The sequence below is a fragment of the Spea bombifrons genome, chromosome 12, assembly GCF_027358695.1.
Source record: "Spea bombifrons isolate aSpeBom1 chromosome 12, aSpeBom1.2.pri, whole genome shotgun sequence".
Classification (NCBI taxonomy): Eukaryota; Metazoa; Chordata; class Amphibia; order Anura; family Pelobatidae; genus Spea; species Spea bombifrons.
Window position 1 is genome coordinate 28,737,574 of NC_071098.1, and position 69,459 is coordinate 28,807,032.

The 69,459-nt window shown below is 42.2% G+C and overlaps 2 protein-coding genes across 4 annotated transcripts; one reads left to right on the top strand and one right to left on the bottom strand.

Annotated features, from left to right (window-relative positions):
* Positions 1-9,671: 9,671 nt before the first annotated feature.
* Positions 9,672-14,339, bottom strand: AKT1S1 (AKT1 substrate 1). 3 transcript variants are annotated; one of them, XM_053451680.1, is made up of 5 exons: positions 14,252-14,339; positions 11,956-12,451; positions 10,948-11,028; positions 10,463-10,611; positions 9,672-9,972 (listed from the first exon to the last, which is right to left on the bottom strand). In XM_053451680.1, the coding sequence occupies exons 2-5, from the start codon at positions 12,428-12,430 to the stop codon at positions 9,838-9,840; spliced, it is 840 nt and encodes a 279-aa protein (XP_053307655.1). In that variant the 5' UTR covers positions 12,431-12,451; positions 14,252-14,339; the 3' UTR covers positions 9,672-9,837. The 3 variants fall into 3 exon arrangements, with proteins under 3 accessions (XP_053307655.1, XP_053307656.1, XP_053307654.1); XM_053451681.1 differs by having other exon boundaries at positions 14,268-14,286; XM_053451679.1 differs by lacking the exon at positions 14,252-14,339 and adding an exon at positions 14,100-14,221.
* A 1,938-nt stretch (positions 14,340-16,277) lies between these two features.
* TBC1D17 (TBC1 domain family member 17) lies at positions 16,278-28,950 on the top strand. The gene is made up of 17 exons (XM_053452153.1): positions 16,278-16,342; positions 18,595-18,693; positions 19,134-19,208; positions 19,546-19,666; positions 19,964-20,168; positions 21,882-21,993; positions 22,284-22,445; positions 22,907-23,038; positions 23,481-23,584; positions 24,106-24,200; positions 24,432-24,548; positions 24,833-24,933; positions 25,587-25,686; positions 25,843-25,940; positions 26,274-26,390; positions 27,851-27,937; positions 28,631-28,950. Exons 1-17 carry the CDS (start codon positions 16,322-16,324, stop codon positions 28,841-28,843), a joined length of 1,959 nt encoding a protein of 652 aa, XP_053308128.1. The 5' UTR covers positions 16,278-16,321; the 3' UTR covers positions 28,844-28,950.
* The last annotated feature ends 40,509 nt before the right edge of the window (positions 28,951-69,459 follow it).

Sequence of the window (69,459 nt, forward strand, 5' to 3'; positions counted from 1 at the left end):
GACGATGTTATGTACAGGAGAGGACCTCCTCAGGGGTGACAGTATCGACAGGGCTGACCTGATACCCCGATAACCCCATTCTGAAAATCTGCCCCTAAAACCCAGCTCTGTTCCTCCTGGACCCAGAGAAAGGGGCGCATTCCAGGGTGGGACTTGGGTAATGTTCCCAGATCTTATCATGACCATAAATGTAGTCCCTTCCTCAACTTCAGACACCTGTTTCTGACACCAGCGATCGCTTTATTATAGTATCGTAAACTGGGCAGTAAATCGCTTGCCTTTCTGGCTGTTATGACATCACGGGGAGATATTTGTTTTTAAAATATATAAAAAGGCGATTATTATTATATGGCTGAATGTCATACCTCCAAACTTCTAATCCCACCGAATCGGGACACCGTGGGGTGAAGTTTGGGAGGTAGAGTGTCACTCAAGCGGGATTGTTCCAGAATCCTGCTGTCCCGCTCCGTCCCGAAAAGCTCGGCGGGTTCAGTTCAGACTATCCTGCACAAAACAGGACAGTTGGTAGGTATGGAGAGTCGTACATACAGGCCGTGTTGCGTGCACCGAGGTCAGGCATAGCAACAGGAGGCAGAGCTTCCTCAGGACCTGGAATGTCGCATAGTCAGCATTTTGCGGCTCATTCATAAGCTGCCGGCTGTGTTTTGAGGGCCAGAGGACGGACAAGCCGAGACATGCCGGGGACGGGAGCCAAAACACCCAGCGACACACGCAAGCAGTGCGAGTTCAGACATCAAGAAGGGCTTTTTTGTTGTTGTTTTTGCTCTTTGTAATCCCAAAGCCAGAATCTCCAGGTTTTATCTTCTTACTGTGACATTAAATACACCTTAAATAAAGTCATAGTACGAAGACGGGAACTTTCAATGTGTTTGTTACTTTTAAAAACAAAAAAACAATACAATTGTGATAATATAACATTTTTAGGAAGCTGCATATCAGTTCTCGCTCTGTTATCTGATCCCCAATCTACTAAACAAACAGCTCGACTCCTTATCTTACTGCCTGCGGGGAACAATAGAATGGCTCAGTCTTAATCACCCAGCCAGACACTCTGATTAATGAAAGTCTATGGAGGGATGGACTTCATTAGCATCGCCATAAAGCATCAGCTCAGTGTCGTGTTTGAGCCGGGAAAGTCACCCAAAATATCACATGACTGACAGCAATGGCGGCTCCAGGTGTGCAGATAAAAGAAACAAAATGAGATAAAAACAGATTTTTGGCAACGTTGACCGCCATTATTGTATACAGCGCTGGGGGTTATATTACTGTATACAGCGCTGGGGGGTTATTACTGTATACAGCGCTGGGGGGTTATTACTGTATACAGCGCTGGGGGGTTATATTACTGTATACAGCGCTGGGGGTTATATTACTGTATACAGCGCTGGGGGTTATATTACTGTATACAGCACTGGGGGTTATATTACTGTATACAGCACTGGGGGTTATATTACTGTATACAGCGCTGGGGGGTTATTACTGTATACAGCGCTGGGGGTTATATTACTGTATACAGCGCTGGGGGTTATATTACTGTATACAGCGCTGAAGGTTATATTACTGTATACAGCGCTGGGGGTTATATTACTGTATACAGCGCTGGGGGTATATTACTGTATACAGCGCTGGGGGTTATATTACTGTATACAGCACTGGGGGTTATATTACTGTATACAGCGCTGGGGGGTTATTACTGTATACAGCGCTGGGGGTTATATTACTGTATACAGCGCTGGGGGTTATATTACTGTATACAGCGCTGAAGGTTATATTACTGTATGCAGCGACCAATCAGAATTAAGAAGCTTATCAAGTTGATTAGATTCTGGTTTGAAAACATTCCTCTTTGAGGCGGATGGACTGTCGGAGGAAGAGATCTAATCCAGCTTTGAATCAGTGAGATTGACTACAGATAAACAGGATTTACCCATCACGTGATTTAAAATATCGCTTAATGTTTAGTTTACAAATTGCGAGACATCACAGGAGGGAAGTTTATTTCAAACGGGGAGACATTTAAGAACCAGAGGTCATAATCTAAAACAGAGGATTACGTGTGATCTAAGGAACCACTTTACTGATATGGTAGTTGATAAGTGGAACGGCTTCCGAGCAGAAGTGGTAGAGGGTAATACTGTGAGGGTATTAAACATGCATGGGATAGACATACAGCTCCTGAATCTAAGACGAGACCAACGACTGATTAAGGTTTGAGTCTTTACAGCAGGAGAAACGGGCAGACTAGGCGGGGGGGGGGGGCGATCTACTTTTCTCTTGGGGTGGTCAACAGAACAGTCTACAGTTGTTGTGGAACTACAACTCCCATAAGGCTTAGTCAGCTAAAGGAAAGCCTTCTTAATTGTCACATTATTATTATTATTATTATTTTTATATTATTTTATCATGTTGAAATAATTTCATGATAAAATGTAATATTGGCATTTATATATAAATAAATGTAAAAAATACATTATCGGGCAGCTAAGGGTTAATAGTTAATCTTTGCTGGGAATTGCAGTCTTTGTGTGGGTTGCTTGTTTTAAAAAAAAAAAAAAAAAAAAAAAGGAGTATCTGGTTTTGTGAACACTAATCCAGATGTACGATTTAAGTAACCCCAAGCAAACATCCGTAATCACGTTTTCCTGGACAAGACAGGCATAAGTTCTAATATAATCAACAAGCTCAGACAGGATTTATTAAATCCAGGGTAATGATTATGGCGAGGAGATCCAACAAACGGATGATCGGCAGACACGGGGGCGGCGTGTGGGGAAAAAAATATTTATTTGGAGAAAAAAACATGAAAAATCCTCTTCTCTTTTCTTTTCCTCGCTCAGATTGAATCATTTTATGACGCAACGGACCAAAGTGATCTTTCCTCTTCTGAATTTTCTTCTTGCTTGTTTGGGGTCTTCAGAAAAGACTATGCCAGCAAGTCCCGGGCGGTGATAAGACTTCTTTTACACGTAACTACTCAGCTTGGACTCTAAAGAAGATCCAGAATGAAGTCTTCAGAACCATCAGATGTATCTCCAAGGTTCAAGACACGAGATCCTAATCTACCTACAGATAGTCTTTTTTTCCGACGAGATACAAGGATAGGTATGTATTGTGGTTAAGACCACAAGTCTTCGGGACTGGCCATTACTTTTGCAGGTTGGTCGAAGTTGACTAAAAGGGTTATGATGGACAATATTTAATTGACCTTATTGTGTTCTGGGACCACCAGCAACTCCTAACCCAGGTCTAAACCACCAATGACTAGACAAGGGTCCAGAAACCTTGGCCTGTTTAATGCCCTCGAGACCTGTTGTCCAACGCTCTGCAATAAGCTCTGATGGTTACTTCTCTACCGTTGACTTCTTCGGTTGCATTAAAGATTGTACATTACTTCTTTTTTGTTGAATTTTAAATAAAATCATCCAAATTGTTGTTTGTGTCCAGTGTCCTGGTTTTCAAATTCCTGCTATTTACAGAAGATGTTGTGATGGTATCTTCCATTGATGGAACTCTAGCAGGTCTTAATAAAATCTAGAAGCACCCACCGAGAACATACGCACACAGTCATAAAGACGCATGATCTCTGCAATGGATACAGAAGATGTATTCTCAGACATACAATGCCAGACAACTGTGGCCAAGCGAAGACCTCCTTGGTCAGGTCTACAGGTTAAATTGTTTCTGATAAAGGCCGGTGATTCTTCTAGACTATCGGAGTAATGATTTTATGATCCAAGTACGGGCTAAGGAGTTCTGTTGCTGTCGGTGACAGAAGGATGAGTCTGCCTATGTGTTCATAAAAAGCGTAAACCTCCCACCCATACCAAAAATAGTAGGGATTCAATTTGTCAGAGTAATATTTTTTATGGAATACATAATTTGATCCAAAATACAAAACGGAGAAGGAGAAGACCCGAGGACTCCTGGAATGTAACATCAAGATGCGAACTCCCTGATGCTTTGATTCCTTCAAGGTTTCTTAATAGGTTGACCCAGGGCCTACATTGAAATCAACTTCAGAAACGTTCTTTCTCGAGCTGGTGGAGGAACCCATGACGGAATCTTAAGTTGTCCACAATATGCTGAGTCAGTTTGTGAGATTTTAAAGTTGGCAGAGAGCGTAGGAAGCATGTTACTGCAGGTCCAGATTGGAGATAAAAGGACTCAATGTAAACATGTAGAGTCATGGGATGGGAATAAGAGCTTTAGTCTTTCGACGGTATTCCATCTTCTAGGGAAGATGTCCAAGACTCAGATGGGTGGCCTGTCCCCACAGTGACCGTTCCTACAGCAGGGCTATCAAACATTGTTCTTGAGGGCGGAATAATCAGGTATGTAGCCCTTTTGAACTAAATTGGATAAAATCTTCAAAATTAAATAAAAAAAAAATCTATGTCCTTCAATTATTTTTGCTCTTCATAAGACAAATAGCTTTTGAGATGAGATACCAGAAAGGGAAGGGTCCGTCAACAATGAGACACCTTAAAACCAAGGTGTGATAATTTCCTTTAAACCCGAGTTTAGTTTAAAAGACAACAAACAATGGTTGGCAGTATTTTGTTTCTTGTTAGGTACGAAAGGCTCTCATTAGAGAGATGGGCTGGTCGAGCAAGAGACAGCATCCAGAACCTCAGCAATTATCCTCCGACATTCACCTGTCAAATTGTTAATTACTATTTACAAAAAAGATAACACGAGCAGAACACGTGAGACAGAGGTCATACGGTACATCACAGTGTTGTGTTTCTCCCATGTATGATACACCGATCAGCCATAACATTATGGCCACCTGCCTAATATTCTGTAGGTCCCCCTTTCCCGCCAAAACAGCCCTGACCCGTCGAGGCATGGACTCCGCTAGACCTCTGAAGCTGTGCTGTGGGATCCGGCGCCGAGATGTTACCAGCAGATCCTTTAAGTCCTGTAAGCTGCAAGGTGCGGCAACGTGATTCATCAGACCAGGTGACCTTCTTCCATTGCTCCTTGCTCCAGTTCTTATGCTCACGGCACTTTTGGCAGTTGGCGGTGGTCAGCATGGGCACCCTCACTGGACTGCGGCTACCAAGCCCCATACCCAACTAACTGCGATGCTCTGCGTGCTCTGACTCCTTTCTATCAGAACCAGCAGTAACTTTTTCAGCAGCTCGTCTGTTGGATTTGCCCGCACCGGCAGCATTCACCCCCACGTGCATCAATGAGCCTCAGCCGCCCCTGACCCTGTCTCCGGTCACCGCTTTTTCCTTCCTGGGATCACTTTTGATAGATACAGATTTCTGATCCATTTCATGTTATTTTAACGGACAAAACCTGCTTCTCTTTCAAAAACAAGGGCATTTATGAGTGACCCCAAACGTTTGAGGTGTGGATGTGTGTGTATATGTACAGACACACACAATACAATAGAACGGACTCAAGGAGTAGCGTCCACAATTCAGTTTAAGCAGGAGCTACATAAAAGTTATTTACAGGTATCGATAGTCCGAAGAACCCCAAACCCTTCAGATCTTGCCGGGGGGGGGGGGGGGATAATTCTTCTGATTAACCGGGTGTAACAAGGGATTCTCCAGGACGACAGAGTCGTCTAACACCAATCTCAGAATCTCCGCAACATCTTGCCTCTTAGCTGGTAAAGAATCCCATACCGCCCCCTGCTGGCAGGACTAATGACCTGCAGGCTATTCTTCATCATGCATTACGTTTCCATTACATAGAAACTGGCAGATCGGCCTCATTCCGTCCCATCTAGTCCGCCCGTTTTTCCTGCTGTAAAGACTCAAATCTTAATCAGTCCTCGGTCTCAGATTCAGGAGCCACATGCCTATCCCACTGGTGTTTAAATTCTCTCACTATATTAACCTTTACCACTTCTGCTGGGAGGCTGCTCCACTTATCTACCACTATTCTGCAAAGTATCATAATCGTTTTTATAATTATTTGCTTGTCCCCTGCAATAAGCAGACAAATAATTACGCTCTTCAAAACAAATTTATTGTACGAAGTGGGTACAGTCATTGCTTTACGGGAAAAAAGGCAAGCACATTTCAGGCCTTTACTTCGGCCATCTGTATTAAAGTCAATGGTGCGACGCGGCTCAAATTAACTTTTCAAGAAATGAGCTGTTTACTCGCAAGCGGAAAAGTGAATGTCATAAAACATCAGCGGTATATAAAGTCCACGGTGGAACGCGTTAGGCGCCATTTTTCCCGATCTTGTCAGTTGTAATACAATAGTAAAAAAACTCATTCTGACACACGATCCGTCGATTGTGGATATTTCTTAACAATATTCTCAAACGTAAAGAGATCTGTAACCCAGGGGCGCAGCTAGAAACCACGGGTCCCCAACTTCATCAAGCAACATGTCCCGCAGGGCCAGCTTTCCCCCCAAACAGCTTGTCTATGCCATTTTGTCCCCAAACAGCTTGCCTGCGCTATCACTGTTCCCAACTAGCTTGTCTTTGACATCTTATTCCCCCAAACAGCTTGCCTGTGCCATCACTGTGCCCAACTAGCCTGTCTTTGCCATCTTTTTTTCCCCCCAAACAGCCTGCCTGTACCACTTCCTCCATGCTGTGTGCGGACTGATCCAGCATGCAGGAAGTGGATATGATGTCACTTCCTGTATGCTGGATCAGTCAGACGCAGCGTGCAGGATGAGTGCATGAGAGATTGTTACTAGATGTGGCTATTACCCTCCCCTAGAAGAGTTAAAGGGGCAGACAAATGGTCGCCAGGCCCCTTCCTTCAATCCTGCCCCTGCTGTCACCTACATAAGCCTTAACTTCACTGAATTAATTAATTTTTTTTTTCCAATTATTGTAATTATTTTGGAAATTGATTTAAAAGTACATGAATCCTCTGCATGACGCTCACAAAAAACAAAGAACCAATCAAAGCGGAGGAAAGGAAGTAAACATGTGGCATCAACTTCCTCTCTTTCCCCCGCCCACTTTACAAAAGCCTGTCTCAACCAATCAACAGCATCCAGCAACTTAACAAGAGGGGAGGAGCAAACGGACCTGCGAGAGTTATTGAAGCTGAGAGATCCTCTTTAACGTTCAGAAAACGGAATGAAATTGCTTAAAATCTACAAAATTGTGTCCTCGCTATTTAGATATTTTGACACTAGAAGCTACACGAAAATTTGCTTTTTTTCCCCACAGATAAATCACATTTTATAGACAAGAATTTTATTTATGGCACTAGAAATACACAAATTACTCGCAGATTTATTCCCCAGCCTGCGCAAGAAATGTTTCCCGCGTAATTGCACTTTTTATTTATTTATATACCCCGTAAAGAAGGAGGAAAAAAAAAAAAGCGGTGCTGTCGTCACCGGTAAATATCTCTTTCTAAACTCAGGTTTTTGCATTAATTCGGAGAGTCCGTTTGACTCCAAAAACATCAAATTTCATTTATTTTATTTGCAATAAGAATCAAAGTAAATATTCAAAGTTTTTTTTTTTTTAAAGTTATTTTCAACGTAATTCCGGATTTTGTGCGCTTGCAGACCATCTCGATGGCTCCAGATGCATTGGGAAGTCACCTGCCTATGGTTCAAAACATAATTACAGGGGAAGTCCTGACTCTGAATACAGGTACCGTACCGTGCAAAAGTTTGGGGTCACTTGTTTTGGAAAGAAAAGCAAATCTTGTCCATTAAAATAACATGAAATGGATCAGAAATCCAGCACAGATGGGGTTAATGCTGTAAATGACTACTGTAGCTGGGAACAGCTAGGAATCTCTTCCTAGGAGTACAGAGACCCTTTATCACTCCCATCACTCCTGTGTTCCAATGGCCCTTTATCACTCCCATCACACCCGTGTTCCAATGGCCCTTTATCACTCCCATCACACCCGTGTTCCAATGGCCCTTTATCACTCCCATCACTCCTGTGTTCCAATGGCCCTTTATCACTCCCATCACACCCGTGTTCCAATGGCCATCACTCTCATCACTCCTGTGTTCCAACATCCTGTTCGCTGATCCAAGTTTAAAAGGCTAATTGATTGTTAGAAACCCTTTTATAATTATGTTGCGGCCAGAAATGTCCTTTTCCATAAACTTTTGAACGGTAGGGTACAGCAGTCATTCGTTTTTCAAGATGGCCGCATTACACAGCGGATCACGTCATCCCGACCTACGACTACAAGAGGGAGTATTTACAGAGGTTTAAATACAAAAAATATGTATAACGAGACAGCGTGGATCAGAGCATGGGGTGTAGCAAAGCCCTTGTGTTCGGTCAATAGACTTGGACATCAGTAGACCGTACAGGTCAAAGACCAAAAGATTAAAGGACGTTTAAGGTCATCACAACTAACGATCTAAACAGCATGATAAAAATCAGCGAGGGTTTCTCACGCACCTATTAGGTCGTTTGCTATTTAACGTCATTTACCACCAACGCACTTCACAAAATAAAAAGGATAGATTATTCCAAAAAGAAAGTTATCACGCTCCGGGAAGTTAGAGGTGGCCAAAAAAAAAAAAACGTATTAACCTCCATCTTTGAATTCCTGGAACCCGACAACTTTTGCTTTCCGTATAATCTAAATCGAAGCTAAACATTGGAGGCCACTGCGGAAGCCGATAATTGGGCTATTCACGACCAGAGCAGCGCAACGAGAGAGAAAAGAGGAAAACAAAACGTAAGCAGCACCTTAAAGCAGGATTACGGCTGGCCGCTCCTGCCGCGTTCACATTTACACGAGTCAGAATGAGGACTTTATTATGCTGGCAGCAAACCCTTACCCCATACGATTTATAGCGGGTCAGTAATTATACAGCGCCAGCCTCATAGGAGCAAAGTATTTAGAAGAACCCCCAAACTAGTGATTTAAGGTGACACTTAAGGGGTAGTAGAGACAGGCAGAGCATCACCCAGATATTAAAAGTTGATAATTGTAAGCAGTCCTTAGCACTGCTGGTTAACGCCTAGTGGTTCCTCGTTACTGTATTTAGTTGACATTACCCAGCATCCCCTGCTTTGGGTAGAAAATGCACTTTTTAAATCCAATAAGCATTCAAGGGCAATATTGCTTTTCCATTAAAAAAAGAATATCCACAAGATTGTATTGGGGGTTCAACAGGTAATTGGCTATTTTTTGGAAGCTGGCATGTCTGATGAGATGCTGAACACCAAATGCTTGTGTTGGTCAGCAGCGCCACCTTAAAAAAAAAAAAAAAAAAAAGATGTCCCAAAGTGGCATTTAAGGTGGCACGCAGCTTGATTCTCAATGCAAAGGGTGAAACGGCGAGGGTTATACCTGGAGAACGGATGTAGAGGTTCCCAAGAGAGATGTTATCGAGAAATCCCAAGTAAAAAAAAAAAGAGAAAAAACAGCCAATCAGAAGTGTTCTAAGCACAAGAGCTCACATAGGGCAGCCACTCAAGAAAATTCAACCCCCCCATTGAAGTATTGCTGTTCAGGTAACGGTCCGCTTAAGGATCCCCCATAAAGAAGAAATAGAGGGAATCTCCTTTGATAAGAATAAAAGCGCCGCACAAAAATACAGATTCCTCTTTTATTGAGGTGGCATAAAAAAAAAAAAAAAATTTGGGTATGAAATTATACATAATCATTGGAAAAAAAAAATAGTCAAAACACTGACAATTTGGGGGGAAAAAAATTAAAATTGGACGCAATAAAAATGTATTTCTTTATTTTTTTAAACCATATTCGAACGGGAACCGGTCGCCCTTCCAAGTATCGGCGGGCGGCTGGGATACGATTGAGCTTTATCTGCTGATTGAGACCAGAGGGCGTTCATTAGTGTTGAAGCCAGTGTGCAACAGGGCTGCGCGGGTTAATACTTCCGGTAGTTTACTTGGAAGTCGCCAGTGTTCAGTCGAGGGCGAGGAAGGTCCCCGAAGGGTTGGGTGGTGTCGTGAGCAAGGGCGCGCATGCTGGCAGCGATTCTTTCCAGGTCGGGAGAAGGAAGCTGGGTAGACGAGAAGAAAGTCAGCTGAATAAGCGCAAGTTATGATATAAGCACTAGGCACGGTCAGACCAATCACAGGAGCCATGCTGACCAATAGCCAGTTCCTTACATCACATGACACCACTCCAGAATTAAACAACGGGGAGGAATAATCATGCAGATCCTGAGAAAACAAGTTAGATGGCTGCTTCAATGGACAAACAAGGTGGGCATCTAATATCACATGTTCAAACCTCTAATATATAGGAGATACTTAAACATGGAAATAGCTAGTGTGATGACAAGGGGGGCATCAGCGCCATGGCAGACACCAATGCATTTTACTTGGAGATAAGCAGACTGTAGATCTAAAGATTAAATCCATAGGGAACACAAGATAGGGGATTCTAAGACCCTATACTACGAGAAGAAAGGCCGTGTTGAGGAGATGGATAGGAGCTGTGATCATTAGCATTGAGGAGCTTAACTGCCCCACCACCAGAATACCCACCCTGCCCGTATCTTCATCCGAAGACTTATTGCTCTGCCTTTTGTCCTTGAACCCCCAGACAGGCACGGTGACCGGGAGAGACTTGGCATATTGCTGAATGTTGCGTTGCAGAGGCAACTGCCCCGGGACATCCTCAGTCAGGCTCCCATCTGTAACATAAGGGGGGCAGAAGTTTCCAGACCAGCCAACGGCGCATGTACTTAAACCATTTTTTAGAGTTCACATCGAGGGGGTAATAATCCCATCGGGCAGCGCCGTCTGCTTTAGAGAAGGGCAGACTTTGAAGCTAGTAGACACCAGAAGGGGATACAATAAATACATTTATAAGACCGGCTTCTAAACGCCATGGTTTTAAATGGTTAATGTAAATGAAACAAAGGACAACAGAGCAAAGTTCTGTAGTTGTCAGTAGGGGGTCAGATCTGCAGAAGAACCTTGAGAAGATCACAAAGTGCCCCCTCCCCGGCTCATTTAACCACGCTTACCGTCGGTGCTCTCTTCAGGGTCCGATTCAAAGAAGGGTTCACAATCCTGGCTGTTGGAATCCTCATCCATTACAAACAGTCCTGTAAGCAAGAGAGTTTAGTCTCAGTATAACTGGAGAGATAGACGCTGTATAGTGATAACGCGATTCCTACAGAGCCATCTAGAGAAATATTGCGCAAGTGGCAGTGGACATGGGGAGGAAAAGACACTTCACTTAGTCCCTTGTCTTACGCCTACCCCATGCATGTTCTACCGTTGACTTAACACTAAATGCGGCAGAACACAGCGGCTCAGCTAAGCTTGTCGTTGACACAGAAGATTCGCACTACAAATCTGCAGCAATACCTACATTTAAGAGCCACGATCAATCCAAGCAAAGAGGTTCTGTATTAAGTGGACTGGAATTAAAAGGAGTTCACTTCACTCAATCCTTGATTGTCCTCGCTCTAGAGGCTCATGCAACCAATAGTTTTTGGCGAGCCAAGCTGGCATCTCAGTAGGGAGCGCATAGCACAGCTCGGCGCATTTCACCCGCCGCTGACTTTGACGGGGAAAAGCATTTCTACAGCTGATCATGGCAGGAGTTCTATCAAGAAACCCAGCAGCTCCCATGCTACTGAAAAGTTACCCATGCAATCCTAAAATCAGGCCACTAATCACAGGATTAAGATGTACTAAACTAATTAACCCCCCATTAAGAGTTATATATTATATTCTGCAACAGGGAGGGCAAGGGCTGCCTTAGTGCCAACCACTCTTATATCTAGATGAAGGTGGCACTCGTAACACCATCGGCCGGTCGCCCTCAGGAAGCCTTACATTCAACGGGAGACACAATGAGCGCTTGGTCAACCACAGCAAGCAAGACCTTCATGAACATGAAGAAGCAGGTTAGTTTAGCAGCCAGAACTTATTAGATGAGTGGTTTGTGCGCTGGTCAAGAAACACGCAACCCCAGTGCCATCGCATTACAAAAGGTCCTCCACACCAAGCTTTACAGCCCTCACCTGCTGAGTCACTGGCCGCATGTTCAGATGCCCTCTGGAGGTGGCCTTGCTGATTGTAGTCCTCGTCAACCTTTCCTTCTAACTTTGTCATTTGGTCAGGCATTTGGTTCTGGGGAATGGGCTTAGCAAAGTCATTGTCTTCCACCGAGAGGAAGTCCTCTTTACCGTAGATGGAGGGGTAGCTCTTTGAGTAAGAGTTCTGCTTGCCCGATGAGGTTTCCTTGTTGCCTTTGTAAATAGGTATTGGGCTGGTGAATACAGTGGTTTTGTGTACTACAGCAATGTCATCAAGGTATCGTTGGGTGGCCTCTAGGAGAACCCCGCTGCCATGGATAGTGTAGGCGAAGGAGGACACCAACTTGGGCTTGTAGGCAGTGATAAGCACAATGTCGTTTCCGGTTTGTCTGCGGTAATGCTCTGCGGCGCGGATCAGAACTTCCCAGGCATCTTTGTGATTGTCAGTCATGTCTGTCATGGTGATAAGATGTTTTGTACCCTGTGTAGAAGACAAAAAGGATTAAGCATTTGGCGTTGGTTCAGAACAAGCTACTGAAATCCAAACTGGAGGTTTTGACGAAAGCATGATCCACGTTTTCAGTATAGATTCAAAGGGAAAGCCCATAGAAGATATTTCTTTGAGCATATACCCCGACACTGTATGCAGCAATATTGGTCGGTGACAAAAACCTGGTTCCCACCGTGTCTGGAGGCCGCCATTGTTTCCGATCATGTGATTTTTTTGGGTGACTTTCCCGGCTCAAACGCCGCACTGAGCCGACACTTTAAAATCGGCACCAAATAGTTTATGGAGCGTCACTGATCTGGACGTCGGATCTCAAGACGACACCTTTGCAGGTAAGAATTTCAGTTATATGGAGGTTTTTGGTGTATGCGTTACTTTTAACCTTCTTTTTTTTTTCTATATAGTGTGCCAATTATTACTTTTTAGCGGATACCAAAATAGATACGTTTCATGTATTCAAAGGAAGACATTAAACATCACGGCATCCCCCCCCTGCAGATGGAAGGTGAACGCTTTGCATGTTTCTGGCAGGGGCCGGTTTGGGCCAGATGCTAACAATAGATAGAGTTACAGAAGCACAACGCACCCTCTACTAGTGTTGAAAGACATATGCAGCTTTATACAGATCTGAAGTGTGGCAGGGGTAGAAAAACAGGCTGTTTAGGTCGCACTGCGGGGCAGTTTAAAGGGACCCCATCTACATTACCCAAAAGCAACAGTACAGGCCCCTCTCACAACCGAACGCGGCATGCTGTAAAGACCCCAACCTTAATCAGTCATTAGTCTCGTCTTAGATTCAGGAGCCATATGCCTATCCTGTACATGTTTAAGTTCACCGCAGGACTGCGGGCGTAAGATCCGACACCGTCCTACACTTTCGTAACACAAGGATCATCTGGCCCCCTTTTTGTTATAAAATCCTACGTCAACGTAGCTGGAATTTTATATACAATTCAGTGCCTAGATAACTAGATAAAGCACTATATAGGTGAATTTATCCTGACGTTAATTCAAATATTAATAAAAAAAATAAAATAAAATACAGGACTTTAGGCGCCGTGCAGAAGACGCACAAAGCAGCTTTGTTGGTCTTACCAACGCCATTATCACCACATATCGTCAAGGGGCCAATCGCAACATGCAGCGCCCGCAAGAAGGGACCCGATATCAGAGTTTTGTAGGCGAAATTTAAATAATCTGTTTAACCATACATTATACAGGGTCAGTTCAAGCCTTTCAGCTAATAGCTTGAACTAACTGTATAGGCTTAATTCAGTAAGGGATATCTTGTGGCATTGGTTTGTTAATACGAGACAAGTAATAGTCACCCAAGACAGTAAAACACAAAGCCTGGGAACTTTTGGGGCCCCTGACTTTTCTTAAATTCTACGTTTAAAAGACCAACAAGAAAAAAACAGAATTTGCACAGCTAGACAGTGACAATCGAGCACCGATTCACGTAAACAACACTAGACCCCCAAAGGAAGGGGAGGGGGCAACCATAAAAAAAAACACTTGACAAGGGGCCCCAAACGATGCACCAGGAGCCCAGTACTACAGGCACATTATATTAGAAAGAAAAAAAGAAAGTGCACAGACCCAGAGAGAATACACAAGTTACCTGCAGCCCTGCACACTCCGGAACCCCCAGGGTCGCACAGCTACTGACGTCACCACCGACCTCTCACACCCCCTCCCACCCACTTCAATTTAATAACCCTGGGCCCTCCTCCTTTCCCAATCCCACCACCCACAGGCTCGGCACTGACTTACCCCTGATTGAACACACCGGAGAGGGAGTACTTTAGACCGAATTCAACTGCGAAAGCGCAAGTCCGACCTATTTTCCCTTCATTTCCAATTTTTGCCCTTCTTAAAAATGGCGCCGCCCGCTCTGCTCATAGGAAGCAGTACCTTACACTCTTAATTAAAATGCAGGCGATGCTGGCCATTCAATGGCGATACAATTATTTAAAATTAGAAAACGCTCTAAAGTATTGACAGACTGGGGCAAAACATTAATTTGAAAGTGATAGTGTGGGGGGAAAACACTTTGCCAATAAGAAAGAGGTCTTCCTGGGGGAGGTTCTTCATTATCCCCACCCACAGCATGATCACATTTGTTTATTTGATACTCCACATCTCCTGTGCACAGTGAGCCAGTCCCAATGGTGGCTCTTTGTTGTATTTGTTAATTTGTACTCCATCAAACAGTTAAATTAACTGTGCGCAGGGGGTCCACTCCTGTTGATTGATGCTCATGAGCCATTACGGTGTGATTTAGCTTAAAAAGCCAAAGATGTCACGTTTCATCAATGAAGATGGTGATAGTGGTCCCCAGTCTTCTTCTTCTGGGGTCACACTCCCCAAAGAGATATGCAGCCCCTTGCTTCCCTCCCTGGTAAAACCAAGGGCAGACTGGATCTTCTTGGTCCACCAAGGATGAGGGGAGCTACGGAAGCCTTCAGGGACTCACCACTGACAAGCCATAGGTCAGGCCAACGTGAAACAGCAAAGAAAGTGCAGAGGAGCAGTCCATGTGCCTCTGGATCTCTTGTCACCCTGACCAAAGTACGTGTTAGGGTGTACGGCTCGCCCAAAACAACAGGTGGACCTAGCCTGACGGCTCCATAAAGACCTCCCTGTGTCCTCAGCCTTAAGGCCAGAAGACCAAGCGTTCCTTGTCTTGTAGGTACTACTTGATCTTAGCCGAAAGGCTGAGAAGCTCACGTGCTATTATGATTAGGTTCTAAAAGTTTCCAAAAGTTCTGAAAAACATTGTAGGGAGCAAAGTGGCTAAAGGAACCCATAGGGATGTCTAAAGGACCCAGACTCAGCTCCCCTTGACCTTGGCAAAGCATGGATGTGGGTCCTTGCTACTCTCGAGGTCTCGAAAACTTTAGTGGGTTTGCATTTTTTTCTACATTTGCCCAATAAGAGGTTCTCGGCTTGGACTTGACCAAAAAGGATTGTCCTCACCATCAGAAGGCAAATTAAAATGGTGTAAAATCTGCTTCCTGGTTTTATTATATCGATGATGACTTTGAAGGTGACTTTTAGGGCTGTAGAACCCTTCGATACCCTCATACCCAGCAAACATTCTGACCTCCTAGAATAGAGGGCCATCGGGGAGGAAAAAGGGGCACATGGGTGGGTCCTTGAGAGAGACTCTTGTCACGTAGGTAATCACTGTATGGCACTGGCTAAAGCTTATGGGCCAGTGGTCTAAACCATGAACTCGTACAGACCATGGACATGATTCCTTTATCATACCAGACATCGCCATGTTATATGACGGCGTTTGACGTTTGGTGCGGATATCAACTATAACATGCTGGGGGCAAAAGCACCAGCTGGGAGTGTTATATATGATCACCGCGGGGAGAACAGGAAGGAGTCGGCTCCAGACTGTGTGACCCCAAGAATCTGCCCCTTCACCCTGAGACTGGGGCAAAAACCCTGATGCTCTGGGTTAAACCCTAAGAGTTCCTGGTTATACATTATAGCATAAATTATTTTTGGGGAAATTAATACCCTTTTTAAGGTGAAAACTGGTCATTTTGTAATCGTTGGACGTGCTTTTATTTTTTATTATTAAAAGTCACCCACATGCTCTTCATGGCCTGGAATTTTTCTCTATTTCAATGCGTTTTATTTTTCTCACCTTAATATCTGTATCTGCACTTTGACGTCACCCATTAAACCATCCACGTCTTGGCAGGGAGCGAAGAGCTTGAAAGGGGCGTGCCTGTCGCCGTGACAACAGGCTTTGTGCGGCTCGCAGGATCTGTCACTGGGCCGGAAGTGACGTCGGAAACGCGGAAGTTTTGGAGGTGCTTGGCCATGGAGTCTTATCATCAGAAGGTGAGTTGCGTATTAGCGCTAATATTAGCGCCGGATGCGACAGCGGGCACTGAACAGCGCTGGCGCGGCGGTTTAGGCCAATTTAGCGCTCTGTTAACGCTGAAAAAGGAGCTTATACGCAGTATGTCAGGCCTCAGGGTGTCAGCAGAGGGCGCTGAGGAGGCCGTCAACCTAAATGTTTATCTGCCATAATAATATCAGCTGATGAGTGGTCTTGTGACCCTTTTCCCTCTGCTTTCTTTTCATTATGTGGCCATATAGATAGATATACGTTTACTGCCTGTTTACATTTAGGAGGACGCTGACCTACTTCACATGCATTGTATACATATATACATATATGATGTCACTCGTATGATGAGTATTTAAAATTATTTTAGCACATTTACTGTTATACATGTGGCGTCTTTCTTCACATAAACAAACCCAGAACCGACGTAAAACATGGCCGCCCCCTCTAAGGTGTGGGGAGTAGGGTCCTTTGCATAGAAACAAAGAACCTGTGGGGAGTTCGGCCCCCGTCTAGTCTGCCTGGCTCTCCTGCTGTAAAAACTCAAACCTTAATTAGTCGTTGGTCTCGTCTTAGATTCAGGAGCCGTATGCCTATCCCATGCATGTTTAATACCCTCACTGCATTACCCTCTACCACTTCTGCCAGGAGGCTCTTCCATTCGTCGAAGCATCTGACCCTTTAGATTATGACCTCTTGTGTTCCGTTTAGGTGTCATCCATATGCATGACTCCTCACTTTACGGCATCCCGAAACCTGTTAGGACAGTAGAAATTTAAAAATAATGTCATCTAACCTGCTTTTGGGAACTTGCCGGTTTATCCAGCATATCGATGGTTAAACAGCAGATGTTGATTAGTCACTAGACTAGGTGGCAGGGAGAAACTATGGAATGACCTCACGGCGATCACATGATCTCACCGGGGTGTTAGTGTGTGTAGTTGGTGCAGTTTCACGCCTTGAACCCCATTCTCGTCTTTTATATCCACCCTGCAAATAATTTCCTGTGGACGGTCTCACCTTGTAGTATTAGTTATTAAAGTAAATATAATCAGGTCATTTCCCCGGGTTCAAGGTACGTTCTAGTAATTAAGAGAACATGTTACATCATACTTCCCAGATGCCCCTATCATGTATGATGTCTCAGTAAAGCCACACCCTTAGCCACACCCACTTTTTAAAACCATTTTAAATTATATATATATATATATATATTATATAAAACTTGTATGATTTCATAATGAACGCATCGCATGAGGCAAAATATTTAATAACTAATTATTTCAATTACAGGTTTTGTGGAGCATTTAGGCAAATCAGTGTAAGATATTCACTGTGCATTTATATACACTACGGTTTAACAGTTTAGGGTCACAGAAAAAGTAAATTTTGTCCATTCAAGTAAGATAAAATGGATCAGAAATCCAGCGCAGACGGGGTTAATGTTTTAAACGACTATTGTAGCTAAAAAAAATGCCTGATTTTTAATGGAATCTCTTCATAGACGTACAGAGGCCCTTTATCACTCCCATCACTCCTGTGTTCCAATGGCCCTTTATCACTCCCATCACGCCTGTGTTCCAATGGCCCTTTATCACTCCCATCACTCCTGTGTTCCAATGGCCCTTTATCACTCCCATCACTCCTGTGTTCCAATGGCCCTTTATCACTCCGATCACTCCTGTGTTCCAATGGGTCTTTATCACTCTCATCACTCCTGTTCACTCTCATCACTCCTGTGTTCCAATGGCCCTTTATCACTCCCATCACTCCTGTGTTCCAATGGCCCTTTATCACTCCCATCACTCCTGTGTTCCAATGGCCCTTTATCACTCCCATCACTCCTGTGTTCCAATGGCCCTTTATCACTCTCATCACTCCTGTGTTCCAATGGCCCTTTATCACTCCCATCACTCCTGTTCACTCTCATCACTCTTGTGTTCCAATGGCGCGTTGTGTTCGCTGATCCAAGTTTAAAAAGCTAATTGATCGTTAGAAACCCTTTTTGAATTATGTTGCAAACAACAAAATGACCCCAAACTTTTTTAAGGCAATGTAGAATAATTCATATTATCTTTTATTTATTTAGCGCCTACAGCACAGTCTGCTTGTGCTTTATGATAAGTGCCTGAAGTCGTCACGTTATTGCTGCAGATCGGTTTGCCGATTATACTTTTGTGTCTGTCTGTCCCGGTTTAATGAATATAATATGACCTCATTTTATTTCCTGTGGGATTTTCAGGTGGTGTTTGAGAAACATGGCGTCTTTCTTCATACCAGCACCAAGCGGCAAAATGACCACGATTCCATGATCTCCGGGGTCCTCCAAGTCATTGAAAAAGTAACTAAAAATTATATATATATATATATAGCTCTATGTTTAGCTCTATTTGCTCATAATAAGTGAATACCAGAGGCTGCATTGACGTTCATATAGTCTCTAACGGCAGATAATCTGTCCATTTGTTCCTGCTTGTCTTATATTCACGATATCCCTATGCTTATTCCATGCATGTTTAAATTCCCACACTGTATCACTTCTACTGCAAGGCCGTTCAATGTATCCACTACCCTCTCAATGAAGTAAAGGCGTCCTTACATTACTTTGAGGGGTAGGTTCTATGTCATACAGGCAGCTGGTTTTGCCACCTAGTTGATCCCAACTGCCCCTGAAATTTAAACTCCTAATGTTAACTCAGATTTGAGTGAATGTCTCTTAATGGGCCGGTATTCTCCTTTTGGCCAAACTTCTTAGTGTCTTGCCTTTTTCCTCCCCATTAGACAGCAGATGTGATCATCCAGTGGGTCCCTGTGGATGAGGAGGGAGAATCGGCACAGATTCACTACTGCAGGAAGGTGAGTGGAAATGATCATTTCAGCCATTACTGGGAAAATTCTTTAGAAGTGAAGTGTGATGTCACTGACTTCTTATAGCTGTAAGTATCGGAACTTCTCTCTTAATGATGGTCTCTCAGTCATTTGTGTCTTATCATCAAAGCAACCAATAGAAAGGTCCAACCAGCAGTCTATTGGTTGCTATCGTGATAAGATCCAAGATGTCCCCAACCAGCCGAAGGAGAAGTTGCCAAATTCAGTTGGGCGGTTTACCGAACCCCTGGAACTACAGCCTATGTGATAATATGCCACTGCCTATAACTTCAGGAAGTTATCCGGATTCCCTTCTGCTCCTCAGGAATCTCCAGGCAGCCCCTCGTGCCGAGCAGAAGAAGATCTCTTTGATCCAGGCTATGAGCCGGACTGGGCTGTTATCAGCACTGTGGGAACCAAGCTTCGACCCCAGGATGACCCGTCTGGTAAGATTGGACGCGAGGTCCTACTACTGGGCAGAGCCATGCTGAGTTTGACCAAGCGTCCCTGGCACGTTAAGGCCAACTCCTGCCAAATCACATACCCTTAAATGCCAGACACCTATACTCTAGCAGGGGTTAGCCATGTTCATCCAGCAGGCAGAAGCACATTGTGTGTCGGCAAGTATGTGGTCCTACTGGTCTTCTAGATGACCGGTGCAGGCCTGACACCGGGGTAAAAGATTGTGTTTACTAAATGACACAAAGACTCAGACTTTTCTTTTCTCCTGTTCCCTCCTACAGCCCAGAAGTCCGGTAATCGGTTCAAGTGGGCCTTCTCGCTGAGTCTCTCAGAACTGAAGTCCATCCGGAAAAGCAAGGCCGGCTTGAGCTGGTCCTACCTCATATTCATCACCAAGGAAGGGGTGTCTTTCCAGGCGCTGCATTTCCATCAAGGCGGCACGAAGGCTCTTCTCAAAGTCTTACAGAAATACGTCATCCTGGCAACGTGAGTACCAAATCCGCACGTTAGGACGAGCTGCGAGACGTTCTGAGGTTAGCAGCCAACACCTCCCATCCCCTAACGCTCATCAGCATGCGCTTCCCTCTTGTTCTAACACTTCTCCTCCTTTCAACTAAACTTCGCTCCTGTGAGATTTCAGTCAATGGAAAATGCAGACCCCGTCAGAATTCGGAATTTTGATAACGTTGACAGTGTTTTCATCCGGATTCTCGTCTTGTAAGCATGTCCGTCGGCGCTATAATGGAAAAGACGCTACGTTTTAAAAGGCCTTCCCGCTTAAAAGAATTATTGAGCGGTCCGATCTGTTTTAGTATTTATTATTTATGGGGTTCATCCTGCCCTAATTACGCAATGCTGCAGTCCCACTTAGACTCTAGTAATATATGTTTACTTACAAATCGATGAGTTGCTGACCGACGCAGAATCGCGTCCGACAAATGCACTAATAGGAAGCATTGTTGAGATATTTGGATTTTAAAGGATCCTTTTAAAGTAAAGACGTAACACAGGGGGAAAAATATTTTTTTTTTCTAATAACTATTTTTTTCATACTAATTGAGAATAATTTTTTATTATACGCACCCACCTTTAAATATAAGTTCATTTCTTTATGAAACTGGCAGGATCCACTGCTGATATTAAATGGACGGCATATAAAAAAAAATAACAAAAATTATAATCTATTTATTAATTATTATTATAATCAGTATTATTATTATAATTAGATAAAAATATGCCATGTAAACTTAAATATTAGCAAATTGTGACTTTTTTATGCACACAATGTATTTTCTCTTGCATATTCGTAAGATCGCTTTATTTTGCTTACCGTCAGCGCTTACCAAAGGGAAACAATTTATAGTTTGACATTGGCACAGACAGGGCTTACTGCGTTATCGCAGAACGGAACCCGTAATTGCTGAACGTGACAGCATTTGGTTTAATTTGGGTTCGCAAGGACAAATGGGAAGATTTCAAGTGCGCAGTGCGTGCGCAGTGCGTGCGCAGCTCCGCCGTGCCAGGAATGAGTGGCTTTCCCATCCGCTTTATCCCTATTTTTGGTACGGTCGCATTTCGCGCTCATCGTATAGATTAACCCAACCTTTCACGATATTAAATCTGATAAAATGGCTTTCAATGCAATATCTTTTGGGCTCTCAGAAAATGACGGAAATCCTTTATTTTATTTGATTTTGTGTAAATATCTACATTTTGTTCCCTCTTCTAGTAAGCTAATTATTTAATTCATCATGAGACTCAAATACAATTAAACGTTTATACAATTTAAACATCGAAAGAGGACTGCAGCCTCTTCTAGAACATCGTGGGTTAACCTAGTCCCACTTTTTAAAAGGCCAAAGATGGATAGTTGGTTTTAGGGGGCGTGGTAAGCGATATGGGCGGAGCTTTCCCAAGTTTTTTTAATGACCTATTAATATTAATGTATTTATAAAAATGGGTTTTATTTTGTTAATTTATTAACCATTCCCTGCTGTTTCTATACACATTATCGGGGCTTTTAGGGCTGTAGAACCCTGCGATCCCCTCATACCCAGCAAACATTCTGACCTCCTAGAAAACAGGGGGCATCAGGGGAGGAAAGAGGGGGCATCGGGGATTTGGGTCCTCTTCCTCCTAAACAGGAGCACTCGGGTGGTATGGATTTAGAGAGTGAAAACATTTTTGCTTTGTTTTCAGCTCTCCCAGGGATTCCCGGCTGTACCTGATCTACCCGCACGACTCGCACGCCCTATCTCATTCCTTCGATGAGCTTCAACTGTTTGACGACGGCTCCTCAGACGTGGTGTCCGTAAGTTAGACCTGTTTCGCTCGCTACAGCCCCCCGCCTGCCGTGATGTCATTGGTCTGCGCGACACCCGGCTTAAGCGCACAAAGGGTGCTGTTAAAGGGCCACACAGATATTTTCTTGCACTGTGTATGTAGTGCAGTAATCAAAATAACCAATCATCTTAAAGGAGAAGTTTTATTTCACCCCAGTTATTTTTTAGTGAAGCAATAGTCAATGCTCGTTTGGTTGTTGATGTGCTCTTAGGGACCCAAAGAACTGTACATAACTGCTCTGCCTTTTAATACCTCTAGAGATTTTTCCAGGACCCTTACTCTGCCACATTCGGGGGTTTCTCCAAAGTCACCAACTTTTTCCGTGGAGCTCTGCGACCCCAAGATACTCTAAACCAACGGCCTCTGTCACAGATGGCCGTCGGACTGGAAGATGAACCTGGCTTTGAAGTGATCACCTGTGTAAGTGTCCAGAAGTTTAATATAATACGCTTCCCATGTCAAGAGGAGGACAGCTGGGTTCTAAACCAGGGGCGTCCAACCTGCGGTCCTCCAGCTGCTGCAGAACTACATCTCCCATCCTCCTCCGCCAGCCCCTTAGCTGAAAGAGCATTATGGGAGATGTAGTCCTTTAGCAGCTGGAGGGCCGCAGGTTGGGCGCCCCTGTTCTAAACCACGGTGATATCATTCAGTAGTTCTTTAAAATGTCAGTACAATACAACAAAGAGTTCATGGGAACAAACGAAAGATTGCCCCTCATAGGCATCTTGACCTGTGGTTTATTTGTTATGAGGTGGTAAAATGATCTGGCTTGGATGAATGGATCATTCATTTTGTAACTGTAAATATCCTTCTAAAGACTTGACATCAAAAAAGATTTCGTCAAATTGTGGTTTTTAACCTTAAATAAACCCTTTCTGCAGCAGGTGGAGCTGGGAGAGCGGCCCGTCATCCAGCGCCAGCCGCCTGTCAGCGAGCAGGAGTGGGAATCCTTCTTTGACTCCGAAGGCCAAGTGATAGACGAGGATGGCTTGAAAAAAAGGATTTTTTCCGGGGTGAGTCTTCGCGATCATTAAACCTTCCATCTTTCCTTAACAATCATCTAAAGTAAAATAAACGACCCAAATAAGATATTCAAAATAAATGGAACATATAGGCGGCTTGTTCTCCTCTGGATAAAGATGTAGCCACCACACTTAACTGTCACCTTCACCGTTTAATTAAAAGCCTTCACCTTTTTATTGTTAATTAGTAATTGAATTAATATGAATATTAATTTATCTGAACAGTTTGCTTTCATTCATTACGACAGTCTTGCCCTTCTATATTGTTAAAAATGTCCTTCCCTATTGACTATATTTCTTTTAATCTGCCTAATTTTTCTCATCGCATATTCTGGAACTTTTATACTTTTTTTTTTCTCTTTGGTTGTTGAATAAAACTTTTCTAAAAAAAAGCTTTATTTTGTTGGGTTTTTTTTTGTTATTATTCTTCTAGGGTCTCAGTCCGGGTCTTCGAAAGGAAGCTTGGAAGTTCCTCCTTGGTTATTACCCGTGGAGCAGCACAACCGAAGAGCGGAAAACTCTCCTTCGCAAAAAGACGTAAGCGTTTTGGGTCACGGCCAACGTTCTGAGATCTCTGGTGAATCGCATAGTATTGGCCGGTTAATCTCTGGACCGAATTTAGAATATTCATAATAAAAATCATCCCAGAGTCCCGAGGGTTCATAGAAATCTGCTTTGCCCTTTTTATTTTTTCCATAATAATACAATCTGCTTTAATAATTGAAACCTGTTTCCCAGAGCCTGGACAATAATATCCTTGTTTATCTAGGGCAACGTATGACGCTCTGGACTTGCCCCAGTGGCAGGTACCTTGCTATATAATTTCCCTGCTGTCCATAACCTCCTTTCCCGGGAAGAAGGGAAATGGTCTGCCCAGGGAGCTGACAGAGCAATCTGTCGCTCGCTCCTCGCGCATGAAACGGGTTAATACGCTCTCTCCTACGCATCTGACGAGTTGTAAGCCACGGATAGAACCAAACAGGCTGATAGCGGGATAAACGCCATCTCCGCGGGACACCGTGTAACACATGCTCCAATGTTTGTCTTGCTGTTATCAGCGATGAGTATTTCCGCATGAAGCTGCAGTGGAAATCGGTCACGGAGGATCAGGAGAAGAGGAACTCTCTGCTGAGAGGCTACCGCAGTCTCATAGGTTGGTAAAATCCCCCCCAAAATAATTAAACTAAATATTTAACGCCAACATATGTCAAACCAATCTGTGCCGAGAAAAAATGTTTCCCATAATTCCCCTGCCCTGACCCATGCGATGGGTATTTTAATGCTCTCAAACTCTGGTGTGTGATTGGAGGCAGTTTGCCTATCCAGGCAATGAAAGGGTTACTACGGTGTTTGTGTGTTAAATCATCACATATATTTATTGCAGAAAGGGATGTCAGTCGGACTGATCGGAACAACAAGTTCTACGAAGGAAACGACAACCCCGGCTTAGTCCTCCTCAATGATGTGCTGATGACGTACTGCATGTTTAATTTCGACTTGGGTAAACGCTCTGCACGATTTAAACTTGGTTTTAAAAGGGGAACTGTCACATCCGAGATAAAGCTAAAAGGAAGCAAAACCTTCTAGAACTTTGATATTTTAAATCCCCTCGCTGTATTACCCTCTACCACCTCTGCTGGGAGCTTGAATCCTACTGTAAGTTGAAGTAGAGTCATTTGTGGGACTCAGCCTGCGCATCTGGTTTGCGGAAGTTCCCCTTTTAATAGCATTTCCATTTTTGGGTACTTTGTGTAACGTATTCACGATTTTTGTCCCTTTTTTTAGGCTATGTGCAGGGAATGAGTGACCTTCTCTCCCCGATCCTTTTCGTCACGCAGAACGAGGTGGATGCATTCTGGTGTTTTGTGGGATTCATGGAGATGGTGGTAAGGTTGCGCAGCCAATCTATCGGGGTTCTTCTTAGGTCTCCAACAATCGTTAACTTGGAGGCTAATTTGTAAGGTTTATAGATACACTTCTCCCGATTATATACCGATTTGTGGGTGGAAATCAGTATATAATTAAATACAAAATAAATCCTAGAGAGCTCATACTATAGGACAAAAATCAATAATATATATATATATATATATATATATATATATATATATATATATATATATATATATATATGTGTGTATTTTTTTTTTTAAATATTATTTATTTATTTTTTTAAAAAATTTTATTGCCAAAATAAAAATCTTTACAAAAAGGGTATGAAATCATGTTTTATCGTCTACAACATAACATAAAACAAATCACAAGAAGACGAAAGACACAGAGACAATATACATTTAAATAGGGAAATAAATAGATAGAAGAAAAAAAAAAAGAAATATACGCCAGACAGGTAAGGCCGATCCCGTAGTTATAAAGTCGATCTGATAGAATTATTTTAGTTTATTATTTCTAATTTCCATTAATAAACAGATATATTTTCAAACACAATATACAGCTGAAAATTGTCAATCTCACCTAGATGTGATTTGTCTTTTTTTTGACTAAGAACCCAATGATTTCCTCTTTTTCTTCATTCCAGCACCAAAACTTTGAAGAAAGCCAGGAGACCATGAAAAAGCAGTTAGCTCAACTGAACCTTCTGCTTCGCGTCCTGGATCCTGCGCTGTGTGACTTCTTGGGTACGTCTTACATGCGCCCCATGAAGCGGGATGCCGTTATTCCACTTTTTTTTTTACAAAATATATTAATCGGATCGTTGTTCTTAATATTTTTTTATATATAAGATGTACTCTCCCCCAGCCAACATCGCTAACATATATAACGTTTGTGCTCAGATTCCAAGGATTCTGGGAATTTCAGCTTCTGCTTCCGATGGCTGCTCATCTGGTTCAAACGTGAATTCTCCTTCCAGGACATCCTTCTTCTTTGGGAGGTGAGAATGGAGGATTGATATTTACATATAATATATGATGTATTTATGTATATATTAAATATTTCATTTGAAGCCCCGCCTCCTGGCATTGGCCAGCATACCGCATATTCTGGGTCCCGGTAGTCCCATCTATGGCGTTGGCACATCAGTCTTACTGCAATTCTGCGCTTCTCTCTTTATTGTTGAATCCCGTCCAGTTGCCCACGAATCAGATGTTCTTATGAGACAAATCCACGCCGATCTTAAGGAAGATGCCAAGCTTTTCATTCTGTTTTGAAATCTGTTATTGCATGCGCAAACACTAAATGCCCCATCTTTTTGCTTTCTATTAAGGTGCTATGGACCGGCCTTCCCTGCCCCAATTTTCACCTCCTCGTCGGCTGCGGCATCTTAGACTTGGAGCGGGAGGCTCTCATGCATTCGGACTACGGCTTCAACGAGATTCTTAAAGTAAGTCCCGCTGCGCATTTGGGTACAGTCTGCACCTATAGTATCAGGGGTACTAGACTTGCTTTTAAATCAGTCACAGCTTTTAGAATTAGACTTTTTTTATTCGAATCAATTTCCTATCCTAACGTTCTGCCTTCCCTGACCAATCAACAGCTACTAAAAAAAAGGGAGCGATCACATAATGTGATGAGATTGTCTCGTAACATTACATTTGTACACAGTCTTGTGGATCAAAGACACATAAGGTGCCAGATATGGCAGGGAAAAAAACAATAACATGAAAAGGGTAAACCTTGCGCATGTCTGCAAGGGCCTACATTATGCCCCCCGATGACATCATTTTATATTATTATCCGAAGGTAAGTCCATTGCTGCCTTACAGTTCTTCCTCATTTGCAGAATAGCCTGTCTACTCAACGTGTGGGATTAATATATGAATGCAAAAGTTTTCGTGGTAACAGGAGGATTTCACTGCTTAAAAAGAAAAAAATATGACTTAAAATGAGGTTGAAAAAAAAACTGTGCTGCAAAGAAAATTACAGTTTTTGCCCCATAATATGATGTTTTCAGGCTGCATATTAGCCATTTTGTATGGGAAAGTTACCCAAAGTATCAGATAAAGGGAGTTTATTGCAACAAAAAGAGATAAAACCTGTTTTTTGTCAATGCCAACTGACATCACTGTATTCAGCGCTGGGGGATATATTACTGTATACAGCGCTGGGGTTATATTATTGTATACAGTGCTGGGGGTTAAATCACTGTAAACAGCACTGGGGGTTGTTACTGTATATAGTGCTGGGGGTTATATTACTGTATACAGCGCTGGGGGGTTATATTACTGTATACAGTGCTGGGGGTTATTACTGTATACAGCGCTGGGGGTTATATTACTGTATACAGCGCTGGGGGTTATTACTGTATACAGCCCTGGGGGTTATATTACTGTATACAGCGCTGGGGGGTTATATTACTGTATACAGCGCTGGGGGTTATATTACTGTATACAGCGCTGGGGGATTATTACTGTATACAGCCCTGGGGGTTATATTACTGTATACAGCACTGGGGGCATGTTACTGTATACAGCGCTGGGGGGTTGTTACTGTATACAGCGCTGGAGGAGGTTATATTACTGTATGCAGCGCTGGGGGTTATTACTGTATACAGTGCTGGGGTTATTACTGTATACAGCGCTGGGGGTTGTTACTGTATACAGTGCTGGGGGTTATTATTGTATACAGCGCTGGGGTTTCATGCATATTGAGATAACTATTTGTTTCTCAGGACTATAGCTGTATTTCTGGCGCAGTACTGAAATATTTTTTCCCATGCAGCACCGTTATTGTATGTTTTTCGCTTATACAGCCGTTATTTTTCCTCTTTTTTTCCCTGTGATTTCTCCGCTCGCTCTGCCGCTGCAGGCTTTTATTTATCTGTGGCTTTTTGTTTCTGTTCAGCACATTAATGAGCTGACCATGAAGATGAGCGTGGAGGACATTCTGTGTCGGGCCGAAGCTCTGAATCAGCAGCTGGCACGCTGTCAGGTGAGTGCCGGGGTTATGGCTGCTCCTGCCGCAGAACCGCCAGCCCTGCTTGACCCATCCATCTTCTGAAATGTCTCCAGGGCCGGTTCGGTTTTTTGGTTCATCTTCATAAATGGAGACTTCAGCGGCACGGTGCTTCTGGAAATGGTTTCCAAGAAGGGACAAAACAAAAAGCATTAATTACCTCCATGACCTCACCCAACTTCTTTATAGACCCCAACAGGGGCATTACTAGAAAAAGTAACATTCAGTGGGGGGTTAAAAAGTCTTCTCCACCTTCTTACCACCGCTGGTGACGTCGACGTGATGCAGCTTCTTAAAGTAGTTCATCCTATGTAAATGTATAGCCTTTCATGATTCGTTGACGAGAATGGACACTTTTGCTTTAGGGGGTGTGGTTAGAGGCGTGGCTGGGGCGGGGCTTTCCCAAGACATTTATATGGCTTTGTGAGCTAAAGAGTAAGACATTTAGGAGAATAATTTATTTACCTAAAGCCTTCTCCTGCGGTTTGTATACACATTATCGGGGTCTATTAGGACTGTAGGACCCTGAGATACCCTCATACCCAGCAAACATTCTGACCTCCTAGAAAAGAGGGGCATCAGGGGGAGGAGAAATGTGCTTGAGAGCGCTTGGAGGTCACATTTATGTCCCGTTTCATTTATTCTGTCATTCTTGCTCTAAATCCATAGGAATTGCCTCTTAATGTTAAGGAGCTTCTTGGCTTGGCGGAAGTTAAGAGCCCGGCCCCCAGCCCGGACACGGCGAGCCCCCCACAGCCTCTCTCTCCGAGCCAAGTCCATGAACTGGATCTCACCGACAGCGTGTCTCCCAGTCAGCCTGACAGCAGCATCGAAATCCTGCCCACAGAGGATACTGCAACCTCGCAGAGCCTTTCTCCTTAACCGGTCTTTACCCCGAGCTCCATTGTCTGCGCACTTTAACATCTCCGCTCCGTGTGCACTCACGCTGTTACACCAATATAACACTTGTTACTTGAGTAATGCACAAATGCCCCTCAACTCCCAATTCTTTCTTTTTTTAATGTTTATTACCCAATGGGCAGCAATAACGGAACCCAAGAACATTCTGTACTGGAATTCCCGGATGCTGCTTCTATCTGGTTTTGGGGGAAACGCTGTACTTTTAGGGGGCAAAAAGTCTCCATCTTGAATGGTCACGAAGCACTTTTTTTTTTCATAGAAAAGCATATTTTAGCTCATTGTGAAACAATCACTTTTAAGAAGCAATATGGAGGCTCGCCACGGATTCTCCAAACCGAGGAGCCTCGGAACGAACGGAGACGCGAAGCTCGGCATAGCGAGGTCTCTCGAAACTTTCGAACGGCAGCGCAGCCCTTATAACTAAAACATCCTTTAGATCGGGACGGAGCAGCAAAAAATCCCATCATGTCAGCACTAGGGTGTGCCAGGAAGATTGATCGTCAGTCTCTCCTCTATATGGAGGCAAAATGTTCTGACTTTCAGAATTGATTGCGAAACCCTTTAACCGTCGGGACACCGGAGAGCTCTGCGCCGCATTGCGTAGCCGCCGTTCCCAGACGCGGAATTCAAAGGTTTAACCCTTTATGCAATGCTGTCATCACCCCCCCCGATAACTGACAAAGAAACAATATTTACTCTGACAGATACGAACTTCCATATTTTTAGTTTAAAATATATACTTTTTACTAATTCTTCAGTTTCGCCAGAAAAGATTATTATTCAAATGCTCAAATATTACTCAAAAAAAAAAAAAGGAGCAGCTGTGGCAACAGGGCTGTTAAGCCAATCCACGAACCCTTCTCGTGTCACATGGCTATAGTCTAGAATTAAGCAGCGCCCCAAAGAAATATGAACGCGGCTAAGTTTGAAGATCAAAAATAGTTTTTTGGCCGTTCAAAAGCAGCAAATTTATTGAGCGTAGGAGGTAGGTTTTATCTCTCTATCTATTATTATCATTCAAGATTAAAGATTGCTGAATGGACTCATCAGCAATTTAATGCTATATATATATATATATACACTACCGTTCAAAAGTCACTTAGAAATGCCCTTGTTTATGAAAGAAAAGTACATTTTATCCATTAAAATAACATGAAATGGGTTAGAAATCCAGCGCAGACGGGGTTAATGCATGTTAAATGACTATTGTAGCTGGAAATGGCTGATTTTTAATGGAATCTCTTCAAAGACGTACAGAGGCCCTTTATCACTCCCATCACTCCTGTGTTCCAATGGCCCTTTATCCCTCCCATCACTCCTGTGCTCCAATGGCCCTTTATCACTCCCATCACTCCTGTGCTCCAATGGCCCTTTATCACTCCCATCACTCCTGTGTTCCAATGGCCCTTTATCACTCCCATCACTCCTGTGTTCCAATGGCCCTTATCACTCCCATCAGTCCTGTGTTCCAATGGCCCTTTATCCCTCCCATCACTCCTGTGTTCCAATGGCCCTTTATCACTCCCATCACTCCTGTGTTCCAGTGGCCCTTTATTACTCCCATCACTCCTGTGTTCCAGTGGCCCTTTATCACTCCCATCCCTCCTGTGTCCCAATGGCCCTTTATCACCCCCATCACTCCCGTGTTCCAATGGCCCTTTATCACAACCGTCGCTCCTGTTTTCCAATGGCCCTTTATCACTCCCATCACTCCTGTGTTCCAATGGCCCTTTATCACTCCCATCACTCCTGTGTTCCAATGGCCCTTTATCACTCCCATCACTCCTGTGTCCCAATGGCCCTTTATCACTCCCATCACTCCTGTGTCCAATGGCACGTTGTGTTCGCTGATCCAAGTTTAAGGTTAAAACTTATTGTTTCATGAAAACAGCTCGGTGACCCCAAACTTTTGAATGGTATTGTGTATATGGACAAATTATATATATATACATAATATATATAAACGTATAAACACCTTAAACATGTTTTTGTGGCATTCACAGCGTACTTTGCCAGTAAATGTTAAAGGTTTTGCTTGCTTCTTTTGCAGAATCCGTTATTTTTGTCTCCTTCACATCGGATTGATAGAAATGTTTCCCCGCGCGGTACAAAGCATTAAGGAGTCTATTCACTAAACGGGACGTTTGCAGGAGAGTTGTGATTTTACGCTCTCTTCACTATCCATTATGAAGGGCCAACACCAGCATGCTTCTCCAGCTGGAGTGGCTGAGCTGGCCCTGTATTACGTACAATTCAATGGGTGAGGAGACATCTCCGTGATTGAATTATACATTATACAGGGCCAACCAAGCTCTTCATGCAACAAAACAACAAAATATGGGGACGTCAAGAAGCTCTCCCTTTAGTGAATACACCCCTATGACGCTAAGAACGCAACCGTCGGCCGGCACCGGCATTTAAGGATGGAACAGACTCTGGAAACGGCAGAGTTGGGGTGCTATACCCAACCGTTTAGTGATTTCAGCCCCTAAATTTAACCATTAGCGTTTACTGGCATTTTACATCAAAGATCATTTAAACGGAGGAAATGATCGCCAAAACATCTTTGTTTATTCGCTTCTGGCAAATTAAAGGGGAAAATAGAGACGTTTATTTAACCCTTGGTCAGCAAGAAAGGTTTCATGTTTATTAAGCTTTGCACTTTTTCTACATGTTTGTACATGTTTCCGCTCGTGTTTGTATTGCATATACTTGCGTATAAATATATAAGTACACTAATGTAACGCTAATGTCATCAGAGGATGCCGCTCGGAGGTTGACCGGCTGCTGGTTGACCGCAAGGTCTGGCCGTACCTTGGTTGGACCGGCGTGATGGGAGTTATCCATTTCCTTGAACGTAAAAGTCTTTTCATTTGTCCGGGCAACCTCTCCGGCGAGCTACATGACGAGTCGAAAATTAAAATTACAGCTCTGAGTACCCTTGCGTAATGACAAATACCACTTTATTAGGCTGCCTCCTTGGCTAATGGCCTTCCTTCCTTTAAAAAAAAAATGCATTAAAGGGAAAAGCAATATTTAACAAACATGTCGGCTGTGCGTGATCCCAGACGAGGACGTGGTTTTCGGTATAATGTCTAAGTGCGACGTTTATTAAAAAAAAAAAACATACGGCACCCTGGTTATTATTAATTCTTAATTATGGTCATCAGGCAGTGATGGTGGAACAGCGAGTATTACCGTAGACGTCCTTGGAGATTGATCTCCTCATTAGTTTGAGGTCTCTGCTGAATTTTATGTAGACCCTCAACACCTTGGACCTTGAAGAAGGTCAAAGCCTCCTGAATGCTGCCACAAACCGGAGATCTTTAAGGGAACTGGGTCACTGGATGTTCACCCCAAAGTTCACATGTAGCCTGAAGATCACATGGACATCAGCTGAGGAACCCCTAGTTAGACCTTGGTTAGACCTTGGTTTATTTCGAGTAGATGCCCGGATACCAAGATACCTGTCTAACGTCTGTTGTCAGCCAACGTGTTTCAAGGGTGCGTTTTGGTTTGTAGCCCTTGTATTGAGGTCTACCTGGAAACAAACTACAAATGGAGTTCAATTTACAAAGTAAATGACTTCTTTAGTTAGTAAAAAGTTTGGTTCACTTTGGCGACGTATTTACGTTGTGCCAGGTAAGGAATACCTTGGTTTAATTTAAGTTACATATTCCAATTACAGAATGTTCTCCGCCGCCAGATGTGGGATTCCATCTGGCCATTGCTCTTTATTCTTCTATTTTCATTCAGGACGTAAAAAAATAACTTAAACAAAAAGGAATACATTCTTACGGATCTTGCAGGAGCTAAATAAATACTAATGTCGCATCATTTATTCCCGCCGTTACGCCTGCCTGGACAGATCAAGGGATAAGTGGCATGAAGACTTCTTCATTGGGCTTCTGAAAGTTCTTCTGTATGTATGTAGTCCTACCTACTTATTAGAAGTATTGGCCTTTTTTTTCCGGTCTCGTGTAATTCCTACACTCCCGACGTCTGGTGCTCTTTGAAGCACATGGACAACGCTAGCCTTTTCGGAAACAAAATGGCTCCCAGCGTGGAGGAATTCCAGTTAAAAAATGGAACACCAAAGAAGCGTCAACTTCCTAGCTTCCCGGTGTACACGATAACCTTCACACGGGGCGTCAGAAGTTGGGTTCCAACTGGTCCTGTTCATTAATATAACCTCTTCTGCTTCGATCGTTGCTGTTGGGGATCAAGTTCTGCAGATCATCAGTTATTCTGCGCACCATCACGTCGGAGTAAATAACTCCAAATCCAGTTCTTACCGTTCCAAAAATAGGGTTTTTGAGAGACGATCGCTCACCTTTCTTCTGAAAATCTTTAAAGAATGAATTCCCCCTACGCAGCTACCGTGCAATTAATTTGTCTAGACGGCATGCGCTTTAATGTATTTCGGCACCAAAAACGTCACACCGCTGCTTCTGGATATTTGACAAATTAATTGCATCATTAACCATTTTTTTTCCCCGGCTCCAATAAAATGACTCCGCAAAAGAACCTCAGTAGTTTATAATCCTCAAAAGGGAATTGGATTTCATGGCTCATATCACGTTAGATACGACTCGGCAGATCACAGTCAATTTCTGCGTTCAAAACCTTTGTTCAGAGTTCGGATAATCTTAATTCGAGCCAACTTCACTCCGTCTTCCAGGATTGAGGCGGTACGGACTCTGGTCCTCTTGCCGTACAGTGAAATCAGAGCATATGTTTCCAGCCCAGAATATACCCTACAGAGACATATTAGGCCGAAAGCGCCGCGTTTTCTTATCACATAACCATGAAGATATCAACCTGACATTTTCTACACCTCCAGACAAGTAAGAGTTCACGTTATCAAGGAAACCCACGTTGTCGAGTTCCCAACCCGGACCACGGAATAGTGTAGTCCAAGCCTTCAAGGTTAGTTGGCTCATCATCAATACCAGTGCATACGCCACCCAATCTATTCTAGGAAACCCACGTTGTCGAGTTCCAAACATGGTCCTCGGAATAGTATAGTCCAAGCCTTCAAGGTTAGTTGGATCATTATCATCATTACCGGTGCATACGCCCCACCATCTATTCTACAACCTGGGAATCTAAACATGCGTGGGATAGGCATATGGCTCCTGAATCTAAGACGAGAAACGGGCGACTAGACGGGGGCCGATCTGCCGTCAGATTCTATGTCTCTATGACGTACGCTGAGAATCACCTGAAGCTGGGTTGAAGGGAAAGCCACCAGTGGTAGCGTTCCCTTTGTGTCTTTCTTTAATTCCCGACCCTTTGTTGAGTACACGTCCTCACAATCGTCATTCTACGCTGACGGAAAGGCGTTGAGTTGGTTTCCCTCGTCTAGACTAACCATTAAAAACAGTTCTTAAGTAACAACCAATAAACTTAAGATAAAGACTACGTTCCAATACTCTACATGGTACTGGCCCAAACTCGTTTTAGACACCTGAGCTATTTCAAAGCTGGAACATATTAACTGATATTTGCTCTAAATCTCTCAGTGTACTCACCTTACCTGCAAATTATTATTATCCCGCTACCATGTGTTTCGCCCTTCTGTAAACACTTATATTTTAACTAAAAAAAACCCCAATAAGCTCATTCTAGAGAACAGAGCTTGACCACAACTGACCACAAGGATCAGAAGAATATTCCTGTTGACGTATCCAGGTTGAGAACGCGTATCGCCGAGATACTGTCCAATTACTGGCTCCCGAGGGACTGACTTCTTCAATCAGGGACTTCTGGAATGGTGCTTGTTGGTGCTTTGCCACAAGATGGCATTGCAAACCTGACCTTGGCTTCACATATCGAGTAGCGGTAGCGAAATTAACATCTCATGGCGTTCTGCAAGCATAAACATTGTATTTAACTCAGTAAGTGCTAGCGTACTCAAGCCACATTTCTACCGAGCAACGGGGTTATCATGGCCAGGTTAAGCATACAATGCTAAATTTTGGAGATCATCTACCTGAAGCCCTTCTACTTCTGCTTATTACTTCTCCAAGTGGAGCCCCAAATGTGGAAACATTAATAACACTGCATGAGAGTAGACAGAACTGTATAAATGTTTTTTTTATATAGTATATCAGCAAACCTTAAAGCCAATTGGTCCTCATCCGCTACGGAAAGCTACGTTTCTATGTTTAACCTAAAAATATTACAGGTGGAAGGAATCTTTTCTCTGGTGCCCACATTCGGCTGCCGAGCCAACCTCACTGTGATGACGGATGAGAGCAGTGCCGGCGACCAGGCTCCCTTCCCAATTGTTTCTGTTCTTGTTCTAGGTGATAACACTTTATCTGTGTTTGTAAAACAAGATTGATGAAGCCCGGGACAAGTCAATAATCTCAGAAACTACAGTTGTTTCTGTTGATGGAGAGCATTTTGTCTTTCTCTGAAAAAGACCAAAAACAAAGCCACCAGTTTGAGAGGACGTTGAGATGGATCTGACACGAGGGCCTCCAGCGCTGACACGTGTCTCTTAAAAAGAGATGACCACAATATGGCGAGACGTGTTTATTATATGGCGTCTATTGGGAGTGAATGGACGGTTAGATTTGGCTGACCTGCGTTTGTTACATAATTTGTTTACCTCATAGCTGCACAATATCTCTTTACGGCCGACGCAAAATTAGGAAGCTTGTGCAAAATGGAGTCCAATCACCAGATGTCGAGATGCAAAGCTGGAAGTCGGAATAGGATGTGTGGTGGGTTGGTACCAGTCTTTGAGGGTAAAATATTGTGTTGCAGACAGTGGTAGCCACCAGGTATGTCCCACGCTTTATATCGCATTCATGATTGGGTGGAACCCATGGAGATGGCCAACCTTCAGTGGGTTGAGAGTGGAAAGTATATGAAACCATGCAGAAGAGTGGGCATCGCCTAGTCGCTCCATCTACATGGAGATCAAAGGTTGCCCTGGTGGTCAGTTATGATACCCAGAGCCTCATGGAAGAACCCCGTAATTGGGGTCATTATTACGTAATGGGTGAACCACACGTTGTGCACACATATTCTATGCCGTCATGTCAGCAAAGGGTGACCCTACGAGTACCGGACTGGAGAGGTAAAATCAGCCCTAGCACTTTAAGGCCGTTGGCGTATATATAACAGGCATACGGTCACGCGTTGAGGGTAGGCAGTGGCGTTGTGCACCAGTCCACCAGTCTGGGCCTGGACTCTACTATGGAACCAAGTAATATCTAAACGGGTTTTCTGCTCTCGTTACCTTGATTGCCTCCAAATATTTGGGGACCAAAAAAATACCTAAATCGATGCAAATCGTCACGCAGAAATCTATGGAAAAAATGTCAGAATTGGTTAGTTCATCTGCAGTTGGGGGCTTTCATTCCCACGGTTTCTGGAAGAATGCTCTCTCAGCAGAAACCCCTTCTCGCCAGGCATTAGGGGGGATCAATACATGCGCATTAATGAGTTATGGGCTGTTGGGATAGAAAAACGCTGTTACGTACTATTTGTCCGTCTTTCTGCTGATCCATCTCTATCTTTCATGCTATTTATCTATATTTTTCCCCCAACGTTGGCCATTCTGTCTTTAAATGCACGCTCCATGCAATTCCGCTTCTACGTTTCCTTACTCCTCTTGCCAATATCCCTGCGCGGCTTCGTCCTAACAATGCCGTAAATCTCACGCAAGCTAAATGTATTGCCGCGTAGCCTATAGGGATATTATAGGAGCTCGAGTACCTTCATTCGCGACAAACACATACAAGACGGACTGAAATACCAGAACTTGGATATCGAGAAACGACACAAAATTATTTTTTTTATTAATGAATAAAAAAAAAAAGATTTTTTAAGCTTAAAATTACCATAACACATTATTTTTTTTTTAAATATATATTTATCAATATTAAAGGATGCACAGAATTCTGGGATATTATATTTATATATCTAAAGGTGCGAGCCTTATCCTTATATGTCGCAATGTGATATGAGATAAGGTGTAAATAAATTAGGAGAAAGAGATATTTGGCTAGAAAATGATAATAATTAGATATATTTTTTAAACTTAATAGAAGCCAAATTATTCAAACATTATTTAGGTAGACCAATGCTGGTGCAAAGCTTGAACAGTGGTCTTATTACCATGGTAACCATCGGAATGGACCCCTCCTTTGGTTGGTATGTTGTTAAGACAAATTTTGCACCAAAATTGCTCTGTTTTTCCCCGAGATGAATTAATGAACTGCAAATTTAGATGACACGCGCGGGTGACCTGACCTGACCCCGGATCGGTATGGGTATTGAGTCCCTTCAATAGGTCACAAAGTCCCTCTTTTTTAGGGCCACCTGAAAGTTCAGGTTACGAGGGAAAGCTCCGAGACGGAACGGGGTTATACGTCAAACCGTCACAATCCCAAAAGGAAGGAAAAGGGGCGAATCTAATGAAATTATCAGGGTTTTATACATCAATCCCAAAGAACAGTGGAGCCTCCAGGTCGTGAAAACTTTGTAGGCAGGTCACAAGTCATGCCGAGAATCGGCCGGGGATAGGCAATCCAGAACCAGATCGGGAGATAAAGAAACCCTAAAGTAAAGACCCTATTGGGGAACAGATTGGGGGGGGGACACAGATCTGTAATGGGGTGAGCGGTCTCAATATATCTGGCTTGGAGTAAAGAAGAGAGAGGGGATAGGAGAGAAACCTTAGAGGATCAGAGGCTTAGCATGGAAGGCAGTTTTTCTTTACAGAGAGGGTGGTAGATAAATGGAACAACCTCCCAGCAGAAGTGGTAGAGGCTAATACAGTAAGGGAAATTAAACACGCGTGGGATTCCCTTGCACCTTCTGGTTAAAGGGATCGCTGATCTAAAAATGGTTTATTTACACCATGATTATACAGCAAAGTAAGCATTCTATATATGTCTATATTACAAATTTCTGCAGCACGTCATAGAATACGCATCATTATTAGTCTGTGACATCACACGTGAGAGCTCCCTGGAGCGCCGTTCGTAAATCGTTATTCTGGATTGTGGTATTTGGCGCCGATGTAAAAAATAGGGAGACCATGCAAACAAATCCAGGCTCATATTCTTTTGACCTACACATTTTCTGTTAGCCCAATGTATAGATCGCCTCGTATGCTCCACGCCCACTGCTTTAATTTACGATTGATTTGGCCGCTGCCTATAAAGGTCAGTATGGATTTATGTGCTATGTTTTATTTATCTCTAATCAGATTAAGCTTTGCACTGAGGTTGGGTTTGCACAGGGATAAGAAACCGCGGTCAATCCCCGTGGATAGGGAGCACCATGTCCCACCATCACATAAGGGTTCTACCGCAATCGCTTCGGAATTCCGTTGGTCAGAAAGAACTCTAGAGCAAGCAATCGCTACTATAGCGGAGATCTAGAAGCCTGTGCGCCCTCCTTCCTCTCCTCTGGCTCACGCGCTTCCCTCCCCCCTCTCCACTAGCCCTGCACTATTCAATTTGCTACTCATCTCTATAGATCGAGCAGAATCATTCATCATTCGGTACGGAGCGGCGAACGCTACACAACATGGCGAAACGGGCATGCGTGCTTCCTTCTCGCCCGCATGCAGCTCCGGCCGCAAGGTTCTGCGCTAGCAGACGCTGCAGAGAAGCAGAGGGAACGCTCTGGGGACGAAAATGCAAGGGGTGGGGAGAGATCGGAGGAGGAGGACGCCGCTGGAATATAAATAGGAAGATGCATTAACAAATTAAAAGCGACAACTTGTATGGGTGGGGGGGGGGTAGCAAAAATAACACAAAGCAGACGATATAGAATGTAATATTAGAGAGTCAGCATTTATACAGAAAATTCCCCCAAAAATAGGTATTTACAAATCATGTAAAGAAAAAAATAAATGGTGCAGAACATTAACCCTTAAGATTCCACTAGGAATGATACTTTGGTGCATTGGGTTGCATAATGCAGTGTGTGTCGCTAACACACCCCCCTCCGTCAGCACGTAAAAGGGTTAAATCGTATCCTGCAGAGGGGCTGCGCAGACCGTTTCTGCAAATTAGCCGACAGTTGTAACAAACGCAGCAGTGCGATCTAACGCTAGAAGGAACAAAAGTGTATTGTAAAAGAGGTGTGACCTGAAGAGCTAGCAATCTAAGTGATAATTAAAATTACGTTAATGTGCTATTTCACATGACGCGGTTAGAAGAGTAAATACATTATGATCGTTGCAAATTGTGGACTCGTCATAAAGAAGGCTTAAAAAATATGATTTTAAATTAATTAAAAAATAAAGCAGGAAAATGAAGATTTTTTTTAAAAAAAAAATATTTCATTTGTAAAACCTGTTTAGGATCAATCTGTTCAGTGCCATAGCTTGTTTACCAAGGGGTTAACTATCACATTTCTTTTAAAGATCAAGACGTTCTCAAAAAATACACTTTTAGTTGAGGGTATATGACATCACCAGGGTTTTTTTAATGTAATTTAAGTAACTGGGTATTTCTAAACATTGCATAAATTATTGGCGCTATATAAACAAAATATAATAATAAGATAATAAGATAATCATACATAATATTATGTATTTAATTTACATTGTTTAATATTAAAAAAACAGAAGTGTAAACCAAGAACTAGTTTATTACAAATATTAATTCATTTATGACTGAAACAGGTTAAAATTGTAAGGAGTATCTGTGATCTTCATAAAGCACCCCCAACCCTTCTTTCTAAAAAGGTTTTCTAAACAGGACACTATTAATCTGCCATCACAGCTCCTCAGGGGCTGTCCTTTTGATCTGTGTGTGAACGTCAGGGGAGTGGCATTGAGCTTCAGCCACTCCCCTGATATTACTTCCTACAGGGTGCATGCTTAAACATTATGGTACCTGTAGTTCCTTATAGAATGAGCAGCTACTTCCTAGGAACTCCTGACTAAACAATATTAGGGATCCGGTACAGAAGATCTCTGTTTAAGATTTAAGAGCCAATTTTGGGAAAACAGTTGGAGATCTTGTTTTCTGACAGCTCAGTGACTCATTGAGAGCGAGCAGCGGTGGGATGCAAACACCTGTCAGATTTCGGCTTCAGTAGCTCCTTAAGAGCTGAGACGTTAAGCTAAGAATAAAATGACATGTGGATGGGGAGGAGGGGTAATTAAGGAGTCTTAAAGGCAAATCAATATTAAAGTGTATCCGTCACTTTCCCAAATACTCCACTTTGATGTTTATCTCGATAAATATACATACGTAATAGTGTTATTAAGCGCTATATGTTAGAAACTGGACGTATTTGTAGACCATAGGAGCATCTCTGGGAACGTCTGGGTTCCGGCTACCATATGTGAGCGTGATGAGCCCCAAACAATTTAGATTTGTATGGGGGTGGGAGGAGAATAGGGCAGGGAGACCTGGCGATTGAGAGCCATGAACCAAAACCTGGGAAGCTCCCAGGTATGCACAGGAGCAGCCATAACGTTCCATTTCCATGGTTTGCATGATTATTCCTCCTCATTATACTGTTTCTTCCCTTTTGTTTGGTGGAAGTTGGTTGGTCCCAGCAGTTTTTGTAAGAATGGAGTAAAGAGAAGAGACATTTTGTTTGGATAGGAAATGGATATGCTTTTGTTACTAACTAGTACTAAACAAAAATGACACAATGGATCTGACATGAAGGCTTCAGGTATCACAGCTCCTCGGGGGCTGTCCTTTTAAGCTGTGTCAGTGGAGTGGCATTTAGCTCCAGCCACTCCCCTGAAATTATGAAAAAATAATGACCCTCTCTCATTGTGTAAATACTCAGACGTTGTAGTTGTATGTAGGAGTATAAAACATTTATACATATATTTTCTATTTCCTCATTTTGCAAATGGATTTAGCCGGGTTCCGAAGCTCATCTAAACCCTCCCCTTCGACCTTGGTGGTTACTGGGCCTCGTAGTTATCTCTCTCTCTCTTGTTTCCACGTTGAAGATTTTGTTGGAATATTTTCTGAAAGAGGATTTAGTATAATAAAGAGCAAAAACTAGGTCATATGTCGGTTTCCAGCAGCTGCCTCTTCAAGATGTGTCCTATATATTAGCTCAGCTTCCGAGTGAAGAACTCTGGGAGGATTCGGAGGTCTTCGGACTGCATACATGAAATGCGCGGGGATAGAAAAATATAAAAAGGTACATGACAAATTGTAATATGTTAAAGTAAAACCTTGTAACAGAAATAATTATATTAAATGTAATTATTGTTCATGTTGACTTTCAAAATTACGGGCCACAAGCACTACGGTTTATGAGCTTCACGAATGCTGCATGCATGATCTCATCACTGCGGTAAGTGTTGCCTAAACAAATGATGAATTGTGCCGTATGGATGAAGAAATTCCACTAGTATCAATTAGACTAGATTATGTAGATTTAGTTTTAATCCAGCTGGGTTCTAGGTCATCATCATTTACCTGGGAATTTCTCGGCTCCGGCTACCCGGAGCCTTCCCTTGCGGGATGCGGACATGACTGCACGCTGACGTTCCTGCTGACGTTGGTGGACAGTCTCGCTGACGTTGGGCGAGTTCCCGCTGACGGCAGCCGGAAACACCCCCATTTAAAAGGAAAAAATTTGCCGCGAGCGGGGCGTCTCAAGACCCTGTTCCCACGACCCAGAGGACCGGAGAAGCAGTGCTCACCCGGCAATCTCCGGGTCAAACCTGGAGAGTTCCCAGGTATGGTCATCATAATCGGGCCCGGGCAAATGTAGCATGTAGCCGTGCCTATCCAGATGTTGGCCACACTTATGTCATTGCCAGTCTGACGATGTTTCCAAGGCTTCTCTCTTTGGTGTATGGAACATTCCATGTGAAGAAGAGATCTCTGAGGTCCTTAAGCATATGGGACTCTACATCTATTTCTATGTTAGTTCAAAAATAAGTATCATCTTCAACTAAAGACTCCGTCTTCTCTTGGACCAGTATGATGTCATACAGTTTACCTATTGAGCATCCAACAAGGAGATGGGGCAAGAATGTGTCAAGTCATTGATAGTTGCGAAATTGTGAGAAAATGCATGGAGAGTGGGTGGAGCCGACTGGGTTAAGCTAAACATGACCCCACCCAGCAGATCAAAATGTTCCCCTGGCCTAAGGATCTAGGAGGTACCCAGGAATATAAATAAGCTGCAGAAAATGGTTTTCATGACATTCTCCCAAAATACAACCATAACATTAGGATTCAATTTTGTGGACATTCTCCCATCCTTTTCCCCAAATTTTGGTGGATTACAACTCTATGGCGTTTCCACCATTGTCCCAAGACAAATGAGATATTTCTGCTTCCATGTGGTTGCGTGAATTTCTATGACCTCATGAGCTGGCCCTAGTGCAAAGCAGTCCACAAGACCCTTGGTCTACTACGGCCAATTTTGACCTGCTTTGCAAGAAATATGAAGGCACCGCGTTCTGCTTTCCTACAACGAAAAGCCAAGGAAACACATAAAGCTGATTAAGGGGGGCGTGAGTAAAGAAAGGAATGATTTCAAAAAACGCTGAAGATGTTTGTTATAGCTCCGCAGTCAATGAATATTGAGCAGTTTCGTCTTGTTGAGCCAAGCCCTTGAGAAACTGCAAAGTGTTCACTTTTGGCTGTACACCCCCCCCAAGAAATTAAGTTAGGGGTCAAGGCAAGAATAGATAAAGCTTCAGAATAGTTACACCGAGGTTTTAAAACCTCCGCCAAGCTTTAATTCCAAATCCAACCTCTGCAAATGACAAATCTCCTTCTAGCAACTAAAGCAATTCTCCCGGAACGTTCCTTCTGATATAGAAGACTTGAAATACGTTTCCTAGATCATTTTCTCTACACAGGAGCTCGATATTACTTAATTACCATTAATCGCGTTGCTTTTGGGGGGGCAGCATAGTGAATTGCGGGAAGCCAAAGCCGATAGGTCCTCATCGCCGGTTAGAGAATGCTGAAAAAGTTAAAAAAAAAATTTAATCCTGAATATTTAAACGGTAAAATGTCCAAACCCTTCCTAGAAATAATTATTTGATCGTATAAGATTTTGCCTTATTATTAATTTTTGCTGGGAACACTTAATTGTCACACATGACACAAAGGCCGGCCCTGATAGGGTGTTGCCGTAGAAACTGAAAAAAAAACTTTTGTTAAATTTTTGTTACTTTTCTTTTATGTTTATGTGATTTAACCATCAAATGACAATGATGTTAAGGACAGGAATTGGGGAAAGGGGCATCTTCACCGCCTCCTTTGTAGGCAAAACCAGCAAACCATTTTTACTACCGAAGCATTGGGAGTTTTACGTTTGTGGGGGGTAGATAAGTGAAACAGCCTCCCAGCAGAAGTGGTAGAGGGTATTACACCGAGGGGATTTAAACATGCATGGGATAGACATACGGCTCCTGAATCTAAGACGAGACCAACAACCGTTTAAGGTCTGAATCTTTACAGGAGGAAGAACGGGCAGACTAGATGGGGCCGAATGGGGCCGATCTGCCGGCAGACTCTATGTTTCTATGAAAGGAGTGTTTTTCAGGGATGCAGAAATTCCCGTCTGTCAGCGTTCTCTGATAGAATGAGCGTACAGCACCCAGCGCACAGTCACAGCAGAGCAGTGAAGCGGAAAGGTTTTATAGCTGTACACGTTACTCTGATTCCTGGAAGGTGTTGGCAATGAGATTTTCATCTGTTATTATGTTTACTTCGGTTATTCTGACGTGCGAGGCTACTGATCCCCATTTGTTTAGCAGATATCTGCGCCAAAACCCGTATGGAAAGCCAAGCGCATCCTCCTGGCTGTTACAAAATGCAAAACATGTATATACTTTGCTTGGTGGTGAAAACAGGGAGGTTGGGTGAGGACCGGGGTATTAATTGCCCCAGAAGGTCTTCTGGAATGTGGACAGGTCTCGGGATAGAAGGTTTGGAGACCTCTAGTATTTGCGTACCAATGAGGTCAAGCCAAGCATGAGACCAGTAAACATAGCCAGAAAGTCACGGTAAGAACCAGGACCTGGACTGACCATCAGGCATGCTGGGCGACTGCCCAGTTGGCCACTGGCCAACAGCGCCACACACTCACCCGATCTGCCACTCCAGTTGCCAGCGGTTGGATATTCCGGCTGCACACTATGTGATCATAAAAACGTAGCGTGTGGCTGGCCAGCCGTCGGCCCCCACTTACGCCATCGCCTTCATGGCCAGTGAGAGCATTAAAGATGTTGAATTCGCTACCTTAAGGAGATTAGCCAGGCATTTGTGGAAATTTGGAGGAGTAATAACAGCCAACAGTGGTTAGACATGCTTGGGGAGCAAAATGATGTATTTATAACTTCACCCCTTACCTCTAGACATTAAGACGTGGTTTTGGAGGTCCACCATCACCTTCAACCCACCGCCTTCTACTAAATAGGATCTAGATGGTCAACACCATTTCCAGGTGCATAAAGCCATTATTATTATTATTATAAAGCACGGCCTAACGAGTTTTATCCACTAAAGCTGTGTTTTGGCAAAATGAAATATTCCATATCAGTATGTGAACTATCTTTGTTGTGAGAAATGCGTTGGGGTTTGAGTGTATAATCCATGCACATCATGGAGAGATTACTTTGAGTTTTAGCGAATATTCAGATTACTTATTCATTTTTAAAGATGAGAAGGGCTGACGGCCGACGCATTCATATTTTTGCGTTTGGCGTTAACAGTGGCCAGGCTCGGGGGGTCCCGGTAAATGTATTTAGTCTGATACATCAGGGCAGCATTTGTAATGTGCCAAGCAGGGTTCAGAAGAGAGCAGGACACTTAGAGACAAGGTGGAGACAAAGGGGACAGCAAAATGCGTGGAGCCGATGTGTCAACATGTGAAGTGAAGGGAGACGGCAAGGAAGCACTCAAGTGTAAAATGCGTTGGTAAACTAGGTTCCTTAGAATGCAGATAATCGACCTTCGCACCAATTTATAAACAAATGATTTAGTCTCTTCCATGTAACGCAAGGACCTTTTACTTTACGGAGAGAGTAGTTGATATATGGAACAGGCTCCCAGTAGAAATGGTAGAAGTTAACCCTGTAGAGGTCATGCACAGAGACCAACAACTGATTTAGGTTTGAGTTTTTACAGCAGGAGAAACGGGCGACTAGACGGGGGCCGAATGGGTCTTATCTTAGTCTTATATACCTTTTCTATGTCTGCCCTGCATGGAGCTCATGGGAAATTATGGCCCTGGGCAGACGTATGCAAAAGAGGGCGCATGTTTGGAAAGCCTGGGCTAGTTATAGGATGGGACGTGACATTACAGATGAGGTCCCTGGAGATATACGGAGCTGTATGAGACCTCGTTGAGAACATGACATTATATAAGCTGCACTAGAGAAGAAGACAGACCGGCAGCTGAAAGGGAGGAAGGGGGGGATCGAGCGAGGGGAGGCGATACAAATTTGCTGCATGACTGCAGTAACGCAGAGTAATAGGCATGACAATATGTAGATCCGCTTTGGCATGTCAGACTGTTGTTGCCTCGTATATAATGCAGCAGAATACAGTATAGGAGACATTATTTAACCCTCGGAATCCCACAGCCAACATGCCTCCCTTATGGCATGTGAAGGGTTACAACCAACCCCAGTACAGGGTTATAAATCAGGGGTGAGGAGCCTGTGCCTCCTGCTTTCGTTACATTCTAAGAATAAAGGGATTTATTGCGGACTCTGCATGAACGTTGAGATTTATATCAAAAAGGTTACCTTTTGACCAAAAAATACCAGCATTTTGACCTAACAACACAGGGTTTTGTCGTCCTGATGAATGCGCATCTGAATGCGTGTAATGCAGCTTTTCTCTAATAAATCTCACTATTGATTCGAGTGTTTATTCTGTATTTGAGGATTCTGGAGGCCAGCCTCCATCACTGCAACCTGAGTTTGTCTTGCGGTACTTTTTCTGTATCTTTTAATCTCCCGTCTGCTTTAATTACCTTGTCAGACCTTATCTCCTAAAATCCGGCAAAGCCAGTGATAGAATAGGTAACATTTGGCTACTGAGCTCTTGTTGGACAATAGGTTTGATCACCATCAGATGACCAAAGGTCGGTGAGATAGCCTTCAGGAACCCAAAGTTATTGTAGGCCATCACTCCCATCACATCAGCCAGGCATAGGCTGGATATGAATGGTCTTTGGTGCAGCAGAGGCAATTATTACCCGGTCAGTGTTACATCCCCAAAGGACAACATGTTCCCTTTGGATAGGCGCATGGTGGAAATTCAGCATGTTTCTAAGAGACCTTCCTGGGTTCAGGTTATTGTAACACATGGTGCACGCCAGCCTACCCAAAACATGATAAAACTGGCAAGTCTCATTCTAGCGTAGAGCCTTAGCCATCCCGTTTGCTGCTTCGTATTACTGGGTTGTCCTAGCGTTCACTCTTTTGTCCAGGTACCATGTCCTGGAATCCACCACCAAAACTTCAACGTTCCAATGGATCGAGAACCTACAAAGGACATTCCCGCTATCATCATCAAGATGTCGCAGAGGTGCTATATCTAGATGTGAATATCTACGGCGACCCTACACCGGGTTGTAGTATTGACAGCACCCATTGATATTGGGAATCGGCCATCACAGGAGTCACTGGGAACTCTAAAGATCACCCAAGCCTTCTATCCTTCATGTCTTTTGCGTGTAATTGGAATTTCCCTTCCTGCTGGATCTCTTAGAACTATTGTGCCATCAATGCCCCCTAATCCCTCTAGGACCAATAGGTTTAACCATGTTTAACCATGAAATGGGGTAGGAGGCTTTAGCCCTCAGTACGCCGTCCTCTCTCCCGCTGCCCTCCTGTAATTCACTCGCACTGGTACGGAGGTGATGATGTAGCTGGCCTCCCATCATTTGCTGCAGTCTCGCTCATTGTAATTCATCTCATGCCTTCAGGTGAAGCAGCGTTTCTGCCTGACTCTTACTGCTCAATCCGTGTATCCTCTCCGTCCCCACGTACCCCGCGCCACAGAGACGATACGCGGAACACGGGCAGGAAAAGCAAAGGAAACCAAGAACCGACAAGAAATAAGCCTCTGAAATGCTTTGTAGTGTCCTTCACAAAATAGCTTTACATTTGTTACCCCCTGTTCCAAGTTGCCATTCCAGAAAATACGTTCCCATCACAGCAACGCCGGTATACGTAAAGAACACTAGAAGATCTCATAGAACTTTTGTTTTCCCATCATTGTAATGTCACTGGGTTTCTTGGTCGGGTTTGCCAAATCTGATAGATATCTCAACATGATATCCCTGTCAAAGGACGGAGTTCATTAAGCCCAGAGGAGGAGGCCCCTGATTCTGTGTATTCTGGGTTGAAGACCCTTGGAGTGAGGTCACAGCTGCTATCAGGGGCCAAGTTTTATATGAAGTCTTAGAAATACAGGCTGTTCCAGCCCCATGTGCCAAATTACCCCTGCGGGTTGACACTCAAAGGTTGGGAAGCTTTTGGTTGAGAGGATCTGTTCTCCATATTGTACCCAGACAAAGTTCTTGCAGAAGGTGCACATGCATGAATATGACACTTGCGCATGTACAATCATCTAAGCACAAGGCATCCATTTTACAAGATATATGTTGACAAGCAACTTGTGCAAGCATACCAATGCAAGGGCCAGGGACTGCAGTGACCTACAGTATACTCCCTACCTTAAACAAGCACTGGGATAAGGCTCATAGGCTCACTGGCAGTGTTTCGGTTAATGATAGGTGCTTACGAGTGAGTGTCAGGGATACTCCTTACTCAGTATTGATATTAGGATATCTTTGCCAATAAAGAATTCCACTCTCACATCTATGGTATTGCGCATGTACACTGACAACTCCACACAGTCTCATGCATACCAATAAATAGTAATATATTTTGCATCTTGGATCCCATCAGGCATTTATAAGCCCAAAAACACAACCCAAAAAAGTAGCCTTGAATTTTGAGGGTAGATTCCTAATTCCAACACATTTCCCTGCAGGTGGAATGAATGACAGAGTTCACTGCCGCAGCAGAGCAATACCTCAACCTACCACCAGGGGTGCACCAGTGCAAAATATTCAAAGCTAGCTTTCTAAGTAAGACCCTTTCACTGCTGCACTAACCCTTTCACTGCCACAGTGCATGGCCGCATAAAAACAGATCTGCCATGTCTCTCAAAAAAAAAAAATAGAGTGTGAGAGAGATAACACCAGGATGGGGAATTCATTGATATCCAAGTTTAGTTTTCTTTTGCCACAACTCTAATTTTTCACTTGTTTTTAACCAAATTAGCACCAAAACAATTACACACATTGCAGAGAAAAGTGCACACTTTAGCTAGTTTTATTAGATTAACTTGGTATCCTAAAAGCTGAGAAAGTGACAGTTCCCCATCAAATGTAATATGACTGCTTAATTGGTTTGGAAGAAAAAGGAATTGTCTGTAATCCCTACCTGGATTTTATTAGTGTTCATAATCCACTTTTGTTGATTTATACATATCCCCATCCCGTAAAAAATGTAAACATTATTAACCTGAGATTTTTAAACCTGAGATTTTTACCCCTGCTGCAGGGTGATTGGGCAGAGCCCACTGCATATTTCAGCGTCCCGATTGGTGCTTTTCTCCCTGCTATATTATCTTAAGTTCATTGAATTCAGGTGACTTCATTTAGAATAGCTTTAGCTCCTGACCAGTCATGATTTTCATAAGGAACGTTATTAGAACCATTTGCTTGCCACCATTAGTGAGTCATAATAACAGAGTCTTTCTGATGGGCTATTTAAGGGTTAATATCTTAGGAATCTCGGGGTCAGTTCACAAGTATGATTATTATGTATCACATAATCCTTTGAAAGGCGATGGATATCTGTCTAAGATCTTCAGCCTCCATGTTTATCAAGGGTATTCTTAATAAATGAAACAGCATTAACCCTTTACAAGAGCGGCACATGGACAACTTGTCTCCATTCCAATGTGTTAGAAGTTAATACTTATTTTGGAAGTAGAGGACTACAAAATTTAAAAATGCACCCATAACCGGCCCTCCGAATCCAAAGTCTTCTAATTTGACTGCTTCCTTTGTACCGGTAAAGATAGGAACGGCCAGCACTCAACTGGTAATAGGACTCTTCCCTAATATCATTAGCTTTCATTCATATGGAGCCAGCAGATTCCTAAGCACCATACAATGGGTTAAACGGTATGTGTGTGTGTGGAGGGTCCTGGTCATAAGACCGTACAATTTCAAGGGAGTAAAACTGAGATACATAAGGGGTAAAATGGCTCATGGCTGGTGGTGTGGTGGACGTCCAGAATCTTAGACTGATTAAAGTTAGAGTCTTTACAGCAGGAGAAATGGGCAACAAGACGCGCTGAATGGGGCCGATCTGCTGCAGGTTCCATGTTTTTTATGTTTGCTGTAAACAAGGTTTTCTTAGTAAATGGTCGGACGGAGCAGGCAGAGAGTTCTGTGGGGTTGGTCCTGGTGATGGAAGGATCTGGTGAAAGTTTATTGTTGAGTCTTACAGAAAATATAAGAGGGAGTCATAATGACACGTGTTTGCCAGCCTCCTCCTCCACATCAGTGTCAGAAATTATTTTAGGCTTGACTTCTGGTTTTGGGTATAAAAGTCCGCCTTGTTTTGGTGCGGAGTAATGAGAATAATGGCCTGCGAATAGAAAGAAAGTAAAGCAGCTTTGTATTGACATTTTTTTCTTGGTTTTAAAATATGAAATTATGTTTATAAAATGTAAAAGTGGGGAGAGGGCGGAACGGTGATGGAGACAATTTGCACTTTTGGCTGACTAAAACAGAACCTAAGAACTGACCATTTGGGCCCTGGGGTCTCTCTCCTCTTCCTTGGCTGGAGGCGCAGGGTGATATCCGCTATCATCCTCCTCATCGTCGGTAATGGTAATGCCGGAAAGGCCATCGTCAGTAATGGTAATGCCGGAAAGGCCATCGTCAGTAATGGTAATGCCGGAAAGGCCATCGTCAGTAATGGTAATGCCGGAAAGGCCATCGTCGGTAATGGTAATGCCGGAAAGGCCATCGTCAGTAATGGTAATGACGGAAAGGCCATCGTCAGTAATGGTAATGACGGAAAGGCCATTGTCAGTAATGGTAATGCCGGATAGGCCATTGTCAGTAATGGTAATGCCGGAAAGGCCATTGTCAGTAATGGTAATGCCGGATAAGCCATTGTCGGTAATGGTAATGCCGGAAAGGCCATCGTCGGTAATGTTAATGCCAGAAAGGCCATTGTCGGTAATGGTAATGACGGAAAAGCCATCGCCAATAAACAGAAAAGCCATCGTCGGTAATGGTAATGCCAAAAAAGACCATCATCAATAATAGTAGTGACGGAAAGGTCATCGTCAGTAATGGTAATGCCGTAAAGGCCATTGTCGGTAATGGTAATGACAGAAAGCCTTTCCTCATTAACACCAGATTGTTGGGGTGTTATGAGATCCTTGGCCTGCAAACAGAAAGAAAATAAAACAGATTTTTCTTCGGATCTTGATAGAAGTAGTCTTTTTGTAGAAATTAAATCTAGCCAAAACTATTCATACCTCATCACGTCTCTCCTCCAAGGTTAACGTTCAGAAGAACACGCTAAAAGCAATGTACAAAGTTATAGCTGTAGAACACTCCTGATAACCTACTACTGAAGGAACACTTTGTCTGACTGAGTTTATATGGGCAGTGGCGTAAAACCACAGTGCCATGGTTCGAAAATTCCCCCGGGACCCCCCAACTTCACCAAGCAACATGTCCCACTGTGCCACCTTTGCCCCAAACAGCTTTTGAGTGATTTTGCTTCCAAGCAGCTTATCAGTGCCATCCTAGCCCTTAAACAGCCTGTCTGTGCCGTCATTGACTTCAAACAGCTAGTCTGTGCCTTCTTTGCCCCTTGCCCCCCTCCAACATACATTCTGGCACACATATGTAAACACACTTACACAAATTACCGTATTTGCTCGTTTATAAGACGAGGTTTTTTTCAGAGCATTGTCTTATAATCGAGGTTGTATTCTAATCAGACCTCAAATAGAGGTCTGACTACAAGACTAAGATCCAGATCCCCCGCAGCGCTGCAGGGGACCCGGCATCCCAAGCATGAACGTTACACTCACTTCCTAGACGATGGTCTCACGGGGAGCAGTATTGCGAGGAAACCTGCTGTATTGTCATGTTGTGCATCAATTATTAAAGGCTCCATTCTTTTGTAAGTACATCAGATTTAGAGTATTTTCCACCAGGCTTCTTTGATAAGATAAACCATTTTACCAACATGAATGTATTCATCTAATAGAATAAAAAAATGCGGCTGAATGAATTTTACATATTTAGATATTGCCTTTATTATGGTTGGATTGGCAAATAATGATTATTATAATTCTAATAATCAATTAATTACAATATAATAATTATTAATATAATATTATATACATTGTAAATTATATTATTAATTATTATCTTTTATTTATATAGCGCCAACAATTCACGCAGCGCGTTCTGCAATACATATATTCAAAGGGAATGATGAGACTATAATAGACTAAGACAAACCGATACATTAGGTAGAGAGGGCCCGCCTCGCAGGCTTACAATCTAATAATAGTAATTTGTATATTTTCATAACTGTCCTTAAGTAAGTGTAAGTTTAAGAGGAATTCTGTTCTTAATCCTTCCACATCCTCTAAGGGGGCTCCTTTCACTAATGGGGGCCCTAAACAGCTGATCGATTCTTTGCATTCGTTTTTTTTCTTCATCTTTTGCTAGTTGCCATGGAAATGCCGTGAAACGGTGATAAAATCAATAAATGAACACATAGAAGAAGTTGAATAGGGAATTCGGGACCAGTTTTACATACTTGCTTAACATTTGCAACTTACCTACAGTAGCATACTACCAGTTTGGTTAAAGGTTCTATTATCTAATTTTAAATTTTATAAGTGTTATTTAATGCATGATGTCACAAGAGTGATGTCACAAGTGTGATGTCACAAACAAAGATCAGCTCCCTCAATCAATGTCCCTCCTCCTCTTCCAAGAAACAGCGCGACGCGAAAATGAAGACGAACGCGAAGAAACGAAGATTGTTCGCGTTGTGCGTCTTCGTGTTCGTTTACCCGCCGCCATATTGCTAAAAAATAAAGGAGGTCTTGGCCTAAACAGCATGCATTCTAAAAGAGTCTCAAGGTCCTGTCCTAGAGGTTGGGTGACTTCTGTAGAACACTCAAAAGAGCTTCTCCTACAGAGCTGAGGTTCATACGCGGTGCTGGGTGGGGGTAACGGCGCATCTTAACCAGTCAAAGCAAATGAGATTTCACTGTACGATGGTTTGGCAGCAGCCCCGAGCGATCGCTTGTTGTAGGCTAAGCAGTGTAGTAATTACTTGCGTTGCTGGCTTCGCTGCATCACCGTAAGCTCCGGCAGAGACACGTCTCCTTCAAACTGTAACGTATCGCGGGGGGGGGGGGGGCAGCCAGCTGCACCCTCGAACAACACGGATACCTACAGTCATTCGTGGAGCTTGCCCTATGGTGCCCAAGGCTATGTAGGTGCTGGGGTTTGGGAAGACGATATTAGGAAGAGTGCGAGAGGACATCAGGATAGGAACCATGATTCCCAGTTTCATTAGAATGTTCAGTAAGGGTTTGTTGCCATAAAGGAGAAGAACTTTCTGGTAAGACCGATGGTCACCAATACATTTATAAACACAATGGAAAGGTGAAGTTCTCATTTTCCTAAGAGAAGAACTGTTTGAACCCAAAGAGTGTATATTTCTAGATCTAGAGGTCCTGAGAAAATACAATGATTTCTATTTAAGACTGAAAAAGACTGAAACGGGGCAGCGAAGGGGAGTTTAACATCTTGAGGAATCCTCACAGCCCCCACCATTAGTCCGACTTACTCCGAACAAGCTATCCGTGACCTGACCTGCGTTCCAAATATTCACGGCGTTAGCAATTTATACCGATCTCGTTGATGCCTTGGCAATAGAATTAGAGAATAAACGCATATGCAATTATTTTGCTCGTATCAGTGGGCTGTCGGCTGGTGCATTATAAAAGCCCCCGCTCCAACAATTGCCCTCTTCCCCGGTGAAGACGAAATGAAGATCAGATCTTAATTTTCTGGTTTCCTGCTGCTCTTGCTGTTTCGGGCTACCTGAATTAATTATGTGGCTGTATATAGTTAAACGGTAGCGCCTTCAGCAGTAACGCAAGCCCGCTGGTGGGGGAGGAGGGCAGTGAGTCCTCTCTGCAGTTTTAACCCATGGCCTTCTGCTGGGGTCTGCAGACATAGACTAGCAGGGTACATCCACGTCCTCTTATAAGAATTAAGACATCCTATTTCCATCTCCCCATATCATTTAGCCGAGGCTACCTTTGCTACCATTAAATAGAATAGCCATACATCCCATCATTTTTCCGACATATAGTGTCCAGGTTCACCTAGAATTTTCACAATGGCTGGATCATTTCTGTGCTTTTGGGTGGGACTGGAAGTGTGTGGCCGCTTTATATATATATTTGGATGGACTTCTCTTCTAGAACGTTGCCAGCCTTCCGCTGTTGAAGGTTATGTTCCTTCAGATCACAGTGTTACTGTCATTTAATGTCTACTGAATGGCTGGCAGTAGACTGTTTGGACATGATGCGGACCCGCCAACCTGATCCGGTTTACAACATTTTCTCCATCTATTTGTTCTTATAGCTGTAAAGACTCAGACCTTAATCAGTCGTTGGTCTCGTCTTAGATTCAGGAACCATATGCCTATCCCATGCATGTTTAAATCCCCTCACCACCTCTGCTGGGAGTCCATTCCACTTATCTACCACCCTCTCTGTGAAATCTACAGGATTCTACAACAGCTTGAATCTGGTTGTGTCAAGTCCACGGAAAATTAAAGGCTTCAGTAACATTTAACAATTACTGAGAGTGTTGTCCAGCCGCCATTGATATTGGCTGAGAAACCAACCCTGATCACATGACGCAAGTCTGCTCCTTGAGCTCTTTTTACGGCTCAGCGTCTTTAGATGCTTAACATAGAGGTCAAATATACCCAACTATAATGTAGTTGAATCAGACGTTTATATTAATGATAAATTACTGCATGCGGGTGTCACATTAACACGCCTGTGATGTACCTGCCCCTGCCAACTAAGGGGTTAAAGCCTTTTCTCCAATGGGTTGGCCAAGAAAGGCAATGACTACTCCCAAAGTGGGGCATCTGTGTTCATCTGTATGCCCAAACCAGTGGCTGATCTCTCTGGATAAAGGAGGTTTATCTCTTCCGGTAGCTTTCATCTTCTTCACCCACCTCCGACCACCAATTTCTTTAGGGCTCTATGTGCATTCCTTCCACTTCCTTTTCTCTGAGCCTCACTCTTTAGCTTTTTTCCCTCCCCGGTAGTGTAATTTATTATCTTTCAGCATTACTTCTCTACAATTCTCTTCCCCAGGGTCCCAGGGAACAGTGAAATGCCTAGAGAAGCAGAATTGCTTCAGTGTTGTGTTGAAATAGCATCTGACCTCCTGTCTCCAGGCATCAGCTGAGTAGTGAACAGTGGGGGGGGGGATTGCTCAGATCATTTTAACACTTTCCGTTTCGTAGGGCCACCACTTGGGACCGCAGTAAATGACAATAAGGCCTGAACTACCTAATTGCCAATGTCGACATTAAATTATCCGACTTTAGGTAACAAAGGCATATTTTTTTAACCAAAAATCTTATTTATCTAACAGGGTCTTTCCACCTGTATAAACTGGCATTCACATCCTTGTAAGAGGTCCCCAAAGCCACCATTCATGACACCCACATTTTGTTACCCATATGTTCTGTAATGTCTGTTTAGAATGCTTTGTATCCAGGTCACAACCCATAGTATGCAATTTAATATATCTCAACTTGCTCATTTACCAAGTTGCCCCTGTGGCAAATGTCCAGTGGGCAACTGGCTGAGATTGTGCCATAGACACCCGACCTGGGTGCGGCCATCGGCTGGACATGACCAGCTAAGCGTTACATGGGCATAAAAATGCAGCCTCTCATATCCAGCCGGCAGCCACGCTTACGTCACCCGTGGCTGTCGGCCTAAAAGTGCCAGAGCCACCTAATCATCCTTTGTCCGGCCCTGGTTGGGATGGTAGTAAACCTAGTGTGTGCCTCAGGTGACCACAATATGACCCCAAGCTTCTTAAATTGGCAATTCTCATGCGTTAATTGAAGAACACCAAGCTTTTGGGACAAGGACCAAGAAATTTTGGGACAAGGACCAAGAAATGGTCTGCCGGTCCCATCAGCCAAATATCTGATCAGCCAGTAACTCTGATCACTTCAGACCAAACTCTGTTATACGAGGCCCTCACAATTTTCTTGTCTTTTTTAAGGTATTTAGAGCTTCATTCTTTTGAAAATGTAGCCCCCATCACCCTAGAAGACCCCCCTTTTTCATGGTATTTACTCTGACAAGTCTTATACACGGTAACTGTTGTATCCCCACATCGGCATTTATGATACAACAAAAAGCACTACCCTTACATCTCAACACACATAATCTGCAAGATACACAAGATAACCAATTTATGAACTTCAATCCAAGCAATTATCCCTGCATTTCCTCTGCTTACTCCTTACAAACAGTTATGTCAATAATTCTGATTTAGAATTCTCCATCTGTGGGATGATTGTATTTAAGTCGAAGCGATGACGACGATCGCGTATCGGCCACGAGCCAAAAATGAATTGCGTTCCAAAACTTTGTCTCCTTTTCAGAGCTAGCGCACACGTCTGCTCTGCCAAACGAGACAATATGTAAGCGCTGTCCTAAAAAAATGGAATGTCACCTTCAAACGCCACGTGCTATTGTTTGTTCCTTGTCCTGTTTGGGTTTTCATGAGCTAAACATGTTCCATTTGTTTAATTAACAGTGTTAACCACTTTAAAAGTGCTATTGATCAGTGACACATATTGATCAGTGGTACCCATATAAGTCAACAGTGCAATTCATTCAACGTAATGGGTATTTCCATTCAAGACTCGTCCCGAGCCCACGTTCTGCAGACGCGCAAAATGTACGGCTGGAATCCATCCCAAATTAAATTGCTTTGTAGACAGCGGTTGTTCATTTGGTACGATTTGGTGCAGAAGAAGACAAGTGTGACTTGATCCTGGGTTCCTAAGATTAACATAGGAGGAACATGTAGTAGACAGGGGGGTAAGCTATGTTCTAATAGGCAGGAGTCAGTATTTACCCAACTGCTCTTGTGTCTTGAATGAGGAGGAGGAATGGAACCGGGTAGATGCCCTTACCCAAAATATTTTTCATCAAGATTTGTTTAACAAGACCATGTTGATCTTAGAACCCATTGTACAGCGCTGCATAATATGATGGCGCTTTATAAATCAACAGCCGTAATCATAATAACCATAACTGGGAACGTTCTGAACGAGCTGATCCTGAGACTTGTGAAACATTAACCCTTCATGAAGACGGTAGAGATTCGGCTCAGGTACTAGTTATCATTCAAACAGGGATATCAATCGTAACATACTGTGAGCAGACTAGTAGGAATTAAGTCAGCTCCAGACCGTGACCAATTGAATCTGCTTGGCCTAAGACACTGAGATTGGGGCAAAAACCCCAAGACTTAGGGTCAAACCCTGAGAGTTCTCAGGTATAATAATAACGACACATAAGGAACATAAAATTCCATACACAGAATGCGTTTTACTTGTGCTCTCTCAGCTTCGGGTGTTAGTGAATTCTTCTCTTAATGGCTACTCTTATACCAAAGAAGAGGTTCCTTTATCTGGATCTAAGAAGATCCTCCACGGGTGGGATTCTATATAAAATCTCTCTGTGGTTCTCCAATCTTGAAACAATATTGGGTTTCCACACAGAAAATATATAAGTAAATTAAGCTAAAATAATAAGTAAAATTCCACTACGTTTTAAGGATCAGCTCTTTGCCTCCTGCCTTCCGACGAGCTTTCATTGTCGATGTACAGGATTAGGGTGAGAGCCGTGTAACAAATGATTTGAGAATATCTGTTTGATGAGTGGTGAGTCACCCGGGGATCATTATAGCCCTGCGTGGCAAGTCATCCATAATTCAGAGGGACACCTGCGTGGGAAAATTATTTCAATGACATCACTTTCCAAATGTGCTGGTGAGAACGTTGTGAATTGATAACCGCAATCTCTAGACAGTCATGTTACCTCCCAACCAGCACCGGAATATTTCGTCGAAGCTCTTTTCTCAGAATAAATCAGACTAAATGTGTTGAATTAAGATCTAGACACGTGCGTGAGGAAGTTCTGGTCTCAGATATGGTTAAGTTTGGTCCACTTTGGCACAGTAGAAGCCAGAAATACATGAAATGTTCAAAGTTTTAAAATATTAAAGTATAAAAAAATCATGATGTTCAAAGTTTTAAAATATTAAAGTATAAAAAAATCATGATGTTTGACATGAGCCTTTTTTATATTGAATTTTAAAGAAAATAATAATGTAGGCAACGCTCTACCAAAAGAATGGACCTCATGAGGTCTCGAATGCCTATGTTCCACTAAAGCAGAAGTTCTTAACAGGGGGTATCCATACCCCTTGGAGATATAGGAACCAAGTGATGAGGGTGTGGTATGGGGTCTCTGAATGATTATGAAGAGAATTTAATTTAACAGCACTTTTTTAGATTATTCAGAGACCCTGTGCGCCATTCACCATTATCAATACGGATTGAGGCCATTAGAATCCAACATGGAGCTTCCCTTTAAGTGACCGCCCGACGATCTACATCCAGCTTTATCTTCACACATGGCAGGGCTAACATGAAATGAAGACTAAGAATCAAACATAGCCGTCCAGAGTGAAGTGGCCTGGTGGTAACGTAATGGCTACATATTTGTTACGAATGTAGGGGTTCTAGGCCAAGGTGAAGCTAAATCATCGATACACATACAGTACATCATTTGTGTTTAGGAGTCCAATGAATATGAATTATATTATTATATCCCATTTATTTATAGATCCCGTAACACTATTAGAGCGATAATTAAAAATAACATTAAAATCTACAATTTAACAAAAAAAAAACACGTCAAGACATCCAGATACAGGAGGAGAAGAGGGCCCTGCTTTTGCGACCTTACAATCTATTTGCCATCAAAAGCATTTGGTCAAGAGCGTTCACCCGCCTGACAGTGATTAATAACACCGGAGCATTCTCTGCCGCCCCCCTCGACTCTAGAATACGACAACCACAATTATACATTATTTACGCATTTAATTAAAAGGCAAATTCCGCACTTTCGTCCTTACATTGGTCCATAAAGCCACTTATTCCATCGTTTAATATTTTAGATTGCGATGTATTATTTAAGAAAAAAAACGAAGTGGAAATGCCAATTTGACTGCGGTGTTCCCATAGAGATAAGGTTCTGTTTTGCAGACCTGTAAGACTAAGAAAGGGTTAAACTTCGGCTGTTTTTTTTTGGCCGGGAAGGATGATATTCCCACAGGGATGGCCCATACCACTACATAAGGGGCAGGGGGGGTTAAATATAGGCAGCTCCGGGCTCTAAAATGCTTAATTTATCAGATGCTGTTGTGCTGAGGTTTATTCCAGACCACAAGTCAATGCCGCCAGATATCATTAGGACCCAATAATTGAAGCGGCCTCTAAAGAGCCTTGTGATACGGAGAATACAAAGAAAAAATAATAATAATAATAATAATAATTTAAAAGCAAATGAAGGAGTGTAGCTCAGATTTCTGCGGGCAGCTTTAATTTCGGGGCAGGCTTCAGTCTGTAACTGGGCCATATCTTTAAACATGAGGGCTTTGATTTTTTTTCTCTCGAAAGCCAAATAAAAAATCCAGTTTTCATTCTGTTTTAATACAATATAGTTAATTGTCTCGGCTAAGCCATAAATAGCTGTAAAAAGTATTGATTCTGAGACGGTTGAAGGGCTTTAAAAAATTCTAGATAGGGGGGTTGCCATCTCCTGTCCTACTAATGCTAGCATCTGTCTCTGTATAGCCCCATTTCTGAGTCTTTCCATGTCCACGCTCTCCTTGTCTGCCTTTGCGTTTGCCTTTTGTCACATCCATTCTTAAATTAATTCCCTCTCTTTGTGTGTCCCGCTTTCGTAAGACAGAAGGCTTCCCGCTATGTAACATCTAGAAAGGTTTGGAAGATAAACTAAAACTATTTGGTTCTCATTTATGTATTTATTTACCCTTTTCCTGAATACCGACCGTCAAAGATCACGTACCCTTCCTACAATGAAGAAACCGCAGGATCCAGAAGAGGTTCACTCAGGTCTGACCATTGCCAGACCACAAGTCCATGTCACGACACATGGGGCCACTGAAGACCATGAGATAAGTGGCAATGGTGTCATCTGTCTCCATGTTCTTCTTCTACATCTACAGTAGTCACCTCCTGGACCTTTTCCACCCCAATGTATGACAGTGGGGGAGAAGAAGCCTCAAAGCATTTAGAATGTGTCCCCCCTACAATATTGATACATTTACAAGATTCTAATTAATTAACTGTTCCCCTCGAGTCTACTTTGTGTCTTGCAAACATACATTTTTCCATGCTTGTGACTTTTTTGTTTATGTTGGCCAAGTTTTTTTCAGTTTTCGACGTATCTGGTGTTCTTTTTAAGTTAAGTATTTTATCTAAAATTCTAAAATTATTTTTATTGATTTCAAATAAATAGAAAGTAAGGAACAGAATTGATTTTCAGAATTTGTGCGTTTTTGACAATTATTAGAATCATAACGTGCGTCTTTCTGTATTCTGTTGTGTTTATAAATAGACACGCTATGATGTCATAGACGGGAAAAAATAAAGCATGCGTTTCCGGTATCTTCATCACCAAGCGAGAGTGGAGATAAAACGAAAAGATTTATTAAGCCAACTTCTTTTTTTTTCGATGTTCAATCATTTGAAGACCTGTTTGGTTTCAGATACATGTTAACACTAGAAAAGATCAAAGCACAGCTTGAGTATGCGCAAGCCGTTAATCTTAACATTTCAAGAAAAGAAGGATTTGAACACAGAACTAAAATAATTGTGTTAAGTCTGCTTTTGGCTTCTGCCGGGGCCAATAATTCCTCAGAAAGGCTTTATTCATACGCTTATTTTTGTGTGTGCGTGAATTCAAACCTATGGCCGTTATGATACGAGTCATTTTTATTTTACAATTAAGACTTGTTTTCTTCTTGAGTTAATATGGCTTTGTCTGAGTAAATGTCAATTCTGGAGTAGGGTGGGTTGACCAGGTTCTGGTTTTGTGCAATTGTTTCACATTGTTCACAAAATGTGAATGAATGATGTTGGGATTCAGCTCATTGATTTCACCATACATTATCAAGGGCTTTTGCTGCAGGGAGAGCTTGGCCAGCCCTGTATAATGTATAGTTAAATCAGTGAGGTTTCTTCATCCACTGTGTTATACATTCTCTTGGACCATCTTAGACTTCTTTCTGGAGAAACCTGCCAGTGTTGGCCCTTCCTAGTAAATAGTGATGGCAAGGAGCTGAAACGCAACTCTCCATTTAGTGAATAGACCCCCTTTGCTGCAACCTGTTACCCAGTAACAAAACAACACATGACTCAAGTAAAGGACCACACAGCATTACCAGGTAAAAGTTTAAATAAAAAAAGGAACGTTTATTTCATGCGTCAACTCCCTGCATGTCATTTTCATGCATACGTTTCCTGCAATTCGAAACTTCAACATTTGTAATCAGATGACATAGAAATAACAGGAAAAACAAGCTTTTTGTTTGCAGAAATAAACATCGTACAATGGGACGGTAAACAAACAAACAAAAAATAAACAACAGGCATGTATACATTTCCAGGAGCTGCCCATCTCCCAGGCTCCCCATCGATTCGAGGTCTATACAGGAAATGTTAAAAAATTAAACGTTATAACATATCTTGATCTGTTCACTTACAACCGTTTATTTTTTATTTTTTTCTGGACTTGAGACGTTAAGGATCTACTTTGTGAAATTCTATTTTAGCACCATTGTTAAAAAAAAGGCAATCAAAGAAAAAGAAGAGACGTAAAAAATGAGAAATGTTCGGAAACATAGATTTTTTTGAAATATAATTCTCTATATATATTCTCTTATCCCCCTCGCCAGGCACTAGTTTCATTAGTTAACATCTAAAACTATTCCAGTGGTCAGTGTTACTTTAACGTCTGTTGGGTCTTATGGTGGAAAGACGAGAAGACGGATGAAGGAATGTCTAAGAGTTAGATAAATAAAGATATTTTTAGGTACCCCCCCCATTGGTAGGACCCTTTAAAATTTAGGGTTCAGGTGACATCAGGAACCCACAGCCATATGGAGTCCTCCTGGTCCTCCAAAGAGAACCTCTAGACAAGGAACTAAGGGGTTTATGTATAAAAAAAACGATTCAGATACAGATCATCACCATAGCAACCAGAGGAGTGGTCTAAATCAGCAGGAGCATTCCGTCGGTTGCTATAGTGATAAGACTTTTTTTTTTTCTTTCAAAATTTGCACTAGAAAAACTTTTTTTTATACATCGGCCTCTTTGGATCTTCTGGACTCTTCGTCTTCCAGACAAGTGAGAAACAGTATAGTGTTTTAAGAATAAATCAATAAAAAAAACAATAAAACGTCTTTATCAGTCTATATTCTACTTTTTTTTGTTTATGAAGGTTTCGTGACTATAAACCAACTTCAGGAAATCATTTTAGATTATTTGGCATGTAGGCAAATGATTGCCCTGTATTTTTTGGATATGCTGGCTCTGGATATGCAGGTATTTTAAACATGCCATTCGAAATATGTGGTCATTTTTAGAATAATAGGCCTGTTTTTTAATTATATATTTTTTGCCAAAATACCTGCTTTAGGTCCTATTGTAAAGATGTACATATCAGAAGATATTATATATATTCATATATATGTGTATATATATATATATATATATATATATATATATATATATATACTGTATATATATATATATATATATATATATATAGTATATAAATGTCATATTATATTTTCTAATATATTATATTATCATATATTATATATTTTATACTTTATTTTATATTTTATTAAATGGTTTGGGGTTTGGCACAAAATGGTAAAAGACAAAAAATATAATCTGGAATAGAAATGTTGGAATTTACTCCTTATATCAGATGCAGTTCATCAAATCAATCTATTTGTCACAACGTATGAATATTTCTATGATATTTCATTGGAACATTGATGTTTTGCTTGTTCACAATTTATTTTAGCTTCGAAACTTATTAGTTACCTTACCGACCAGGGCAGGCAGGCTCCAATAGAATAGAAAGAATTTCACCCCTTACTGGCATCTTGAAAAAAAAAAATCATTCTTTTCAATGTTTTTAATAGAAACTCACTTTTTCAGAGGTGCGAAAAGGAGTGCGATACATCACCGACATTCCAATTTACATATATGATTTAAATTATTATTACTAATTTACATATATTAAAAAACCTAATGATTGTATGTATAATTGCTGCCTTTAATACAAGGTTTAATATACTTTAATAAAAAGCTATCCAATTCAGCAGAGTTCTAGTCCTAACCCCAAACAGCTCACAGTTTAATGCTTAAGTTTTCCTGATGAATACAAGGCGTGATAAACGTGAATTTAATTTAAATACCTTCATTTTCTGAATCGTCACAATTTATTACTGGTAAGAAACGTTTATTGCCAGGACAATTTCATAGTGTGCTTATGTAAGACAAAACATGCAAGATATCTTATTAAAAGAGTTGAATTCTGCTCGGTATTTGAAACAACGGGTTTGAAATACAATAACGTAGCAGAACCGTCTCCCTGTCTCTGCTATACCTGAGTGAAATTGCCATTGTACAGAGATCACTACGACATCGCTATAGTAGTGTTGACACGTGGACAACCTTGCCTTGCGCTGTATGCGATACTAGATAATTCAGCAAGAACTCTTTTTCCTATTATGAAACTTATGAAAATAAAGTACTCACACAACTCTAATATGCTCCAAAAAGTATCTCAGATTTCATTAAAACATTAGGCAAATCTAGCATGCAGATTGGCAAATAAGTGATCCCGTCTTACTAGTAGGAGACTAAAGTTAGCAATATAAATTGGCATCTACAGCCGTATTTAAGAATAAGGCTATACACAAAAATATAGAAATATTGTCATGCATTTTCTTCTAACAAACCATAGGCTGTATGTAAGAGATGAAAGTATTTCGTAATCATTACACATTGATAAAGGTTACCTACTCTTGGGTTAAAGAGGACAGGGTGATTGTCAATAAATGGACATTATTCTTGATTGCGTTTCTACAACAAACATCTCCAGATCTTCAATTTGATAACATTTTGATTCAGATCCTAAAAACAGGTTCTAAATGAGAGCTATGGATCGTAATTCTCTATTATTCAGGCCACCATGGTCTCTCATGGTTTCGAGTATGGTGAGCAGATGTGGCGGAAACTGAAAACGGGAATGCCAAAGAATGCATCAAGCGGGGCCGATATGATTTGATGAAGCCCTTTCCCTTGGAAAAAGATGGGTCTGGTCACCAAAGTTCTAAAATCTGAAACGTTCTGGAACTCTGGAAATTTAGATTGGATGGTCCTTAAAGCTACATACATATTATTTTGAGCTACATCACTTTACAGGCAAATCATTATTTAAGATGTACCTTGGATAGGAAGTTCGAGATTTCTTATCATTAAGAGAAATAAATTGAATAATGGATAACCAATGCCTTGTACGGTTGTCTCCCAACTTTTCATACTCATGGCATCCACTTCATGTTACTACGGTGTTAAAAGACTTAAGAGAAAAATGCGATAAGCGTTGTAAATCAAATTCCTTGCCTTCCACCTCATTAGGTAGCGTGGAGGACGTTCGGGATGGAAATGTACCTTGTGTTTAGCTTATCCCAACCCAAGAGGCTGGAGGCACGTAGCGAAATGAAAATATTTTTAACCCCTTCATGACAAAGCCCGTATAAGCTCACAATGCATTATCATGAATGGGCTTAAGGACATCCCCGTTGTCCTTAAGGGGTTAAAATTGTTATGACTTGTGACACAAATGGTAAATGAGTCCCTCTCGAGCTGGTTTTAGTTCTTACAACTCCTGGATTAAATATGAAATATGAAACTAGTAGAAGAGATTTCTAAATTGGTCTCTACATATACAAAAATAATGATGGAAGAACCCTTGGGATTAAAATACATCATGATTAGCGCTGGTTTGGAAGGCTTATTACATCATCTCGACACGTGTCAATTTGTCATATAAGCAAAATAAGTTAGGTCTTGTAACCTCTGTTCCTTTCCATACATAAAGGAAATTATAACGAATAAAAATATATGTTGTACATGAAACGGCATTAAGTAATGTTTACACATATATGCAAATGTTTCTACATATATATGTTTCTTAAAATATATATGTAAAAATTCCATTGCGAATGCGGTTTAGTAGATGGTTTCACTTCTACCAAACTGTATCCAGGGGGCAGAGGGTCAAATGATTCATTTTGGGCCAACAGCACTTTTAGTCTATTGCTACGATACCGGATTTTTAATGAACGGCAATAACCAATGGGCATGCGTGATTGGCGGGGTGGTCTGAATGCCCCAAATATGTTTTCTGGAAAGCATCTGGAAAAACAAATCCCCCTGTCACCTAGTTCCACGATGGTATGAATCCTTATTTCACATTGAATTTATGAAATTAAAATATATACTCTTACGCATAGGAAAAATTATACTTGAGCTTTAAGTAGCAGTGCTATAACCATGTGCAAAATATTGCAAGTATTTATAAGCACTGAAGGAGTTACGTATAAAACTGATTCTGGTGCAAAGTTTGGAAAGCGGTCTTATCACCATAGCAACCGTCGGAATCGTCCAATCAGCAGTTGCCGTTTGAACCAGAATCACTTTTTATAAATAGCTCCTAAGGGAAGGAGGATACATTGATGCATAAGAAGAAAGGGTTAAAACACAGTTTTTTTTAAGGCTAAAGAAATGTAAAAACGCACAGATTTGCACCAAGATGAGGCGATCACCAGAATGTCAGGGAGCGTTGGAAACGATGGCCATTGAAACTATTGAGTCCTACGTAACTAACACACGAACTTTGTGTTTCTAAGAATGTTTTCACCCATACATTTTACATATACATTGTATATAAAATAGCATCAATATTTGCACATACATTTTGAAAATAGTATTTTTTTTATAGTCACATTTTACATTTTAATAGAAAAAAAGCATCCTTGTTCTTATTGGTAGCTGTATTATTAATGTAAGTGCACCGAGTCCGAATACTAAATGCATTTTTGATCATAGACCGTTCCCCTATACAATTCTGTTTCATTTCCCTTATTTACACAATTGTCGCAAAAAGCATATTTCTAATACAACATTTTTCAAGTGGTTACGTACAAAGAGAACAGCGGACTCATGCCTTTTTAACATGGATTGCCCTGTTTTGGATCACTAGGCAACAAGTCATGGGCCATCCAGACCTCGAAGGCTTCCTAGAGTCCACAATTAAAGTATATTCCTACTTAAATACAGGTGTGCCAGCCAGTCAATGAACCAATCAAACGAAGTGTCCCACCCACGCGTAAAATGCGGGGGTGCCGCCTCGAGGACTGGAACAGCCGACCTCTGGTTTTACCCTTTTCGGTACCATTCAAGGAGGTTAAAGATTTCAGCAACGTTCCCTGAAAATGTGGGAATACGGGTTGAATTCTAGCGATTTCCCCATTTTAGAACGTTTTTGACCGTTTGAAGATATCACGAGCCTGTCGTACCCAACCGTATTCAGTTCTTTACTTCTCGGAGTTAAATATGTACAGTAAAGATAGGACAAATATTTTGCTGATGATTAAGGTTTTCGTACAACATCTCCATGATGTGAGGTCTTTAAGTCTAACGCTAGTTTATCACATTGACAACGCAAAAGCCAAATATTGCTTCAAATATTTACGGACATTTACGGAAATGGTTAGAACTGTATAAAAAGCAGTAGAAATTCTGAAACAATATCTGTAAGATTCCAATCAGGACCTTAACTCTCATTTACAGAAGAAATTGTGGGTGGAGAATAGGTAGACTAAGGATGGGGCTTCTTCATAGTTTTGCAAGACCATAGGCTAACACTTGGTCATGCCTATTTCCATCACTCAAGGTGCCTTAAGAGCACAGTGGTCCACACCAGTTCTCGAGCCCCACCAGAAATCCAGCTTTTCAAGACTTACTCAAATAAGAACAATTGCAGAAGCTTATGTAGGGTTCCTGGCACCCTAGGTCAAGTGTGTGTCAAGTGGGTGCTCCTGAGTGTATTTCTTGGACAGCCTGGTGAACGCACCAGGTCAGGTTGCCTATAATGGTAGGACCTGCCTTACACAGGTGGAACAATCAATATCTTGCTCTCAAATATGCGCACGTGAAAAACCTTCACCCTTGGAGGACAGGAAGTCTGTTCCTAATTTTCTATACAAAAATGATCAAGATTTGACGTGACGGGATTGTCAAACTACATCTCCCGCCATTTTGTCTTGAAGTTAAGCTTCGCCTGCTGTGTTTTGGGCCCCAAACTACATCTTCTGTAAAACTTCTTTAAAAAAAAAAATACTATATCTTACACATGCACTCGATTGCATATTAACTTAGATTGCATATTAACCACTCTTTGTCTACACAACTTATATCGCAATCGTCGGCTGGCCCAGGATCTCTGGATGTACTATCGCTGACTTGGACACTGCTCATCCATAAAAGATGAGAAGGCAGGTCGTGATGTAACATCACAGTGCTGCCCGTGTGTTGAAATAACTTCACGTGCCTTTTGGTGACCAAGAAAAGAGGCATCCAGTAGTTATCCCTAGGGGTGTTCGGTGTCTCATTGCCACCCTACGGTCCACAACAGCAGCAAGTGAGGGCTCAATGCTCTCTCTCCTGGAGCCCACATGGAATTAAGTAGCATCAAAACACCAATGCCATAACACCGCTGTCCATCTCATTCAGTAATAGTACAGGCCCTACCACTGGATGAATTTAAAGGGGCTCAGAGTATTTTATTTTTATAACCTTGTAGCATAGAGTTCCAAAAACCCTTGGTTTACCTAATTCTAATGCTTTTATAATGGGGGGGGGGGAACAAAATATTGTTACCATCAGAGCAATAAGATTTCCTTAATTTACATTGTGAAATAACAATTCATCTGTTTGTCCCCAGTTCTAAATCAAGGCAGGGTTATTGTAACAAATTTTTTTATGTGCCATGCAAGACTTCGGCCTTAAAACAAAAGAGCAAGTTGGAGGGAGCTGGATATCCTTCACTCCCAAGATGTTACAGGTAGAACACAAGCAAAGCAGAAAATATATAACTCCTAATCCATGCAGTATTTCAGGATCTTCTTATACAAAATTAGTGGAAGAACAATCAATGAATGAATCAAGAAGATCCAGAAGCCATACTCAAGGGAATCGGAAGCCATTGACCGAGGAGAACCAACTGTTGTTGAGGTACAACTCCTGGTCCTGATGTAGAAAGTTGGCTGGAGGGTCCCAATGATCCAAAGGGGGGCAGAAGACTGGCTTGCATGGAACGCTGGAATTGCATTTCAACAACAGCTACATATAGAACACTGGATATCTTTTGTAACACGGTATTTGTTTCACATGGGTTCCCCAACATTGGGTTCCCCAACATTACAAGATTATTTCCAATGGTGAGAGATCTAAAGTCTTGAGGCTCATTCACTGAAGTGCTACTTATCTTTACTGAACCAAAACTTAACCATCTACTACATGAAGGCCAAATGCACTTGGAGGAACCTCCTTGAATAACCGTTGTGGGATAAATAAATAAAGAAAAAATTAAAAAAATATAAAAAAAAACACTTAAAGGAAATGTTGTCTTTAATGCATTTTATCCTTTTTGCATCAACCCAATCTTCTGCTTCGATCACAAAGATTAATTGAGAATAAACAGTAAAAAAAAAAAAAAAAAAGAGAGAGAGAAGAATGAGCCAAAACAGCCAGGAATATGTTTGCAAGCATGAAAATAATCTGACTAGGAAGTTGTATAAAACATGCACACAAAACACAAAGTGCTCATTAGCTCAAAGGGATTTTTGATTTATTACTGGGGTTTTGTTTTACGTTGGAAGAAGGAGAGACAAGAACAGAATTGCATAGAATAAGTTGCATACAAAATGAATCCATGACATTTCACTTTCTCTCGGAAGCAATTAAATCTTTTGTGTTAAACCTGGACTGGCTATTTTTTTTATGTATTTTCTCTGTTTGTTTGGGAATCGACGGTTATTAAAATAAACTAGATAATAATTTAATAATACATTTAAAATAATAAATTACATAAATATACCAATATCATAGGTTTTTGTTTTTTACTGGATATGTCCGACAAAATGTGCCTAGAACAATATGTTCTTTGGCCACATCCACTTCCAGTTATGATCCACCAGTTTTGGCCAATGTGTCCTCCAAAGTCTTCTAGTCTTCCAAAGACCAGCTGAGGTCCTTATACCTGTGGGCCTTGTCATCGCCAGTTGGGCCCTGGGATAAGGGGAATCATAATAAAAAATAAGGTGTTTTCAATGAACAACGATGGGGTGAAAATAGTATTTGTCCTTTATTAAATAAGGGCAATTTTTGGGTAGGCGCCAAGGATTTATTACACCGGCCCTTTCATTAGTTGGCTCCCTCCATCTCCAGGGGTAGGCCACCTGATCTAGAACCTCCTTGTGGTCTGCATGGCCATGATTAAGTGAGTTCAGAAGGAGAATTATCCATGGTGTAGGAGCCATAGGGAAAGAAAGAATCAAGAAACAAATGCCAGGCGAGGGCATGTGGTTAGAAATGGTTAGGGAGAGAAGAAGATGAGACAGGAGACAGGTTACCGATGTACAAGAAGGTACCGCTCATGGCGCCAAATCTCTTACAGACAACATCACAGTTTTACAGAGAAGGCTTGAGAAAATGGTGGATAGGAGAAGAAAAGCCGGGGAGTTTACCACCAGATTTGTTTCTGTTATCAAAAATCAACCATATAATCTAGACTAGCAAAAATGTACTTCTTCTTACGTTGTACCCCCCATACATGGGAAATCTGGGGAAGCAGGGTAACAAGCGAATACGCCTAATTTAAAAGATGAAACACTTTTAGCGCCCGTTTTTACTAGATTTGATCTGAAAGCTGATGACTGCCTTTGAGACGTTGACTAAGGATGCCATACTTATATACATTTGCCCCCTAAATGCACAGCAGTGACCTCGTCTACTAGAAGATATTAAAGATGTGCGTATGGCCATAAGGTACGGTTAATATGCATTTTTTTTAATTAGGATTTTTATTACTATTTTCTTGAAATGTTTTCTACCTTCCATCTTATTTTTCGACATGTAATTTTGTTCCAATTCCAAAGCCTTATGAAATACTAATGGAGTACACAAGACCTTCAAAAGATTA

Coding starts and splice junctions, on each gene's coding strand:
- TBC1D17 (XM_053452153.1), top strand. CDS start 16,322: ATGGAGTCTTATCATCAGAAG. Junction 16,343..18,594: donor TGGAGTCTTATCATCAGAAG/GTGAGTTGCGTA, acceptor TGGGATTTTCAG/GTGGTGTTTGAGAAACATGG. Junction 20,169..21,881: donor AAATACGTCATCCTGGCAAC/GTGAGTACCAAA, acceptor CTTTGTTTTCAG/CTCTCCCAGGGATTCCCGGC.
- AKT1S1 (XM_053451680.1), bottom strand. CDS start 12,430: ATGACAGACATGACTGACAATCACAAAGATGCCTGGGAAGTTCTGATC. Junction 11,029..11,955: donor TGCGGCCAGTGACTCAGCAG/GTGAGGGCTGTA, acceptor TCTTGCTTACAG/GACTGTTTGTAATGGATGAG. Junction 9,973..10,462: donor CGGATGAAGATACGGGCAGG/GTGGGTATTCTG, acceptor TCGTCTACCCAG/CTTCCTTCTCCCGACCTGGA.